Source organism: Lontra canadensis, unplaced genomic scaffold (assembly GCF_010015895.1).
Source record: "Lontra canadensis isolate GAN:19392208 unplaced genomic scaffold, GSC_riverotter_1.0 scaffold1, whole genome shotgun sequence".
NCBI lineage: Eukaryota > Metazoa > Chordata > Mammalia > Carnivora > Mustelidae > Lontra > Lontra canadensis.
Genome location: NW_022630995.1, coordinates 96,795,516 through 96,857,152, shown reverse-complemented (window position 1 = coordinate 96,857,152; position 61,637 = coordinate 96,795,516). Strand labels below are relative to the sequence as shown.

The window sequence follows — 61,637 nt, the reverse complement described above, 5'->3', positions numbered from 1 at the left end:
GATTGCCTATTAAATGTTAATGTTTAATTAATGTTTAATGATATAGATTTGGCCACTGAAGATAAAATAACCTTTAGCTGTCATCTTTGAATTAATGTCATATTTAATAATAGCAAAGATTCTGATTTTTTTAAATGATAGTTTTATTTTATTTGTGAAATATTTCATTCAATACATATTTAGTGAATCTCTAACTCGTACTGAATACTATTAGGATTTGGGGATACAAAGATAAATAAGATTCAAGTTAGCTCACAATTTAGTGATCCTTTTAAAATAAAATGTTCCACAATAATTTCATTATATTTGTTTAAAAAGAAAAATATATATTTAAGAAGCTAAAGTCTTTTACTGAAAGGAATGGCATTCTTCCTCTTTTTTTTTTTCTTTTAAATTTCTGGAAAACCATCACAAAAGCTCAAAGTTTAAAGAAAAGTTTTAGACAGTCTCCCAATATATACGGCATGTTTAGAATATAAATTGTCAATTCTGGCAGCTCCAAGTCAAGTATTTACTACTATTTATTTGTATGTGGATGGGCCAGATGTCCTCCAAACTGCATTCTCTGAACTCTTTTCCTTGAAACACTTCTTCAAAAAATGCAATCTGAATACTTGTGCTATTGAGTTGATGGATTTAATCTTGTTTCTACTTAAGAATAAAGATAAAAGGGGCGCCTGGGTGGCTCAGTGGGTTGGGCCTCTGCCTTCAGCTCAGGTCATGATCTCAGTGTCCTGGGATCAAGCCCTGCATTGGACTCTCTGCTCAGTGGGGAGCCTGCTTCACCCCTCTCTCTGTCTGCCTCTCTGCCTGCTTGTGATCTCTCTCACTGTCAAATAAATAAAATCTTTAAAAAAAAAAGAATAAAGGTAAATGATAGGTGACCAATGAATTCCTGGTGATGGTCAGTGTTTTCCACACCAACTCTCTCTTCTTACCCATTGCACCATCTAAAATAGTGTATGTTTCTATAGTGTTAAAATGTACTCGGTTAGCCATAGGCTTTTATGAAGTATAATAATGTATCAAAGTGTCTATGAAATTATATTCTAAAATACAAAGATGTATATTTTTTGTTATACTAGTAGCATCATTTTGGTTTTTTTGAAAGATTTAATTAATATTTTGACAGAGAGAGGGATCACAAGTAGGCAAAGAGAGAGGGGGAAACAGGCTCCCTGCCGAGCAGAGAGCCTGATGTGGGGCTTGATCCCAGGACCCCGAGATCATGACCGGAGCCAAAGGCAGAGGCTTAACCCACTGAGCCACCCAGGTGCCCCTGATAGCATCATTTCAAATATAATCATGCTATTAAGTAAAGTGTAAATATCAGACCCACTAAGGAAGCCATAATTGAAATAGATTAGGGGTAAGGATTACACAAATTGAGAATGGATTAATTTTCTTTGAAGTCAAACACAGAAAACTCACTTTAAACTATGACTTAAAGAAATGGAATATTGAATTTTCATAAATATTCTATATCTCAATAACAATGAGTTATTTTGTTATAGGTATATAATTTACAGAGATAGTTGAGAAAACAGGAATCCATTCATTTTACATTTTAAAACTCATTTTCTTTTAAAATTATATGAGGTTAGCTCTCATTATACAAAATAAATACGTAGCAATAAAAAATTATATTCCTATATTCCAAGGAATCCTGACCATGTTTTACTCAGTTTATGCTATAATGTCTTCAGAATAAATCTTCAAACACAGTTTAACGGTGGCTTCAAAATTAAAAAGCCAACAGCTTTTTTAAGAAGGGAACTAAATATATTAATTTTTCAGTATTTTAAATATTTAATATTGACACACATAAATAGCCATCCAATATGAAGAGTGGATTCTCCTATCATTATCAGAAATATACTTTCTTATAAGTTTTCCAAATTCTAAACCCAGACCAATTCAGTTTTTCAAGAAACTGAATTTAATTGCAGTATGTGTTGAAAATTAGTGTTCTCCCTTTTCCTCAGTAATACCCAAGACTACCTCATTCTACCAATGCAAGGAAAACAAATTTATACCTATTTGGAAAGCCTTGACCCTTCATTTTTTGTGTATCTTCAGCTTATAAATGTTAATCCCAGAGGATCCCAGAGAATGGTGAAGGCTCAGACTAGGGACATATTTTGTAAGAAGTGAAAAAAGCAGCCATTCCCCTTCAGTTATAAAGCAAAGAATTTAAGAACTTTGAACTGCAATCTAAAAATCTTGGCATGCTGACTAACGTTTTGAAAGGCAAGTATCCATGTTTGAATGTTGATGTATTTATGAATACTTTGCCTTATATATTTTTTTACTTAATCTAACTGGTAATATAAAATAAAAATAATGATGATAGAAAAATAACTTAGAAGGCTTAGGCTGGAGGAGCAGTGATAAGAAAAGACCTTGAACATAAAATTTTTCTCAGACAGCAACTTACAAATGGGTTTTTACATTCTTGGGGAAGTGCTCACTGAGCCTGTGTAACATCAAAAAAAAAAAAATGTTTACTTCAGACTTAAGTTTAACATTTTAATATACATTATTCTAGTGGAAATACGATTACTCTCTTAATGAATTTGAGGATGAAACTCTTCTTTAAAAATATTTCACAATTACCAGTATCTTCATCTTCAAAGCACAATAGATAAGTCAATGTTTGCATAACATTCTTATATGTTGTACATAAATATTTATCCCAACTTATAGATGGTAAAACTGAGAAAGGCTTCTTTAATAACTTCAGAGACAATTGGTAAAATACTATAGTTTTGTTTTCCACATTTCTGCTTTAAAATATTGTTACATTAAACACAATTATCTAATAAGTAAAGTATTACAGACACGTTTTTATAATTGTAAACATTATCATAGCAATAATTCCTAAGATATTTTTAAGAATGAGAACATTAACTCTTCTTCTGTGTATTTTATTTTTATTATTCAAAAAAATAATATAGCTCTTAGGAGACCCCCAAAACTGAATTAAGAATTAAGACTTAAGGGCGCCTGGGTGGCTCAGTTGGTTAAACCACAGCCTTCAGCTGAGGTCATGATCCCGGAGTAACAGGATAGAGTCCCGAATCGGGCTCCCAGCACCATAGGGAGTCTGCTTCTCCCTCTGACTCTCTCCCCTCTCATGCTCTCTCTCGCTCTCAAATAAATAAATAAAATCTTTAAAAAAAAAAGAATTAAGAGTTAAGAATCCTCCACTTTTTTCCAACTCTATCATCAACAATTATATGACTCTGATTAGCTGATTAAAAGCTTAACCCTTACATGCATAGCATGTAATGAACTCTCTAGATGAACCTCAGACAATAGATTATGAAATGGCTCCCAGTAGAGAAAATTATTTATGCTTACCTTCTTTGTATTTTATGATATGCAACTTGACTTTAAATCTTATAAATCATTCTTATCTACAGTGTTCTGCTTTAAAATGAGGCCAAAGCTGAGTCTAAATCTTAGCTTCAGAAAATACATCAATCTCAGAGAAGTACTTTTTTTTTTTTAACCTTCACACAAAATAAGGAGAACAGAGGTATCTTCCCTCTGTAGTTGTCTTTCTGCTTTGTTTCCAGACAGTCATATAATTGAGAAAACGGTAATGACATTCCATGGAACTGCACCGTGCTGTCCACCGTGATACCTATGATGAAACGTCTGTAAGACTTTGAAGGTTTGTGTAAGGGAATACCGAAAAATCTGCTATTTATTGCAGATGACTAAACAAATGTATTTGAGATCAGATGGGAAAGCTGCCATTTTAAAGCATTTTCCATTTAAAGCCATTTTGCAAAGTTTACCTGACATTTTAGACCAGGATTTTACTGTACTGCATTCTTTATAGTTAGTAATCTAGTCTGTGTTTCCAGTGAGGAAATCATTATTTTTTCAGAGAATTGGAAGCACCAAAGGATGCTTTCATATGCTATTTAAAATCTACCATTCTGGGGCGCCTGGGTAACTCAGTGGGTTAAAGCCTCTGCCTTCGGCTCAGGTCATGATCCTAGGGTCCTGGGATCGAGCCCTGAATCAGGCTCTCTGCTCATCGGGAGCCTGCTTACTGCCCCCCCCACCCCCGCCTGCCCCTCTGCCCACTTGTGATCTCTGTCTATCAAATAAATAAGTAAATAAAATCTTAAAAAAATAAAAATAAATAAATGAAATCTACCGTTCTATAACTTTTAGCCTTTTGTTCTTCTTCTTGCCTTTGAAGAACACAGTATATGCGGGAGATAGTCATTACATGTTCCCTGTATTACTACTTTAAACACATCTACAGATTCTATGTCACCCCTAAATCTTCGCAGGGTATCACCACTTGTTCTCATATCCTCTTTATGTTATATTGTGTTGTTTTCACTATCCTGATTGGCCTTTAGTACTCTCAGTGACTTTTCTTTTTTTTTTTTTTTTTAAGATTTTATTTATTTATTTGACAGAGAGAGACACTGTGAGAGCGGGAACACAAGCAGGGGGACTGAGGGAGGGAGAAGCAGGCTTCCCGCTGACCAGGGAGCCCCATGCGGGGCTCGCGTCGGGTCTCAATCCCAGGACCCTGGGATCATGACCCGAGCTGAAGGCAGACGCTTAACAACTGAGCAACCCAGGCACCCCCTCAGTGACTTTCCCAATGGCTTTCAAAGTATGTGACTCAGACTATATACAGTATCTTAAATTGATGTAAGTCTAGAAACGGACGATCACCATAGTTGTTATGGAAACTTCATTTAATGGATGCAGTTGAAAAACATAACATTTTAAAGCAGTCAGTTCATATTACTGCCTCAGGATGAGACTGTAGTTCACTGTATTAGTTACCTGTTGCTGCATAAAAATTACCTCAAAACTTAGCAGCCGAATGGGGCTTCTGGCTGGATCGGTCAATGGAGCATGTGACTCTTGATCGGGGTTGCAAATTTGAGCCCCACATTGTGTATAGAGATTACTTAAAAATAAAATCTTAAAAGAGGTGCCTGGGTGGCTCAGTTGGTTAAGCATCCAACTCCTGGTTTCAGCTCAGGTCATGATTCATGGTTGTGAGATTGAGCCCCATGTTGGGCTCTGTGCTCAGCACAGAGTCTACTTAAGATTCTCCCCATCTCCCTCCATATCCCCTCTTGCCATGTGTGTGTGCTATTGCTCTTAAAAAAATAAAAAAATAAAAATAAATAAAATCTTAAAAAAAAACTTAGTGGCTGAAAATAACAACAAACATTTATTATCTTAAACGATTTCTGTGGCTCAGGAATTTGAGAATAACTTAGCTGGGTAGTCCTTGGTTCAGTGTCTCTCATGAGATTATAGTTAAAATCTCAGCTAGGCCTACATCCCCTGAAAATTTGCCTAGGGCTGGAGGATCTACTTCTACCATGGCTCACTTATATGGCAGTGGAGTTCATTATAGCTCAGTTCCTTACCACATGGACCTGTCTTTAGGGCTCCTTGAAGGTCCTCATGACATGACATGTTATCTGACTGCTCCAAAAGTGAATGATCCAAGAGACAGCAAGGCAGAAGCTACAATATCTTTTATGTCCTTATCTTGAAAGCTACACATTGCCATTTTCATAATATACTATTGGTTACACAGCTTAACCCAATCCAGTATGGGAGGGGACTACACAGAGGCATGAATATCAGGAAGCAAGAATTACTTGAGGGCCATGTCACAAACTGATACTAAAATCCATCCTCTGTCCCCTAACAATTAAACTCCCTACCATAGGTAAATTAAACCCTCACCTTCTCAAGGTCACCAAACATTGCATCCCCTTACAACATCATCTCAAAGTCAAGAATCTTGATATCTTAAACCAGGCCCAAAGGTGGATGAAGCCACTGGATGGCTCTCTTGAGTCATAACCTTAGATCTTTCCAAGGTCTTAGCAAAGGATTTTACTGCTCTACCCTCAGATTCATTTTCATACCATAATTGCCTGGCGGAGCCTGGATTTGATCTTTGTTTGGAAACCATTTCTTCGTTTTAGCATTGTTTCCTTTTCTAGTCTTGGAAGGCATACATCATTTCCACAATATCTTATTAGCTATGTAAGTTAATTTTATTCATTGTGAGAGGGGATTGCAAGAAGATGTCAATTATAAGAGCCTGGAATCATTGGGTTCGTGAAGGTTGGATACTACATCCACTAACATCTTGGATAATTTAATTTTTAGGAAATCCTGTTAAGCCAGCTTCATCCCTTTTGGTATTTATTGATTTTGTTTAATTCTAAAAATCACCCACATTTATCATTAAATTGCCATTGTAGTTTCAATTCTGTATTCCAACCTTTTCAGATCTTTTTGAATTTTTTTGAAGATTTATTTTTTTTATTATTTTAGAGAGAGAGAGAGCAGGAGGAGAGAATCTCAGCAGACTTCCTCCTGAGTGTGGAACCTTGACTTGGGCTCAATCCCACGACTCTGAGATCATGACCTGAGACAAAACCAAGTCAGATGCTTAATTGACTGAACCACCTAGGCACCTGATCTCTTTGAATTTTAATTCTATCATATGAACAACTCTGCACAGCTTTGAATTCTTGATAAGTATTATAGTTATGGAATTTTTTAAAAATACATTTACTGGGGACACCTGGGTGGTTCAGTTGTTAAGCATCTGTCTTGGGCTCAGGTCACGATTCCAGGGTCCTGGGATCAAGCCCCACACTGGGCTCCCTGCTCAGCGAGAAGCTTGCTTCTGCCTCTCTCACTCCCCCTGCTTCTGTTCCCTCTCTCTTTGTGTTTCTCTATCAAAAAGATAAATAAAAGTCCTCTAAAGAATGCATCTATTGGGGGCACCTGGGTGGCTCAGTGGGTTAAAGCCTCTGCCTTCAGCTCAGGTCATGATCCCAGGGTCCTGGGATCAAGCCCCATCATCGGGCTTTCTGCTCAGCGGGGAGCCTGCTTCCTCCTCTCTGCCTGCCTCTTTGCCTACTTGTGATTTCTGTCTGTCAAATAAATAAACAAAATCTTTTAAAAAATGCATTTATTGATAGAAATGTTGCTAAACATTTGTCTCTAGACCAATTTAGACCATTTTGTTCATAAAAAAATACATATATCTTCACCTACACCATTCTAGAAATGATACATTAAATTCATTTTCTGTCATATATAAATAAGGGTCCATTTTTCCCATGCACATAAAAAATAAATAGCAGGCAGCTCCAACTTCATCAGGAACTCTAATATATTTCAAAAGATTGGCTACCTAGGCAAAATCCTCAAGAAATGAGTACTGAAGACTACAATGTTTTAAATTTTTTAGTGTGAAAACTTGAAACATAACTTATTTACTAAGGCTTTACACAAAATATCAGCCTTTGGCAAAGTTATGGGGTGGGATAAATTCATTATCCTTTGCTCACTTCTTAAGAATACAAACAATGTTTTTCTCATTGTTTTCGCCCATTGGACTTAGCAAAATACTTTATGCTCATAGATCCTTAATAAATACTTTTAACTGGCGAATTGGTTGATAAATTATTGACAGATCATGAGTTCCCCCTTCTCAAATTTCTTGGTACCCAATTCCTCTTTGCCAGTGCCAGTTACACTACCGAAGTCTTTCCTTAGTGTTCCAAGATGGGAATCTTTTTCAATCTTCCTCTATTCAATCAAAAGTTGACTATTTTTAATAAGAAGTTGGACAGTCTAATAACATTTAGGGACCATGGGCAATGCCTGACTCTATATTAGAGCATCTAATGATGTGGATTTTTCTGATACAGTTAAACTGACAAATAAGTGAAAAGTTTTGGGCAAGCTTTAGGCTGCCTTACAACCATAATAGGTTACCATCAATTTGCGTTCTCAGTAAGATCAGTCTTGGTTGAACATGTCAGTTGGTGAATTGTCTTCCAGGAAAATCTGGAATCCCTAATATTGGGATTCCAAAACTATATTCCTCACTATGTGTTCCTTGTCATGATTCCTTTTCTCCTTCACCTAATTTAGGAATCAGTTCTTTAGATGAATAGCAGCTCTCTATTTCTGCTAGTGGCTCATCATTCAGTCAATCACATAAACTCAAAAATTTTAGGGGTACCTGGGTGGATCAGTTGGTTAAGCTTTGGCTCATGTCATGATCCCAGGACTAAGCCCTGCATTGGGCTCCCTGCTTGACAAGGGAGTCTGCTTCTCCTTCCTCCATACCCCAATGTAAACCTTTCAGTTTACCTCTCTTTGTAGTTTGGTTTCACATCCTTGCATTAACCTACCAAAGTACGGCATCTATCCGTTCATTATTTTGCTCAAAAACCTCACTCCCATCTACTCAGTGCCTGTACAATTAACTCCAAACTTCTTAGTCTAGTTTCAGTGTCTGCAACATTCTATCCACAATTTAGCTTTCCAGACTTACCTTCCACTACTTTGACACACTGTATTATTCTGTCTGCCAAACTCACCCTACATCTACTGTTAAATCTGTATTGCATTTTTCCCTCTACCTGAATGTTCTCCCTTCGCTTCCATTAAAACCCTGCCCATTTTTCAAAACCAAAATCAAAAAGTATCTTAGACATGCTTTAATCCTCCCAGCCCAGAAGTAGTCTCACTCTTTTCTGAAAGCCCAGGGTACTTTGTACTACTCCTAAGTTACTTACTGAATTCTGACTTAGGATTCAGTTATATGCTTACATGATTTATCTCTTCTTATATATTTTAAACTTCCTGAGAACATGGGTTATATCATTCCATGTATAATAGTTAGCACATCTGCTTTACTTAGAGGTGGTTGCTCCTGAATTGGAACCATTATGAAATCAGTTGGGTAAGCATTCTACATTGGATTGCAGTGGTGAATAAGATCACAACGTAGTGTAGTCAAGAGAAAAACCATTGAAGGTCAAACAATCTCACATTTAAATTTTGTTTTACCAGTTTGTAGTTATGTGATTGGTGGTAAATTAGCTAATCTCATGGCATCTCAATTTCTTCATCTGGAAAATGGGAATGAATGCCTATTTCATAGATTTGATATCATCATTAGTGAGATGTTGGGTATAAAACACTTATTTTAATAAATCATTATTACCTTCCTATATTCTATTGTTCCTAGCATAGTATTTGATAAATTTTTTTATTAAATAAATGAATTATATAGTAAACAAAACATATTATGAATTATAATTTAAACATGCATGTATATTTAATAATTAAGAAAAAACATTAGAAGGACATAGAAGAAAGGATAAAAAAGGGAAGAGCAAAGTCGGGAATCAAGATACTACATTTTTTTTTAAGTGAGCAAGAAGAAATTTAATTTATGACACAGACCTATAGTCTTAACTCTACAGAATATGCTGGGAATTCCTGACAATTTTCTAATGGGAAAAACCTAATTACCTATTTTTAATTATCACAGTTCACATCTTAAATTACATATAAAAATGTTTAATACTGCAGCTTATGGGAGGCCCAGCCAGGCTCCAGATTCTCAGCCACTGGGGAATTTCTGTGCCAGACCACCCACTACGAAAGTGAAAAGTTGGTACCTTTGCCAGTATGGAAATTTCTTCAGAAAAGAGCTTTAAACTGTTGTAACCATTTCTCCCAGGAAGAAGGGGGGTGGGGGAACACATGAGAAATTACTGGATAAACACGAATTGCCCAGGTTTCAAAGTAATAATCAAAAGTGGAATTAATGCTTTTAGCACCACAACTCTCCTGAACTTAAGTATGTTTATATGCATTTGGGCTCACTTTTTCAGTCTGTTTCTTTGGAGGACACAAACTTAAATGAATAAAGCTAGAATTTCAAGGCAAGTCACGTTATTTAGTTATAGCTGATTTGGATTTTTGTTCACTTTTTATCATCTTTCTCAAAATGTCTTTAAAAACAAGTCATTCAAATAGTAATACTGTAATAGCATTTGCCTCTTGAAATCTTGTTTCAAGTTTCTTGGGATAACCTTTCATTATGAAAGCAAAAGAAACATCCAAATGGTGGTTAAACGTGGAGAAGGTATAGAATGGTGCACAGGGTAGGCAAAGGGATAACTGGATGATGGGCGCTAAGGAGAGCATTTGTTGTAATGAGCACTGGGTGTTATATGCAATTGATAAATTGCTAAATTCTACCCCCTGAAACTAACAGTGCACTATATGTTAGCTAAATTGAATTTGAATTAATTTTTTTTAAAAGGAAGTGTACACAAAATTAGTCTCTGCTCATAACTTTTCCATTTTGGAAAAATTAATATTTGACATCTTTTATCTTAAAGGTATTATCTCATCTATAATTATGAACAGTCTGAAAATCTACTTTCTTGGACTAATGCAGAACAGATGTTTGTAAAAGTGCCTGAAATATAATAGACCTTCAATAAATATTATTGTGTTGGCAAAAAAGCTTAACAGGAGTGTGTATGTTTGTGTACACAACTCTCCTTTACCCCCTCCATACTTCCCAGGTAGTATTAGCGGAGGACACCGGAAGATGAGATTTTTCTTCTTACAGCAGTGCCTCTGAGGATCTCAAAAGATGATATCACGGTTTCAAAAGCACTTTCTTCTGCTTTTTTCAGGGGAGAAGAGTATTTATGGGGGTGGGAAAAGAGACACTCTATTGAAGCAAGAACTTTTGGCTGTAAGTAACAGAAACCTGATTTTAACTACCTTGAACAAACCAGGAAATAAATATTGACCCAAGTAGCAAAATCTCAGGAAGACCACGGACCTCAAGGATCACAGAAACAAGGATGCGTGGCTAGGGTCTCTCTCCATCCAACTCTAATCTGTGCTTCTCTCTGAGTCGGCTTCCTGTCTTACTAGAGACTGCAACCTTCTACCCTGGAGAACCTTGCTTTAGAAATCTCTTCATGAAAAGGACTACTTCTCTCTAAAGTCCATTTGAAATTCCCAAAGAGGGACTGAAGGGTCGACCCAGGTCATATCCCTCTTTTTGTGAACAGAAAGACCAATTCTATAAATGGCAGCCTCCACTAGAACAATATAGTTTAAGTAAAGAGAAGAGCATTTCCTCCAAAAAGAAGACACTTCTGTTTCCAGAAGGAGGAGGGTGGTGCTGGGCAGACAAAAGAAATAGTCTTAAAATTATACTTCTAAAAATTCAGAATTTTACTTATTAGATATGAAATAAAATATTTTTCAGTTGCTTGTTATTTTCTATAAATTTATTTTTCTCTCTCTTAGTGTTTGTCTCACATTTCTTCTATCTCAAATGTTTTTCTTAAACTGAACCACTAAGTCCTGTCCTTTCCCTCCTTCAAATCTGTGCTTAAGATTGACTTCCTTTGAGGGCCCTTACTGCATGGAGCACTGGGTGTGGTGCATAAACAATGAATCTTGGAACACTGAAAAATAAAATTAAATTAAAAAAAAAATTCACTTCCTTGACTTCAGGTAAAATGCAGCTAATCGGATAAATTTATCTCTCTTTCCCCCCAAATGCTATTAAAATGGCAGGGGTGGGGGTGCTTGGGTGGCTCAGTGGGTTAAAGCCTCTGCCTTCAGCTCAGGTCATGATCCCAGGGTCCTGGGATAGAGTCCCACTTTGGGCTCTCTGCTCAGCGGGGAGACTGCTTCCCCCCCACCATCTCTCACTGCCTGCCTCTCTGCCTACTTGTGATCTCTGTCTTTCAAATAAATATATAAAATTTTTTTAAAAATAAAAAAAAAACAGAAAAAAACAAACCAAAAAATGGTAGGGGGGAGGGGAGAGAGAGAGAAAAGAAAGAGAGGGAGAAAAAGAGAACCCTAAGTGCAAAGAATAATGGGGGACACTGCAACAGATGAAAAGTGACAAAAACTTATAGAAGTAAGTAGATACATAGTACATTAGTTACCTATTGCAATGTAACAAGTTACTCAAAACTTATTTTCTTAAAACAACAAATATTATGTCACCCAGTTTTGAGGGGAAGGAATCTGGGAGCAGCTTAGGCTGCGGTCAAGTTGCTGGCCACAGCTGCAGTCATTCAGGGAGCTGGAGAATCCACTTCCAAGCTCACACACATGGCTGTTGGCAGGAGGCTTCGGTTTCTCACTATAAAGAAATACTTGATGCTTGTGAAATACTAACTACAATAAGAGAAAGTGTAATAGTAGAGAAGCTAGCTGATGCCACCTAAATCAAGTAAGCAATGTAACATCAGGAGATACTGTTAGAAGGGACGTTGTGTGCCTAAGAACAGAGCATCGTTTCTGTGTTATTCCTGAATATCATAGAAGATATGTAATTGGAAGCTAATCACATGAAAATATCACACGCACACCCCAAACTGAAAACCATTCCACAAAATACCTGACCTACAATCTTCAAATGTGATAAGTTCATGAAAGTGTGTTATGTGTTTTGATGCGGCTATGGGAGCACACAGGAGGGGCCTCTCTATCAAATCAATGCCAAGATGTCAGGGAAGACTTTTCCAGTGTAAGGATATCTAAGCTGTTACTTAGGGTTAGGATAGGAAGGGACAATGGAGGGTGAGAAGAGGCAAGAAAGGAGGAGAGGCAAGAAAGGAGGAAGAAAGAAGTCATAATGTACAGAACAAGGAAAAATCATTTCATTATATACGAACTGATGAGTGTGTGCACTCTTTCTTTAATATTAGCAAGGGTTTGCTCCTTTTCCTATCCAATCTAAAATGTCACATTTCAGGGGCTCAGGTGGTAGAGCATTCAACTCTTATCTCAGGGTGTGAGTTCAAGCCCCACGTTGGGAGTAGAGATTACTTTAAAAAAATAAAATAAAAAATAAAATGTCACACTTCAAATTAGCTACTGAGGTTATGCCTATTACTTTAGTCTAAGAAACGTGCCTTGAGACACACGTGAAAGAGTAGAACAAATTTGCCATTGATTGTCTCAGTTACTATAATCATCATTTTTTTCAAACACTAATCAATCATCTAATAAACTGACTAGGCAACATTATTTTCAGAGCAGTTTTAATATATTTCCTTTATATGTCTTTCATGAATGGCATTTTCTAATTGTGTCAACAAAAGTGATACAGAAGACTAAAGTCTTTCACATTGGCCGTTTATTTAGTTGTTGAGAGAACAAACCTCTTGTCAGATTGTGCCTCATTTGAGTCCCATTCTAGACCTGACTCTGCCACCCATTGGCTGGGTAACCTGAAGCAAGTCACCTCTGAGCATCAGTTTTCTTATCTGTCAAAACCAACCAAACAAACAAACAAACAAAAAACCAAAACAAAGGGGATGCCTGGGTGGCTCAGTTGGTTAAGCCGCTGCCTTCAGCTCAGATCGTGATCCCAGGGTCCTGGGATCGAGTCCCGCATCGGCTCCTTGATCAGTGGGGAGCCTGCTTCTCTCTCTGTCTCTGCCTCTGCCCTCAGTTCTGCCTGCTTGTGTTCTCGGGCTCTCGCGCTCTCTCTTTCTCTCTGACAAATAAATAAATAAATAAAATCTTAAAAAAAAAAAAAGAAAAAAACAGTATCAATTTTATAGGATGGTTATGAGAACAGATTGAAATATGTGAACATGGGGCGCCTGGGTGGCTCAGTGGGTTAAGCCTCTGCCTTCGGCTCAGGTCATGATCTGAGGGTCCTGGGATCGAGTCTCACATTGGGCTCTCTGCTCAGCAGAGAGCCTGCTTCCCCCTCTCTCTCTGCCTGCCTCTCTGCCTACTTGTGATTTCTCTCTCTGTGTGACAAATAAATAAATAAAATCTTAAAAAAAAAAAAAAGAAATACGTGAACAGCATTTAGCAAAGTGCTTGGCTCATAGAAAGATTCAATACATCAGATCTTTGCATCACCCTATAGTTATGTTTAGAAAAGATAATGCATAAAATCAGGTCTAATAATGGCAAAATATATTTAGAGTGCTGTGAAAAGAATAATGGCCTGTTGTTTCTTGAGTTTGTAGATGATTTTCTAATTGATTACAGTGCCTGAACCAGTCAAACATAATTTGTCTACTCTATCTCATCTTGCAATTTCCCAGTCATCTTCCCCTTTGATTTTTTGAATTCCCAGCCTCATCTAGAGGGGCTTCTAAAAAATGGCAAAGCCAGGACGAGTGCTTCTTCCAGTAGAGATGGGATTTTGAAAACCATATAGGCACTGCAAAACTCACCTAATTATAACTCGACCATTTCAGCTCCTGCATATATATACTTGTTTGTATAAGTATTCATTTGTTTATTTAACATAATAAAGTAAAACATCTTTTCTGGTATATAACAAGACTGATTAAATGTTCCATACATGTCTCACCAAAAGTAATGTCAATCTTCCCTTTGTTCTGGTGAAATGTGTTTTTTGTTTATGACAGCAGCTGGAAAGTGGGAGTGGGGAAGGTAAATGATCTAAGGAATATTTTGCAACCAGTAAATTAATCAAAAATATTTGAAGTTTGGGGCGCCTGGGTGGCTCAGTGGGTTAAAGCCTCTGCCTTCGGCTCAGGTCATAATCCCAGGGTCCTGGGATCGAGCCCCACATCAGGCTCTCTGTTCCACGGGGAGCCTGCTTCCTCCTCTCTCTGCCTCTGCCTGCATCTCTGGCTACTTGGGATCTCTGTCTGTCAAGTAAATAAATAAAATCTTTAAAAAAAAATTTGAGGTTTATGGGGCAACAATTAGCACAAGTAGAAATAACCATGGTTTGTTTGGTCTATGACTTTAGTCAAAGTCTGATTGGGTTAGTACTTTTTTGTTGTTCTGAGGTTGACTAACATTTTTAACTTTTCACATGAAATGAAAAAAAAATTGTACATCATTTGTTGTGAAGCACTATATTTTGCTGTTTATTATGAATCGTTAAATTGTTAGGAGTGTAAAATTATGGTGAAGATTAGAGGTCTCTTAACTAGTAGAATGGACGTAGGTTCTGACATTATAAACTTGGAACTTTTGTCATCTACGTGCCCCCATCCTCCAACCACCATGTACATGTCTCTTTTCTGTCTCTCTCACCACACACATTCTCCAAGCTTCTAAGAAACATTAAAATGTGTCCAGTACCATATGAACCCCAATCATCACCGGAAAAATGATATGATTCATTATCTTAGAAGTGCTCTGATATTAAGAAAAAGTGATGGCAGTGACATCTGCCATGGAATTCTTTTACATATCTGATTTGTTGAGAGAAAATAAGAAAAACATTAGAATTAATCCGAGATTCAATTCATGCCAATTTGATAGATTTTAATATCTTAGGCCTTTGATTTTTTGTGAACAAGGTTTTTAATTATACCGTTTGATCAATAGGCATTTATTGAACACCTACTACTTAGCAAGTGTGGTTCCAGGCTCCAACAACAAAAAAAAAACTTAAAAGAAAATGACCCCAAAATCTTAACTCATGGTAAAACATCCTACATGGTAATTGACAAGGGAGTAATACAGATTAAAAAAAAATAGTTTTCAGTTATGGGAACACTGAGTGCCCAGAAATGAAATTTTAAAGGTAAAAAGGAGAGAATCATGAGGGTAGAAGTATCTCTAAAAGACATGTTGGAAGAAGTTAGAAAGAAAAAGGAATCAATGAGGGTTGGAAATAGGGCAACTCTTCTGTGGAGGAAGATATCTTTCTACTAAATTCTAATCTGAAAATGCAGGATGACAATGAAGGCGTTTTCTAACCATGAAAGGAACAGAAATCACCATAAAATACTGCTGAGTGAATAACAATAGGATATAGCACAAGAAAAATAAGTAGCTTTGTTTGGAGAGATGCAGAAAGGAATTCATATTAGCACATAAACTCTACACAGGACTGTATCTGGGTTCTTTTAGAATATATAATGTTGACAATACGTGTAAGTGGTAGTTTCAGACAAAAGGAACTTCCAAACTGAGAACAGTAAACTGAACTGAGATGTCCCACTTTGGTGGTCATACCAAGGGCAACACCGCCTGGGATGAAAAGTTCACTATTCACTGACCACTCCTGGACATCCTGTTTCCAGCATAGCTTTATTAAAAGAATGTTCGCAGTCCCTCTGTTGCTGTGAAAAAGCATATTCCAATGTTGCATGCTTTACTTATCGGTCCTGACACCTTTACTGGCCAGGCAAGCACTCCATATTTATGAACACAAATGGTTTACAAGTAGACTGGATAAAACAACTTTTCATATCTGGAAGAGTAAACACTAGGAAGCCTTAGTTCAAAAGAGGGGACAAAAGGAGGATAATCCAGGAGCAGCCAAAATTCTGGAGAGAGCCTCCTGAGGTGGAGAAGGGCCCATGGCAAAGAAAGAAATGGGATGGCAGGAAATGAAGGGAAGGTAAAGAAGAGGGATGCAAAGAGAGAGACATAACTTTCTCCCATCCATGAAGCTGTGTTGGCAACAGCTCTTCCGAACCCCTCCGTTCTCAACAAGGCATTGCACGTGACTACTGAGTCCAGCAGAGTTTTGGCTTGGCAGCTGCTCCAGCCTCTATGGCCTCATCTTCTCTCCACCTCCACGGTGGCACCTCACCCAGATTCCTTCCTTGTCAAACTTGTTTCCAATCACCCAAGCCCTCTAGTCTATGACCTCTTGGTCAAACTGTCTGTTACCCAGAATGCAAATAGGTTGTGAGTGTCAGATAACATGGTAATTTTGAGGGGGGGGGAGACAGAGTGAGCACTGCAATACCCTTTATCTTATCCCTTTCCCCAGCTACCTGCACCTTTAATAGTAAAGGCCCTTTCCCCGCCTGTGTTTCTCTGAGTCTCTAAGTCACTGCAGGGCAACTGAGTGTGACTCATGTCTCTTTTTATTTATTTGCTTTGATGTGTTCATTCCCTCTGGGGAGCTGACTGGTAGAACATTTGAGTCAATTCTATTTTTCCAAGGGAAGTGGGGTAACACAAAGTTGGGTGATGACAAAAGTGGGTTGTATTGCTATATAGTAATCACATAAAAATACTGTGTGCTCTGAACTTAGGGCACTGACGCTACTTGAAGTGATGAATATTCTGTAACCACATCTTACTCTCAAAGTCCTTTCTCCTAGAACTGATTAATATTCAACTCTTACAAATACACTGTATTCGCCACATGCCTGATACCTGCTGAGGCTCTGGAACCTTGTTCCCTGAATGTCCCTGCTGCCCTCCTCTACCTCCCACCAGAAATTCTCACAATCACTGTACAGGCTGCAAACACACTAGAGAACTGGTTTCTGAAGAAGCTATGACATGACCGTGAGAGTAATGGAACGCTGCACAGCTCACGCCAGGTGCATAAGCCACACCAGATGCAAAAGTCACTTTCTCACACCCTTGAGTACAAAGATTTGGGTGAAGGTTCTCAGTAAAAATTATGCTGCTTCGGGGTGCCTGGGTGGCTCAGTGGGTTAAGCCTCTGCCTTGGGCTCAGGTCATGATGTCAGGGTCCTGGGATCCAGCCCTGCATAGGGCTCTCTGCTCAGCAGGGAGCCTGCTTTCCCCTCACTCTCTGCCTGCCTCTCTGCCTACTTGTGATATCTCTTCCTCCCCCCCCCCACCCCCCGTCAAATAAATAAATAAAATCTTTTTTAAAAAAATTATGCTGCTTCAATGAGCAGGTCATAGATAGAGTCCAAAGTGGGGAGTCAGGGTGTTGCCCGGTCGATAAATCTTTACTAGGAGGTTATTATGGGCCAGGCACTGTGTTTTGAGTAAAGCAACTACTGTGGATAGAAATAATCCAATCTGCCTTAGAAGTAGGAGAATTACTCTGCAGGTTGGTTGGCAGCTCCTGAAAGTTTTATATAACATTACATCGTTCTCTTGCTAGCACCTTCTTTATCTCTTTCCTTGAATAGGGGAGAGGGAAAGGGAGAGGTTCGACAAAGGGTGTGAGAGATTTGGAAACAGAATGACCTTTCTATTCAGGGATTTGCTGAACACCACGACATGCTAATGTTTCCAGGTAAGGGCGTAAGAACTCAGGAGGTGCACTAATCTTGAATTCTTTCCCAGTAGTTACCTTTTCATAAATTCTGTATATTTGACGGGGCAAGTGGGTCTAGCCAGTACTTACGTTTAAAGAAATAAATAAGTCAGAGTGGGAAACAGGCTGGGCCCAGGAGAGGGGAGTCGGGGTGGGACCTGAGCTAGCTTCGGCTTTCCGTAAGACCGTGCGTAAGGGTTCAGCCCGGGGGGAGGAGCAGCCCCCACCCCCGCCCCTTGCACCGCCCACCTTGCGCCTCCACTCAGGCTCCAGCCTGACTTGCAAAGGGCTCCCGCTCCACTCACATCCCACCCAGCCCTGCCTCCCAGGGTCCTTCCAGCGCGCCAGGGCTGGTGGTGGATTCCCCGAGTCGACCCCATCAGCTTGGGTTCTTGACCATGTAGGCAGCCTCTCCTAGAACTTCAGCTACTTTCGCTTATTTTAAGATACGAAAGGCTGTTCCAGGACTTCCTGTGTACCTCAAGTGTGAAAGGAAAGGAAATTCGCTTGCGTTTGAAAGCTCAAACATCAGGTTACTCAAGGAGATCGGCTGGTTCGATAACCCCCATTTCCCCCGCCTCTACTTAACATCACGGGCCGGCAGGCGAAATGATCTCTAGGAAGTGGATGCCAGAAGGGTCTGTGCATTGGGCCGGGGACATTGCCAGGGCAGTTCTTGGTGCAGAGCTCGCTATAGGTCCTCTCTCCCAGGATCGGATAGATGATTCATTTTTATATGTAACGTTTTACTCCACTCTATAGCTCTGGCTGGTTAATGTTCAACCCCAGGGTTTCGAGAGGCAGCTCTAGGGAGGCAGGCAGGGATGACCCATTCAAGGTATATGGCCGCTCGGGAATGAAGGCACAGAAGCCTGAGAGAGGGTGAGGAGGGTTGTGGCGGGGAGTCGGGGGGTGGGGCGGGGCGCTGCTCGGGCCTGGGCCTCCCTGGGCCGACTCCGAGACTGCGGAGAAACCAAGCCGTCCGCGGCCCGGGCGGGCAGGCGCCCCTGAGGCACAGCCAACAGGCAAAGCTCAGCCTGGGCCCCGACCGCCCACGACGCCGCAGCCTGAGCCGAGAGCTGCGCGTGCCGGGGGCAACGAGAGCGCGGGGGCGGGTGCTTCGCCCCGGAGCGACCTGGAGGCGTCTCTGTGCTGCCCCAGAGACCCGGTGGCGATGCTAGCCTGGCGCTTCGGTTCGGAGACGCCGGAGGGAGGTGGGCGTGCGGCGGCAGCTGAGGATTAGGTTCGGGTGTTGTTGTCCCGAGGGACGTGCAAACACTAGAGCGGGGGACACGAAAGGGGTCCTCGGAGGTGCGTGGGTTGCCTTCTGGGCCGCCACTTCTCCGGGCGCCTCTGAAAATAGCGTCAGGGTAATGCGAAGCAGCACGTCTTGCCACCGCCCTTCTCGCTTGTTGCCCGGCCAAAAAAATGAACATTAAGATAAAGCAGCTGTTCTGGTCAGTAGAAGGCGGTAGGACAGGATTGTGCCCCAGCCACAGTTCAGCGAGGCCCAAGGCGAGGCAAGTTCAGGTGGAACGGCGGCACCCTGCGTCCTTCCAAGAGTTGGGCCGCGTGGCTCCCGCAGAACCGCTGGGTCCAGAAGATCCTGGTCAGATGTCCAGACTGCGGTCCCCTAGAGCTGGGAAGTTGAGAAGGCGGGGGTTGGGGGGATGCTGCAAGGGAAAAGGAGGTTCCGGGCTGGGGAGGGGAGCTTCACGCCGCTGAGCAGCAGCCTAGAATTCGCAGGCGGGACTTTTTCTTTTTCTTTCTTTCCCCTTCTTCTTTCTTTCTTTCTCTCTCTCTCTCTTTTTTTCTGTCGAAGAAACAAACAAGACCCTGCCTCATCAGATAAGACTGGCTCCTAAGATTTCAAGGACTTTAAGCGAGGGCTGGAGGCGCTGAGGTTAGCAGAATAATGTGAATGAACATTGCCTGAGGCCCGCAGAAGGGTTTTATTTTACTTTCTTTTGTTTGATACTATATTATTTTCTAACAAAGTGACCTGTCGTCTGTAGCGTTGGGCTCCTGCAGGCAAAGCCCCTTCCTTGGCACTGGGAATGACCTGCAGAGTCTCTGCCTCTGTCCACATCAGCGACCCCACCCCGTGCCAGCACACTGCCTCGTGAAATCACACACCCCCGTCGTCAACCAAACGCAGGCAGCCGCGTTAAGTGAAGCCAGAGAAGGCCTGGCTAGTCCATCCCGGACGACAGAGAAAGATACCATGAAGCTTCCTTCTACTGGGTGCAGCAACCCTCCCCAGATACCCAGAGAAGCAGAGTTGAGGGGACTATTGACGCAAGCAGAATGGGGAAAGAGTCCAAGAATTGGGTTGTCACTAGTTTGGGATCCAAGTCCCATTTAACATGCTGCCCCACTGCCTTCTTGGGGACAGCTGAGACGGTTCTAGGTCTCACCTTCACGGAGTGAAGATAAATGTTCCTGCCCGGGATTGCGTGGGAGGGGTCCAGCGCGGCTGCAAACTGTCGATGAAGACAGGAAGGCTTTGCTACTTCTGGACAGAGGAAGCATTGGTAGAGAGTCTAAGGAAACCACCTCAGACAAGCCTTAGCCCTGGTATATGAGGTCCCAGCATAAGCCGACCATTTTCTAAGTTGATAGAACAGGGGGAAAAAAAACCCACCAAAAAACAAAAAACCAAAACAAACCAAGAACAAGCAAAAAAGCTTTGGTGTCGATAAAGAAAACAGGAGAGGGGGAAGATATGGGGAAAAGATACAGGGCAAAGTGGAGGGAGGGAAGCACCTTAAACATTTCTGCAGGAAGAACGGGAGAACTAGGTCTGGAAAGATCCATCAAAGTCAAAGGGCGCAGACACATACCCTGTTCAGTGAGGGCCCAATGAGTCTCAACTTAGCCCTCCAGAGAGAAGGAAAAAAAAAAATGCAGTCCCTCACACAGCTCTCAGAAATTAACATCTTTACCACACATTTATTAATTTTTTTAAGATTTCTAAAAAGAAATTTATATAGTTCTTTTAGTCATTTTTTTGACTGAGGAATTTAAGCTTCAACTATCTCCTGTTTTCCAGTTGCCACTGAACTGTTAATATATTGTTACAAAAGAAATAGCAATGATTTTTTAACGCAATTAAGTAGAATTAAATACAACTTTGATGGTACCTTTTATGTTTTCCAGGCCTTCTCTATTCTTCAAAATCTAAAATCAAAATTTACATAAAATACATAAAATACTCAGCAAGAAATGAAGTTATACATCCTAAGCACAGTAAATTCTGGATTCTATCTTTTCAGATAGAATGTCAACAAATAGAAGGCCTCTCTTCATGGGGGGCAGAGAAGAGGGGTTTGGGAAGCAGAGTGACAAATGAACTTTCAAGATTAGAGTAAAATTTCTCTGGTTTCTCTGCTAAAACCTGAAAAGGAAAATCAGGTTTCTATGTAACACATTCTTCTTCTTTTTTTAAAATCTCTTCTTCAATTGTCACTTTCCCAAGTTCAGTGAAAATGCAATTGTCAGATTAGGGACGCTGGGGGACGAAGGGTAGTCTTAAAATATTTCTTCTGAAAATCTGCTATAAGAAACTTCTCCCGTTTATTTCTTCTCTGCTCCATCAGCCACATTTCTTGGTTCCCCATGTGCTTAGTTAATTGCTGCTTGCGGGGGGGGGGGCGCTGGGGAGGGTGTTAATAAATCAGTCAATAGAGACTATATTCATAAAGGCCTCTGATCTGATTACACCCCTTCTTTTTTGGGTCCCTCTCTAAAAAATTTACCTCGGCGAGCCAGGGACTCCCAGCGTAGCCCGCGTCGACGGAGAGCTTCGGGCGGGAGGCTGGGGAGCCCCGGCGACGGCGGCGAAGGCGCCCGTGGATTACGATGTGGATTGCAGGGCAGACCTTTGTTTGGTCACATTCGCGACGCCGGGCGGCAGTGGGGGGGGGGGGGGGAGCAGTTTCTCCTCCTTCGACACCGAGCCAGGTTTTTATAGACTTGCCTTAAAAAGAGTTCGCTGCTCTTCTCAGGGTTAATTTATGGGGCTTTCGAGGAATACTGGGACTTTTAAGATGCTCTTCATTTTTTCCCCATTATTTTTGTTGTTGTTACACTCCTAAAGGCACTCCCGGGTTTCAGCACCTCACAGGACAAGGGTGGGGGGTGGAAGAAAGAGCAGGGCCGGGAGACGAAGGGGAGGATTTGTCTCCTAATCAAACCGCCCACATGGCTCAGATTGCCCAACATCGTTTTTAAAATTAAATTTCTAGCCAAGTTAAGGGCAGTAAAACTCAGATTTAGGAACTGCGAGGAAATTGAGACAAACGTGGGCCACATACATCTTTTCCCAGGTCTCCACCAATTTGAATTCTCTATTAGGGGAATGAAGAGTTTGAGGACTTAAGAGTTTTAAAAGTTTAAAAACCGGGGACAGGCGAAAGAAAGGATTAGAGTAACAGGTGAGGGGTGACTGGGGTGGGGGTGGGGTGGGGAGAAAGCCCTTAGACCGCACATTGTGCGGGATTCCTGGTCCAGCACCCCCGCCCCAGCCTCTGGGCACGCAGAAGTGGGGGGCAGAGCACTGAGGCCTAGCCTAGGCTCCTGGGGGCCCGACCTCCGGCTCGCCATCTTTGATCCCAGGCGGGGGAGGTTGGTGTCCATGCTATAGATTACCTTAAAGGTTCCTTTAAGCACTTTAATACACAACTAGCTCAGAAATCATTAAGAGACCTAGAGAAGGAGAAAAAATACCCTCACACTCACCGGTAATAAGTGTTGACATGCAGCAAAAATCGATTGAGTGGAACCGAGGTGGTGGCAGTAGCGATGGCTGAAGGGGGGACCCGCGTGGGAGCGGGAGGGGCGAGAGGACCGACTCCACTGGCTCGGGAGGGAATTAGGCTTTTCTCGCTTGAAAGGAAAAAGAGGGGCGGAAAAGGGTCGGGGGCCAAGCGAGGATGGGTATGGGGAACAAGGGGGTTGAAGAGGGTAATTCTTCCTTCTGGAAGTCCAGGGGAAGGAGCTGAGGTGGGAAAAAGGGCTTCTCATCAGTCCCGAGTCTCCGCCCCCAGCCCGCACCACTCAAGTTGGGGATGAGACAACTCTTCCCAAACCTCGACTTCCATTTTTGTTTTCTGCAGATTGATTGATTGCCTCGAAATAGACTTCTATTCCAGCCAGCAAACTAGGCCGAGGTCCGCCTCCTGGAGCCAGCTCTCCCAAGTCACTCTTGGACCTGCAGGAGACGCAAATCCTCCCAGCAGGTCTCATTAGCGTTTCCAGCCCCCATCCCCAAATCCCCTCTCCCAGTACCCTCCCTCCCCTCCCCTGCCGCCCCTCCCCCCATACCAGGCGGAGCTCGGGGAGGCCCGGACCGCTGGGCTCCGCGGCTCCAGAAGCCAAAGTCCGCCCGTGGGGACCGTTTTCCTCTCCACTGCTCTCAAGTGAACAACAAGGACGGAGGTGACCCTCGGCCAAAGGACTTTTATCTGCCCCCCACTGCCGCGTGATCCCTCCGTAGGTTAGAGGCAGAGCTTAAAAAAGAAAGAAAGAAAGAAAGTTAATGTGCATTGAGCACTGATCTTAAATCGGGGACATTATCTGCGATCTCTTTAAGTGGCAGCGGCAGTCCCATGCAGAACAAAGACTCAGTGTTTGAGCCTCAAAAGCTTATAGGTAAAGTTTCAGCCAGATAAAAGTAACCTAAGCGCAAAAACACAGGTTTTCTCGGCTCCAGAAAACTGGTGGCTACTTTTCGCTCCCTATTCCCCAGGGTGTGTTTGTCCTCGCCCACTGCGGGGAGGAGGGTGACCAGAATAGCAAAGGACCTCAGAATTTACCCTTCACCCCCCCTCCCCCAGCGCCTCGGTAATGAATTCCTTCGGACTAAGTCGTATTTGCTACGATTTGTTACGAAATCAAATTTCACATTAAAAAAAAAAAGCTGAAAACCACCAACAAAGGAAGAGCGGGTGCTTAAAGTTCTTTTAAACACTCACACCGACCTCATTCCCCGTTTAGATGTCAGAGGATGGGAGGGAGGGCCAGGGCTGTAATTCATCTTGATTTGCTTCATTGTCCCGCAGTTTGCAAACCATAATCCTGTATAATTTCAGGAACAAGCAGGTTTAGAATTAATGGGTCAATATTATTTAAAACAAAACACGGGGATCATGACCTTTGCCTCAACTACATATTGCTCTACAAGACTCAGGAAACTCCACTCTAACCTCTCAACCCCTGGGCTCTTTGGGAAACTGAAGGGCTGTAGTTATTAGAAATGGTCTTTGTTTCTTTTAATGTCTCGAAAGGATTTGGAAATAGAATGCAATATAACATGAAGAATCTCTCTACTTAAGCCTGAAAGATAAACGTGGAGGCCTAAATATTTTGAACTGGAGGTGTTTCCTTGTAAATTTATTATAGATGTATGCCTCTCGAGAGGAATGTATATAAACTGTACATGTATACATACACACATAATTCTCCAGAACAATTTACTGGATATGGAGACCCCCCCCCAAAGAAGTCATTCCAAGCTGACATACTTTCTAAATTTCTCTCTCCTTTCTTCTCTCTCTCTATATTATTTGCTAGCAATAATGGAATCCTCTGGGTTTAAGCCAAAGAAATATCTGGGAGACAAGACCAGACTTTGCAGCCTTTTTTTTCCCCCCCTGGGAGTGGCTTTTCTTATTTTCTTTTTAGTTTCTGATGAATGACTATAATTTATTTCTACCAAATTTAAATAAGTCCTGCTGCTGCCTTGTGTGTTTAACTAGGCAGGCAGAGGGAACTGGTTTGTTTAGGAAGCAGTGACTGAGAAACCCTGGCCAGGCGACAGAGGAGGGCAGAAAGAATCCAGACCAATTTGTATGTAGTATATTTTACTCCCATGAAATAAAACACATTTTTCATATTTGCTGAAAAGTAAAACAATAATATTGTATGAAATGTTATACACAGGGTAGGTTGTACATAGCAGTTTCAGAAACATCATTGCATCCACCAGAGAAACTATTCTAAAACTGATATTCACACATTTTTTATAATAATAATATGTTAGAAACATACAGTGTGGCATTTAGTATATACATTCCTTTGCTCACAAGCGAAAAACCCTAATCGCTTCTGTATAACATGCTTTATTTTAAAGCCTAACCTTTAAAAACACTGTTGTGATAGTACTAACAACTGCTTTTTATAAAATTAATTTGACATTTCGATATATATACATCCTTTCAGTCATTTTAATGTTAACAATGCTAAACTTAAAAAATAACAAGCTTATAGTAATGTTAAAATGTCATATCCAGTCAAACATTTGTGTGTGTCCTTGCAACTGTTGGAAATACTTTTAGTGAAAGATGTCAGACATTGAGGAAATTCCTTTGAAATCAAAGGAGCTCTCTTTAATTCAGTGGTTTCCTTTTCTCTTTATATCTTCTCTTTCTCTCCCTTTCTTGAGTGCCCACGACCTTCTCGCGTAACTCCCAGTCTTTCAAGGGCAGAGCTGCCCCAGCCGGCACGGTCCTCGGATCCGGGTGCCGTGGGCGAGGCTCACACCGGCCGGTCCACCGCATACTGGCAAGCACTCAGGTTGGACGCCGGGTTCTGCACGCTGGCGTAGCCGAAGCTGGAGTGCTGCTTTGCTTTCAGTCTCAGGCTGGCCAGGCTCGAGTTACACGTGTCCCTGTAAACGTACGGAGGAGTCGGCGGCGCGTAAGGACAGGCGGGCGTCGGCACCGCGGAATTCAGCGAGGGGCTGCTCAGGTTGTTCAAGTTATTCAGGCTATTGAGGCTGGAGCCCGGGACGCCGGTCACGGCTGAGGGCACCATGCTGGACGACATGCTCATGGAGGAGATGGAGTTGGGTGGGGAGAACATGCTCTGCGATGACAGGGGGTTGACGTTCATAGAGTTGAAGAAAGGGAAGCTCTTGGTGGACAGAGAGGCTGACGTGAGACCCTTGGCCGCCCAGTTGTTGTAGGAATAGCCCGGGTACATGTCGTCGTAGGGCTGCATAAGGCCGTTGAACTGCGGCCCAAAGCCATTCTTGCACAGCTCGGCCTGCTGGTTCCGCTCCCGCTTTCTCCATTTGGCCCGGCGATTCTTGAACCAAACCTGAGGGTGGAGGGTAAGGGGGCAAACAGATGCCACAGAGTGGATTAGTAAAACCTCGATCCCAGAAAGAACCAGAGGCCACCACCTCTGAAAGACAGAGACACACACGTATGTGCGCGTGCATGCACGCACACATCCCGGCCCCCCAAATTCTCCCCATCTACCTAGTGCCTCTGGGGCCCCAGCTGCCTGAGCCCTGTCCAAGCAAGAGAAGCCTGGCGGGGTGAGGCCAGAGAGTCCAGGCTCTGAGCTGCACCACAAACCCCAGTCCAACACCTGGCGGCCTGTGGGCGGCTTGTTCACTAACCCAGGCCCTCTTCAGGATCCAAAAACACTTACTGTAAAATAAACGCGGGGTGGCGGGGTTTTCCGTCCAACACTTACCCAGCGGCCTTGTAAACTTGCTTCCCTTGCAAAGCCACAGACACAGTGAAGAGGACAAGGAGATCCTGGGCACCAGAGGCCCAGGCTCTCTTTCACACAGCTCCTCCCTCCTGTCTCAGAACTCCCCTGCCGCCCCCCACTGCACAGAATGTGCTTTCACAACTGGCGCCAGGCCTTGACCCCCATCCTTGCCTAGCAAAAAAAAAAAAAAAAAAAAAAAAAAAAGGTATCAAAAAGCAAAAGATCACCTTCCCTACGGCCTCATATACTCCTCGAGCTTGGCTGGCAAATCTCTGGGAACCCAAAGTGGGCCACTCTGTAAGCCTCTCCCTCCCTTTGCCCACTCCAGGCCAGGCCCCTGCGCCCGGTGGTGCTCCTGCTGGGCCCAGACCTTTTGCTCCACTTTGCAAGCAGCCTCCTAACCCCGTCAGCCCCCACCCGCGTCCGGTGGCCCCGACGCAACCCTTCTCTCAATCCACATCGGGCCCGCCGGTCGCCACAGACTTCGGCTTTTGTGTATTGGAGCGAGGCCTGGCCCCAGATTTCAGAGCTGACACCGGTGATGTTTCACATTACACATCTCAGCCGGGCCCAGCCGCCTAATCCTCTTTTTTCCCCCCTTTTTCCTTTCATTCTCAATTTCCTTTTTATCCCCCTTCCTCTTTGCACCCGCCTGCTATAAAAAAGCACGCTTCACTCCTACTTGAAGGGACACACAGCGGGCCTGGATGGAGGCAGCCAGAGGGAGCGACAGCCCAGCATGGTAGTGACAGGGAACTTGGGAGGGATTGCAGAAAAATCAGAGGGGGTGGAGGAAAGAGGTCTTTTCCGAAGGATTCCAGAGAACCTACTGATTGTGTTTTTATCTTCATTACTTGCAATTTCCACCCTAGGCCGTCTAAACTTTGCCCAGGCAAGAAGAGTACGTGCAAGTCCCGTTCCCCTGATGCACAGGAGAGCTAATGAAAGACTGACCTTGTGCAAAACCACGCGGCTGGAGAGCCAGAGTTCTAGCTCTGAGCAGTTAAACTAAAACCGTTTTCAACTTCATCCCAGCTGTTATCCACCAGCATAGCCTCATATCCTATACAAATGCCACCCAGCGAGTGCCTTCGTTCCCTCTGCTTTGGGAAAACATTTTGGTCTTTATTTTTTTTTCATCATTATTGTTGTATAGTGTTTTCTTCTTTCTTCTCTGCTCTAACTGGAGGCTCTATTTTTCTATCCAGAGCTTTTTTTTTTTCTCCCTTAACAGCAAAGCCTCTGGATCCTGCTATATGTGTTTCTGCTTCCAGAATCCTAACACGTTTGGAGTTACCCACTGACCAGCATAAACCAGGATGTTGTTGCTGGGTAATTTATTTAAGTTCACTTTTGCCAATCCATAAAGTACAGATTTGCTACAAAGGTAAGCCACCCCCACCTTTAAGGAAAAAAAAAATACAAACTATTATCATTGGGAAGAAGGATATGAGTAACAATCTCCTAAGAAAAGATAAATAAACCAAACAGAAAAGTCTTTCTTCTTTTCTTTCTAAGAGGACTAAGAGGATAGTAGGTGGTGTATCAAAACTGCTTCCGTAGATCACAAAGACTAAGGGATAGGGTGTGGGAAAGAACTGAATGGCCAAAAACCCTCAAAGACTATGTAAGGAGGATGAGCCGAGTAGAAAGAGAGAAGTCCGGGGTTGGGCTGCCCGCGTTTAAGTTTCCCAAGGAGGACCAAACCTTGCATGTCTCTGGCGGGTATTTCTTGTTACAAGCGCACAGGTCGGAGCCTGTTCTCGCCTCCCGGCCTGGGAGGGATTTTATTAGCGCTCATCTGGCGACTGCAAGCCGGAAACACAATGCCCTGCACAGGGGAATGCCACGCGGCCCAGTTCGGGAGGGCTCGGGGTGGCGGCGCAGTGAGCGGGTGCCGCTCCGGGCGCCAGCGCCAGGCCTACCGCGGGTCTCGTAAGGGGGAGCAGTAAGCTCCCCACTGGAGCCTCCGAGAGGCCTTCTGCTTCTGCAAAGGCACACCACCCGCGCCCGCCGGGGGACGCCGCCTTCCACACTCCCTCAGGGTCTACGCGGCCGGCATCTCTACAATGGCTTCCTTCCCAGCCTTCCCAGGCTCCGCGAAGGGTCCTACCCGAACTCGGGCTTCCGTAAGGTTGGTCCACACGGCGATTTCCTCGCGCGTGGACATGTCCGGGTAGCGGTTCCGCTGGAAAGTGGCCTCCAGTTCCTGCAGTTGCTGGCTGGTGAAGTGAGTGCGCTGCCGCCGTTGCCGCTTCTTCTTGGACGGGTCTTCGGTGCCCACGTCCTCATTCTTTCCCGGCTGGCTCTTATCTTTCTCTGAAAACGAAACACACAAAGGTTCCCGTCAACATGTCCACCTGCTACCCGCGAACTCCGGCTGGACCCGGCGGCAGAGGCCGGGGGAGAAATGAGCTGCCATGCAGGGGAGGAGTGTGTGCGTGGCCTCTCCGGGCCGCGGGGAGCGCTGCGACTGTAGCGTGTGCAGACGGGAGTGTGGGTGTGAGCGCCCCATCTCCTCCCCTCCCCCAGCGCCGCACGTTTTATTTACATGTTTATCTCAGAGCAAAGGCACCTTCATTTTTATAGCCTCTGCTTTCAAGTATATTTACACGCCTCTGCGCAGACACAGCAAATCTCCCCGGACACCCGCACGCGCGCCTTTTACAGAGCCCCCCTAGATCTCGATGCGGTTTCGGAAGGCCAGTAAAGGTATATTTGGGGATTCGGCCACCCACCCAAGTTCTTCTACGCTTTAGAAATACCGCTTCTTCTGCGGCGTAATTTCGGAAATACTTTTCTAACAGGCGCAGCTTCTCGGGAGCTGAAAGCCGAGAGAACAGGGACCGGATTGGGGGGTTGGGGGACGGCCTCTGACCGTCTTCGAGTGGAGATGCTGGGATTTTTGTGACCCAGGAAACCTCGGGAGGCCAGGATGAGAATAGGGAAGAGTAGGAGAATGGCTCGCGTCGTTCGCGCCACCTCGGGCGGTCGAAGTGGAGAGAAAGGAACACGGGGCCAAAAGAATCCTGGCTCCGGAAGTTCTGCGGGAAGCAAACTAAACGACCACTCCCACCACGCCTCCCCCAGGAGGGGCCGACTTCCTTGGGGGCGAGAAGGGCCGAGTGGCAAGGGGCGGCTGGACCCGAGTATCTGCGGGGCCGCGCGGCGCCTTACCTGCGGCCTCGGGGCTGGAGGTGTCAGAGATGGTGTGCACCTCCAGCCTGTGCTTGGAAGAGTCCAGGGAGCGGGTCTGACCGGGAGCCAGGACTGAAGCCATGGCCAGTGGCTGGGGATGGTGACAGGAGGAAGACGAGGAGGTGGCCAACAGCTTGGTCCCTACTGCTCGGTGCTCCAAGTGCAGCGGGCCTTTCATGCAGTTCATGGACGAAGGAGCGCGCCGCCCTACGAGTCCCGGGTTGCCGCCCGGCCGAAACCCCGTGGCCGCCGCCGCCTGCTCCGCTCTGCGCTCTAGGCGCGGAGTTTCCCCGCTGTGGCCGCCGCGGGCCAAGCCAGGGAGCACAACCCCCGCTGAGTCTTTGAACCAAACCACCCCCGTCTCCTTCAGAAGGCTCTAGCGAAAGGGTCCGGCAGCAGAAAGTCAGCGGGCAAACGGAGACATGGGGGTGTGGGTAGGAGGGCACAGCTCGGAGCGTCTTTGGGCAGCAGGCTTCCAAGCTCCAAAGCAAAACCAGAGTGGGCAAAGACCCCTTTCTTCCCTCCCTCCCTCCCCCAAGTACCCCTCCAATAAGGAAAGCTAACGGCGTTCGCGATCTGCCCGCCCCCCGCGCGGCAGCCCTGACAGCGAAGTGTCAAGAGTGACAGGGACAGGTAGCTGATATTAGATCCCCCGCAGCGGCGGCAGCGGCTGCGGCAGTGGCGCGGGCCACTGGGCGCACCCTCCGCTGCGCGCACACGCACACCCCCTCGGGCCGTCGAGCCCGAGCACGGACTCGCAGCAGCTCAACTCCCGGCACCTAGGCGAGCGACGGACCAGCTCTGCGGCTCCGAGCTTCCCTGTTGGCCTAACATCTTAAAACCAGAGGCGGGCTTCCTGGTGTCCAGACGTCACTTTGCCGAGGCCCTCCCAACCCTCCCCGCCTCCGCCTCCGCCTCCGCCTCCGCCTCCTCCTCCTCCTCCCAGACCCTTCGCCCAGCGGGAGTGACGTGGCTCCGCACCAATCAAGAGACCCCGAGCCGCGGCGGAGGGGCAGCCCTGTCTGCACCTATCAGCTGTGTGGGGCCGGGCTAATACCTTACTGCGCCCACCAAGTCTACACCGGCCGGCTCCCGGGAATTCGGCTCTGACCCCGGCCGAAGCGCTTTTAGTTCAGTCGAGGAGGTAGAGAGGCGAGGCTGGGAGTAAAAGGCTCTGGAGAAAGAAGCGGAAAGGTCGAGGGCTGAAAGGTACAAGGATCAACAAGCCTCCCCACCCCTTTCTTTTGTATCTCGCTACATCCAAGTCCAATTGAGAGATGTTTTTCTCTTCCTGGATGGAAAGGAAACATCCTACTTAAACCCAGAATATTTAAAAAACAGCAACAAAACCTCTCCGAGCTTAAATTTTCCAAACAGCCTGTCAAGTGAATGCTGCGCTAATCTGAAGAAGCTTTGCTTTAATTGCAAAGAAGACAAAGCCCTGAGAAGGCAGGCTAATAAATTAGAAATCGAGAAGCAAATGGATCCGTCAAAAGAAAATTACCTTGACTTTAAACGAACAACTGTTTGGTGGTTCACTCTGGATTTATACAAGAATAAAAAGTCGCCTCAGATCACGTTTTCTGTAATGGTTATTAGTCCCCAGACAGAAAATACACAACAGAATAGAAACCCTAACCCAGCATTTTCAAAATGCTGAAAGCTTATCCATTCTACTTAGCGTTGATTAAGACACATATCCTAGATCTTTCAAATTCCTTGTACACTGTATTAAGCTTGTCCTAACCCTAGAGAGAGCCCGCTTTAAATTCGACTCTCTTGTTTACTTTATTACCAATCAGATTCAAATCCATAAAGCCTGCAGAATCAACAACCTTGAGCTAATTATATGTAAAATATGCTTTAATGAATTTCTATACAATTAAGAATGTTGCCAAATAACCAATTTCAAGGATAACTTCTAAGTCATTTTCTTTTTCTAGGGAACTCAAGGCTGTTGAATCTTTAAAGTCCAAGCAGGCAGAGGCAGTGGGGTAAGGGCGAAGGGCAAAAGCCTAGGAGAGCACTCAGCTAGGAAAAGCAAATTCTTATTCATTCATTTTTAAAAAAGGAAAAAAAAAACCCACACCTTTGGGGACATCCAACTCTTTACAATACTGTTTCCAAAAAACTTAAATTTCCAAATAAATTAAAGAAATACAAATGTGTTGTTCAAAATAATTTTTGGAAGTTCTTTTGTCCTCTGCTTAGGTCATCAAGAGAGCACAAACTAATCTCCTTTGGATTTTTGCACTGGTGATTGCTTTATTGTGGAGTTAGTGTTATCATCCCTGAATGTGTATTTGTTTGACATTACAGTCAATGATTTGTAACACCAGTATGAGGTATCTTCAGAAAACTCCCTCCTTGTCCTTGTTCACAGGATTGGGAAACGTATGCAGTCTGGGGCAGAGTGGATGAAACAGACTACGAACACGTTTGGAACCTATGTGTCTCTCCTTTGCCTGGCTCTCCCTGCCATACCCTATCTGCAACTCCTTCCCCCGTTTTAAACATGCTTGAGAGCCATCCAGAGAACCGAATGAGAATTGTTCTTCAGTCTCTCCCCAGAAGAATCATCCCACTTTAAGACAAATATAGCTGCAAGGAGGAATTTTCTTTATAGTAAGGTTTAAATCGGCATTTCTGGTTTTAACCTTTTATTCCAGTTCACCCCATTTCAAGCATACACACACCTGCTCAGTTCAGAACACATCCCCATGTGACATGTCTGCATTAGCTAAGGCTCATACATCCAGCTATATTAGGTCCTGCAATCTTATCACTAAATTATACATATTACACCAGCAGCCTGTTGGTAAAGAAGGTTAAATTAATTTACATTCTGCTCATTATCTGGTGCTTAAATGACGCATTTTATCCCTGAGATTTGGCGGAGAATCTCCTCAGACCCCACAGCGTTTCACCGAAGACAATGCTCTTACATTTGTAGTGGTTTTTAATCTGATAAGACTCTAATTTGCTTAAGTCTTTTAAATAAAGGTTTTAAATGTTTCTAGCCATTTTCTTATTGAATTTCCTCTGATTCCCCCAAGATCATAAAGTATATGTGTAAAGTAAATATTTCCTCCCATTGCACTGCCAGCCGATGACCTATAACTAAGTCAATATGAATCCAGCTTTTTTCTGCCCAATGTGTTTACTAATCATATTCCAGTTTCTTCTTTTTAAACCTCAGCATAGCTGCGATCCCCAAAATACCAAACCCATAAGGCTTCATTTCATGAGGAAACTCCATTGCATGAAAGAACAAAAAACTCCCCACCATAATGAGCATACTTTCTTTCTTAGTATTGGTTTCTTTGAGAGTCAAACCCCGGAGTTGCAATTTTTGGCGGAGGCTCTTGGTGTTTCTCAAAACTCCTTACTCAGAAGAGCTGAGAAGCTCCACAGAGCGATATTGATATTGAAGCTCATCTCTCATTAAATCTACAGAATTTTAAATTCTGTGGCTCTGTTGACTAACAGAACTCACATCACGGGCAAATACACATATGAAAGACCTAGTCTTCAAATCAGCTTCCAAAGTGGTTGAAAAACTCAAGGGCAAGAGACAGCTCCTCATAGTACCAAATTGTGGGAGATATTGGAAGTACTGGTGATCTCCAGGCAGCCTAAAAGCCTAAAGAGTTGAAGAATCTTAAATTGTATCTATCCATTGCAACGTCAAGTAGAAAATAAAGACAATTATCTGGAGATCTCTGGTTAAAGTAAGAACAGAACCATATCTAACAATCAATCAATCATCTATCTAGATATGCACATACATAATATATAATGCCTCCCCCCAACCATCGACTTAGCTGGAAAGACATTTCTTTGTAGTTTTCCAGAGTTTCAACTCTCTCCGGATGTCCTAATCACTTCACACTTGGCGAGTCTGGCTGACTCCCTTCTCAGGCCCAACAGAATCCATTCCATGGATGGTGGGAATATGCCAACATGAAACGTCTAGATGGCAAAAACCGACTAGGAGGAAACCAAGAAACACTTTTCGATGGGAACAGTGGTGGTGGTAGTGGGCAACTTTGGAGACTTAATCTACAAAAAACTTGTGAGTGCACAGATATTGGTAGTACAGACAAGGAAGGGGTTGAAAGTAATCCTTTGTATTTTGCAGGTTGAGCACTACCCTTGCTCCCCCATGCACCCATTCTTCTTTGACTGGTTCTAGAAATTTCTAAGATTTCCTAGACTCCATCACAGAAATTTCCAATCCAGAAAAAAAATCAGGATGCTGAGTTCAGGGAAACTGGAGGTGCTGCTGTAAGGCCTCCATGGAGGGAAGCCTAGTGCAGGTTTGAGTTTTCAAATCAAAAGACATTCAAGAATTCTCAGTTGGGTTTTCTTGCTTATTCTTTCAAGGCAAGACCCTTGAGGAGGGAAATGTGTGACACAGGGTCAGGCGTGTTTTGAGCTGTTGGTATTTGCCACCGATTACCAGTCTTAAGGTCTTATTTAATTTCACACTATTTAGTGGTAGTTGCGCAAAGCCTGGTTGGCCCTTGCGGCAAAATTGGTTGGACTGCGGGGCCAAACTCTGGTGCAGTGGCCCAAGTATGGACTGATATCCAACCAACTGAGCCACAACTTTTGGGAAAAAAATCTGTCCTCAAAGCTCACATGCGAGATGGTTCAATTAGGTGTCTCCTTTGGCTGTTAGATCATATAGGGGTGGGGGTCTTGCTCTGGTTCAGGCCAGCTCAAGGCCTTGGCCCGCCCAGAGTCAGGTCAGAGTCCTGTGAAGGGCATGACTGTGTGTGAGTGCGCATGTGGTGTAAGGCACAGAGGTCAGATGGAGACCTTGCCCCCTGCCCAAGAAGTGGCCTTTCCTCCCCTCCTGCTTCTGCCTGCCCTTTCTTCACACACAAATAGAGCTGGAAAGACCCTTTAGTTGCACCTCCGCCCCACCCGCTCCAGCCACAAAGTGGAAACACCCAGAAATTAAAAACTTTACTGTGACTGATCCCCCTCCCCAGACCATTCTCTAAATGGATTTAAAAAGTGCTCGTTTGTGAAAAGGGGCAGATTCTTTTCTGAATCATAAATCTGTGCATGTACTGAGCAACACCCACATTCTCTGGGTCCCTGCAAACGGTATCCATATTTTTTTAGTCTCACACACTCAGTCACTTAAGGTTTGGAGTAACTGGCTGGGGGTGCTTGGGGTGGCAGGGGGAGGTACCCCCACAATGGCGCCTGAAGAGAAAACCAGGGATTAGACGAGGCAGGATGGGTGGGGGGCATGCCTCTGAAACCATGAAACCCATGTGCTATATGCCTTTTCACATTAGTTTGTTAACTCTGCAGCTTTATTAGGCCATCATTTAATCTTAGAAAACACCTAGCTGTGTAAAAGTCAAATAAAGGGAAGGGTATAAATTTGTGTAAGCCGAAGGGGAAAGATAGGGTTAGATGGGGGGCAGAGAGAGAGTGAGAGAGAGAGAGCGCATGGTAAAAGAAAATGAGATAGACATTAATATCCAGGTCCAGAGAGGAGAACTGGCGAGGGACTGGCTAAAGTCACTTTTAAAAACTGGATTAAAACGCGCCTCTTTTTCTCTTTTCTGTGTTTCTCCCCTCTAGCTCTTGTCCGTCTCCTTTTTCCATTTCTCTTGCTCTCCCTTCTTTCTGTCTTCCCTCTCCCAGACATGCTGGTAGCTAACATTCAGCATTAGTTGTCATGGTGACCATAAATCACATAAATCCAAAAATACCCACCTATAATCTGAGATGAAGCTTTTATTTCCCTAGCGAAATAATATTTTAAAAGCTGTCAGCTGACAAAAAAAAAAAGGAACCCACCTCATCGTAGTAACCCAAATAATATATTACTTCTAAAGGTTTAAATTAAAATGTCAGCCTGTTAAAAACATGCTGCAAGAATTTTGGGCACTCTTCCTGTCAGATTCTTACAATGAAGTTGACTCCACCACTCCTGATCACTCTTTAACACACATACACCATTTTGCTGCTCATTTTCCTTCTATTAATTTCTTTCCTCCCCTCCCACCTATCTTAGTCTGTCCAGACTCTGCCTTAGCTTGTAAAAGAAAGGAGTCTCCACCTGGATCAGAAAGAGGTTGAATCCTCTGCCCGAGCCTTTTGAGGACCTCCTGTGTTCGTCCTTTCATCAATTACTGCCCCAAACGAAAGATGGGGTTTGGGGGAAGAAAAGGTTATCGTCAGGATCCAAATGGGGGTGACTCCATAGAGGAACTGAGAAGAGAGAAATGCAGAGAGGGGTACTAGGGGTGTGGGGGCAGGGGCAGACAGAGTGGTGAACTGACCTGGACGACCAGTTTCTGCGGTTAAGTCTAGCCTAGGAAAGGTACCTATATTCTCTCACTCCTGCCTTTTTCCTCCTAAGAGCAAACTTTCCTATTTGGAGACCCCGGTGGGGGAGGGGGGTGACGGCCACAGTTGGGCCTTTTGTCTTCTACCTTGGGCTTGTTGTCTTTTGCCTATCTTTGGATTACTGGGTATTCGCCTAGATGAAGAGCCATTAATTACCCATTCAGTCAATATTAGGAAGACGACAAAGCTTTTTACATAGGATTAAGAAGACGTCAGATTGTTCCATTAGTATATTCCTGCTCACGAATAAGCTTTCGTTATACATTTCCTTTTCCCTCCCGAGTCGCTCTAACAACTGCTGCATATATTAACAGCGGGCGGTGAGAAATAACAGCCCAACCAGCCTCGAGAAAAACTTTGAGCGCGCCTGGTGTCGGTAGCAAGGAACACGACGACCTGTAAAGCCTACCTCCGCAGGCGGGGATCCGCAGGGACTGACTACCTATTGCACAACTGGTACAATTTCCCCCGACGGGGAAAAAACCCACAAAACGCAGAGGCAGCGTCTACCAATAAGCTAGAGTTGGCGCGGGGTGGGGTGGGGTGGGTGGGGCGGTAGTAAAGAAAATGGAAATCTCTTCTCCTTAACCCTGTTCCCCTCTCTGGTCGCTTCTGCCTCAGACTTCATGCCCCTTCTGCTTGCCCCTGTCGCTTGCTCGGGCCTCACCTCTAAGAGCCATGGACCATCTGAACATCCCCCTTCTTTCAGACCACGCTCCGGCCCGGGGCACTGCAGCCTGTGCCACCATTTCGCGTTTCTCTAGGGATGATCCGGACTGCGCTCTCGCTTGGATCCTTGTTAGCATGAAAGCGGCTTCACGATGGCGAAGGGAAACCGGCTTATTTGCTTTCAGGGGGTACATTAGGAATCCAAGTAGTATGTGCTCGGCAAACATTTGCTGATTGAATGAATGTAGGCTTTGCGGCCGCCGAGGCGGCCGGGGTTAGCCCGGGTCCTCTGAAGAAGGCTGGGATCTAGCTGCTAGCTGAGGGTGTGTGTGTCGCAGCTGGGGGCGCCCCAAGAGGCCTTGGAATCCCCCTCCCAAGGGAAGGAGGTCTGAACACACCAGAGACTTGGGTGAGACTCTTGGCAGCATCCACTGAGCCAAAGCTATTTAAAAATTAATGGCGTCTCTTGGGGAAGGCCCGGCCAAGGTACCCGCCCACGTATGGTCGCGGAAGCTGGGCGCCGGGACCGTGGGGCGGCAGCTCTGTCCGATTTCAGCCCGCAAGCCAGAGCCACCGCCCCGAAACTTTAAGGGTTACTGACAGGGGAGGATCACTCCCTCCCCTTCCTGAAAGTCAAGAGCACTTTTCGACTTCAGCAAGGAGGCTTCTTTCCACCCAAAGCAAGAAGTCAAGGATCTCCGTTCCTTGACTCCTAGGGGACGTTCTCAGCAGATTCCCGCCCCTTCTTTCTGGGGGTACAGTTTAACTTGCCAACTCTCCCTCCCTCCGCCTGGGTGCCTAGCCATTCCTCTTTTAACCCTCTCTCCACCCCCCCCCCCCCCCCCCCCCCCCCCCCCGGGGCCTTAAGGGTCTCCAGCAGACCTCATGCTTCCTCTAGTTTCAGGGTTCCAGCCAGGCTGTGGGTCAGCCCAATGGCTATCAAGGGGATGAGGGTTCCCTTGGGAAGGAAGGCAGAGTTGGAGCCTTCCAGAGGTTAACCTTGTCTACTTAGAGACCGTTTTCAGTCTTCAACAAGGACACAATGGTTTTGGGGGGTTGAGGAGAGGGTTGTGCCAATATAAAGTGTCATGATTCCTTTTGAAAACTGCCTGTCATTGCAAACATTTTTTTCTTTTTGAAAGCAAAAAACAAAACAAAACAAAACAAAACAAAACTTATAAAAATATAAAGGAGAAAACCTTTTCTTTAAAAGCAGGTTGTGTCCAGGAGTTTGCATATCACAACTTGTATTCAGTAGAGGGGACTCTGGCAACCTTCCTTGTGAGGCACTGTAGTTTTGGCTATTCGTGTCTGACTTTTTTTTTTTTTTTTTTTGGTCTACCACATCCCTAAAAGCCAATAAAATCAAGATTTTCGGCATTTCTCCCTATCACATGCCTCTTCTTAATTAATGGTATTAAACATGTTTAGGCAGCAATTTCCCTCTTTGGTCCAAAAGGCAGAAAACAGATTATTGCCAGTGTAGAGCCTTTCATTTGCACTAAAATAATCCTGGCCTGAAAGTAATGGTTAAGAAAACAATCGTTCACTATTTCTAGTTCTTTATTTACCTGCTAATTATCAGAAGTGGATGCCCAGTGGCCCAAGTGGGAACTGTGACAGAAGCAGAAAAGAGCAGCTTTCCGCAGCTTCTTGCCCACCTAGGTGCCCCCCCCCCCATCCCATTTCAAGCCTCTCCTCCAACAGGCCCTACCTCCCTAGTTTAGATGGAGACCACCTGTCCTCAGAAACCATGCCTGGGCTCTAGAAGCCCTGGGTTGGGGTGGGGATAGAAGACATTCTGTATCATTCCCGCTCCCATTGCATTGGAAAACATCAGTCTCAGCTTGGGGGCTGCCAGCCCACCCTATGCAAAGTGAAATTGGGGAGCTCCCCCAGTCTGGCCAGAGCCAGGACTGAACCCATACAAAATATTTCCCTGAGGGGAGACATTGCTGTTCTTGATTTTTAACCATATCCCAAACATACTTCGGTCTAATAATTTATTTTTACGACCGATTATCAAACAGAGGAAGAATTTAACACAATCTTAATGACAGAAATCACCCGACGTTATCTCTGCATGGCCCCATTTAACCCCATGGGGTTAATCCCGGACAAGTGAGCGTTTAACTGGCCCAGCAGGAGGACTCCCGATATTGTGGTGTCGGGAGTGCTCTGCTCCAGACCACTTTAGAAGTTTTATTTAGACAAATGATAATTTTCTCAGATTTACTGGGAAGCCCGAATGCAGGGCCTTTGTTTTCTTCTTAGTAGTATGGTTTGTTTACTTGGCGGGGGGTCCCAATTCTCCCCCCTCCGGCACACATTACATTTGTATCTTTACACTTTAATCCGGAAAGAGGGGGTTAGGGGCTGAGGGTGATGGGGAGCTTTATCTCCTCACACTATCAAAGGTCAACAACTCCCTAAGGCTAGGCACTTATTATTATAGTAACCTGGAAAATCCGGAGAATATCAGAACAGTTAAGTTTAAGTTTCTCATGAATTCTAAGGGAAAGCTTGTCCCCTCATCCACACACACACACACACGCACACAACTAAAGGGTAAGTTTCAGTCCAGCAAAGGTCTGTGCAGTGGGTTGGAGACGTTTTAACTTTTACACAAGCCTGCAGACTTTGAGCAGCAGTGTCCCTTGACTCGTCCACAATGAAACCAGCTAATTCAGCAACGACACCACCAAGACCCGAGGCCTCGCAACCTGCACAACAGGTGAGTTCGCGTCGACAGGGGCACACACTTCAGCACACCCTTGACTGCTGCGCACAGTCTCTGCCCTCAGGCTCAGCGGGGCTCCAGTGAGCTCTTCCACCCCTCGGCCAGGCGAATCTTTGCCAACACAAGCCTCCGGTGCTTGCCTTCCGCGGTAAACCCCGCACCCACAAGCCTGGGCGGGGCTCGGCTAAGAGCCGCAGGGGCGGGGTGGACCCTTGGTGGTGCTGCACGCAGTGGGACATGGCCGGCGACAGAGGTCGCTGTTGGACTACTTTTCCGCGCCAGCTCGAGGCACAGAAGTAGGTTGGGGTGTGGGCACATCAGGCCGCAAGGAGAGAGCGAGAAAGAGCAAGAGGGAGAGGTGTTGGGTCTCAGGAGTGCAGTATAATTTTAGGAAAGGAATTAACGTCCCTGGGACGGCTATTTCCCGTCCCACCCAGAGTCCAAGTGTCTAAGTCAAGGAGCAGGCACGCCGAATCTGGCGGCCTCGCCTGCGTGCGCCTTACCCGAAGCCTAGAGGCCCGGAGGCGGGTGCCCTGCGCGCGGCCTGCGCTTCGCTCCCGGCCTTACCAGTGGCGCCGGGATGCTGCCGCGGGAAGAGCTTGCTGCTGGCTGCCTCTTTCCGGCTCTCGGGAGAGTCTGTGAACTCGACCTTTTTGATTTCGGAGTCTTTGGAGAAGAGGCATTCAACGGCCGCCGGCTGCACGCCTGGGCCACGCGCGCCCGCCCCACAAGCGGGTAGAGAGACGCCCGGGACCGCCGCGGAAAGAAGCGGGGTTGTGGGGAGGTGGGGCAGGAGCAGGACGAAGAAGAGAAAGAGGGACAAAGAGCAAAGACCCAGTTAGAGGAAAGGGCAGAGGGCACTCCCGTCTCCCGGACCCTCTGGCAACCCGGCGCAGGGTAGAGTACTGTTTTCCGCGCCTCCCTGGGGCTGCCAGCGGCTCCCTCCAGGAGAAGTAGGCCCCGCACATCGGGACGCGGCGAGCGCCTCCCTCCCTATCCGCAGCGGCCCCTCACCCCCATACTCCGGGAGAGGCCACCGGCGTCCCGGTTCCGATTCCCTTTCTGTCCCGGCCGGACCCTCCTGGAAGAGCCCCTAGCCGCTGCCTCGCTAAGCGGCCAGTGCCCTCTCGCCGCCCTCGCGCAGTGCAGTCTCCCGTCGGGTGCCCGGGGCAGGAGGAGCGACTCTTACCTAATTGCACACACGCCGACACTAGTTTGCGGCAGTTGGTCTCCATTCCCCGTTATCTGCAAAATAAAGGAGGAGGGCGGTGAGAAGCGGCGGTCGCCAAGCGTGCCGGGCTCCGTGGAGCGAGGCTACCTGTGGGGCGGACAACCTCAAATTCGCTGTTAAGTGCCCACTCGGTGCTGGGTTTCAGGCGTGTTTCTCTGACCTGACAGCCTCTGGCTGCCCAGCCTCAGCCCTACCCTAGCCCCTGGCCCAGGACATCTGGATGGACCTGAGGGGGACCTCGCCCTCCAGAGTTGCGGTGAATGGGCCCAGGCCCTGTTAAGGGATAAATCCATCGTGTTCTGGGGGACTTTGGCTGTGGAGCTACTTACAAGATGTTTGTATCAGGCCTTAAGAGCCCTTCTGAACACGGGGCGAAACTTAGATAAAAATCTGGGGGTGAGTGAAGAGGACTTGCCCCTTGAGGAAGTTGTGTGGAAGGCCACCTTTAAGCACGGCGCTTTCCGTGAGCAGGAGCTCAGTGAACCTTTGTAGAATCTCAGCGTCAACTTGTAACTGTCCTATACAACAGGCTGTCCTCAATTTTCTGTAATTCTGAAATGAACGGGACTCTAAGGTTCTTGGCCTAGGGTGCTCCAGGAGACAGCTGGCTTCGGGCCTCTCATCCGTCAGGAGCCACTTTTCCATATTTAGCCACACTTTTCCCTGGAGATACTTACCCGGCCATTTATTTACCCTAAAGTAAGATTTAAGATCGCAGAGGAGGGAAACGGTGGTGGACTGAGTGAGACAGAGGGGAACAGGGCAAAAGTCCGGAGGGTTTTCTTTCCACCAAGGACGTAGAAATAACTCGTAGAGAACGGCTCCCCCGATTCTCCCCGGAGAACCAAATCTTTTTCAAATTTCCAACCACAGCGCAGCGAGCCAAGCCTTTAACGCGCGCCCCCTTTCCCGCCACAGGCAAACCGGGAGAGGTGGGTGGCGAGAGACCCTGTCGGGGTGGGTAGAAGAGCCGCGGCTGCTTTAAAGACCGAAGAAAAGAAAGAAGGTCTCGGGCTCCCCAAGCCCTTCGGATCTCGGCGTCTGCCTCTCTTCAAACTAACCAGGGTACGCCGGCGGCGGGAGGGCCCACTTCGCTCGGGTCCGGGGCTAAGGGTAGGAGCGGGCGTTGCCCCTTTGGCCCAAGTACTGAGGCGGGGCAGGGAGCTGCCGGTCTGGCTCTAGTCTGGGTCGTATTTCCCGGCTCCTCGGCCTCTCCTGGAACGAGCCGGGCCTCGGGGGCCTCTGGCCAAGGTCGTGGCTTAGAGGAGGGGCTGCCCAGCGCGGCGGCGTGGGGATCCAGGGGTTCCCCCCACCCGCTATCTGGGACGTGGGCGGGGGCTCTGCGGATCCTTGCAGGCCCGGGGGCCCAGAAGTAGCAGTTTGGCGGCTCCAGATTTAGTGATTCTGCAGTAAAATCACAGGATTAGTCCCTGATTGAGATGTCTGTTCGTGAGATATTACAAAATTCATTATCACAGCTTTCTACTAACTCGATATGAAGTAACACAGATGGGATTTTATTAGTCCAGACTTCAAATGTTTACTTATGATAATTTCAGGGGAAATTTGCATGTCATCATCAATTCGATAATCTTTTTTTTTTTTTTTAAACATCTGAACTGGCTGCATTATTAACGGGTAGCCGAAGCATTGCAGATGGTAACTGCAAATCGTTTTTATTTATTTATTTTTTTAAGGAATGAAATATACAAAAGAAAAAGATGGGGTTGCTCAGTGTAAAGTCAGTCAATTATTACACATTCTCCCCCCACTCCCAAGCTTCAGTGCTGAAGACCAAACAAAGCAATACAAAACAAATCTTCAAGAACTCTATTCTAAGGACTGAAAAGAAGGTCAAGGCGTGTTCCTTAGCTCACTCCTAAGTGTCCTTGTGACTCGGGGATTTATTTTGCAGTCAAAATGAGCCATGAGACCTGCATTATTTATTTATTTATTTTGCTTCATGTAATTACCAGGCCTACTAGATGAATTGAATCTGACTAACTAGGGAAGATAGTTTTTAAAAATAACCTCCAATTCCCGCTTGCTGATCCTTAAACCTGCCCTGTCAAGGAAGACAAGTCTTACTAGACAAATTTGGCTGTAGGATTTAGGGACTGGCTTCCACCGCTAATCTCACAAATTAAGATGCACAACTTTTTTTGATGGGAAGTTGTTCTCACCCCAAAAGTTCATGTCCTGGTTTTAATGTTTATGTCAGGCAATCTTGTTTTGGCCAAGTTGAGTTTTCTATTGTGAGTGTGCTAAAAAGCACCATATAGTTAACGAAGCACACTGAAGACACTGGCCAAGGCAGGCAGTAAAGCCGTAAGAAATAAAACAATTTTCTTAAAAATAATTTCTGATTGTCGTAAGTGGAAGTTGCAGGATAAAATACAGTTCTAATAATTCCAAATCCTTTCACAATTCTCCCCTTTCCATTTATTTTGTTACCCCATAACAAAATCTTTAATGGAAAGTTTAAAAATAAACAGCACAAGAACATATGTTTTAAATGAACTAAATTGGTGAGATTAGCCAGTAAATTAATTTGCAGTGGGTAATCATTTAAGGAAATTAAAATACTGCTTAACACAGTTCTGTATTTTACCAGTTTAAGCCTTCTTTTAAACCAATTAATATTGATGCTTTAGGAACACTTGAAGACAAACATGCTCAACTTGAGGAACAAAGCACCTGAATAATTTAAGTGGAGTTTTGCTGAGGTAAAGTAAAACATTCCATAAATGAAGTAGCTATTTAATTTTTAGGGAATGTTTGATTATTAAAATCTTGTATGCTTATTTTATGTTACACCAATAAAAATCTTCAATCTATTTTACTTATGTGCTTTGTTTCCTTGACATAATTGGTATTTGAATTTTAGATAAATTTCTCCCCAAATTATATTAAAACCATGTTTAATTCTTATTACTGGCCAAAAAGTGCATGGGAATCTCTTTAAATCAGATAATTTTTTTCACACAAATATTTTAGAATGTATGAGTGACTGTTTAATTTTAATTCATAATAGTAAAAGTTTTTTTTTTCATTTAGTTTACTTTAGTAAGACATAATACTCACCCACAAAAAAATAGTAAATAACATATTACCCTATGATTTCTAAATTACTTAGGAAAGTAAAGTCACTGAATTGGAATTAAAAGAACCGTATGTCCCAGCTTTAGAAACATAATTTTTTTCTTACTCGACACTTGGAAAAATAGTACTCTCCTCTTTACCATTTAAAACCTATCTCCTCAAGTGCAAGATTGGAGTTGACTGGTGATCAATTTCAAGGATTTATAATCCGAAGTAATTGTGTGAGCTTGGCATCCAGGCCTGGCTTCCAGGTAATTCGCTTGGGCCTGAGAGGTCACTAACTGCCAGTTAAGATGGAATCTTTTTTCCAGTTGGTAACAATGGGAAGGGGGCTAATCTTCCAGTAGCTGAAACTTTGTACCCGGCCCTTTATCTTGAGAATGCTAATCCTCAACCTGAGGATTTGTCCCCGCAGTGTTGGCACCGAGATTTAAGGGAAGATACTTCGTTTTAAATGCCAGCCGTGGTCTTGCTCCCCACTCGACTTCGGCAACCCCATAGATTGTAGTGTCAGCGACTGGGGACAAGAGGAACGGGGCTTTGCAAGGTCTGTTTGCCAACTGAGTTACCTCGGGCGACGGGGGGAAGGCAGCCCTAAGAACCACAAATCACCTACGGTGAAGATTCTCCAAAGTGGAACAAATTTCCAAACTCGCATTATCTCACACCCCTGCGGAAGAGACGGCCTCCACTTACCGGCTACCGGGAGAGAGCTGCTGTCTCTGCGTCCCACCGCTTCCCGGGGAGATTTCCAGCGAGCCGAGGCGCAGGCTGCACCGCAAGAGCCTGAAAACCGAGCTCGAGAGGACTGCGGGGGCTCCCGAGGGTGCCAAGTTCCGAGGGAGTCCACGGGTGCGCGGTGGCCGCAGGAATCTAGCCGTCACTGGCAGTTTCTTTCTGCTCCTCTCCAGCTTTCTCGCTGTCTCGCACTCTCTCTCCCCTCCCTCGCTCTCATCCCTCTCTCTTCCCTCAGCTCGGTCTCCGTGTGGGGAGTGACGTGACGTCAGCAGAGATTCCACCAAACTCCACTGCACAGTGGCGGGCGGGCGGGCAGCCGAGCCCGGCAGCGCGGCGGGCGTTCAAGGAGCGAGCAAAGCGTTCGGGCGAGCGCGGGGGGGAGCGGGCAGGGGCGACGAGAAGCGAGCCAGGGCAGGGAGGTGAGGCCGCCAGGCCGGAGAGTCGGGCGCCGGAGGAAAAGCCCCGAGAGCGAAAGAGGGGCAGGGAGCCGGGCAGGGCTCTGAGACAGGAGCAGAGGAGCAGCAGGCACAAGCAATCCCACTGTGGAAAGGAGGACAGGAGGGGAGGATGGGTTGGAGGAAAAAGGAATCTGCGCCGGACCGGGAGCTCAAAGAATCCCAGGGGGAGGACTGGGGCGTCCGGGAGACGGGAAGGTACTCCTGGGGAGCAAACCAGGACGGAGAAGAAGGAAGGGACAGGGAAAGTGGCCCAAGAAATGGAACAAAGGACAGAGTGCATGTGCATGGGTTTGTTTGTGGCGAGGCATGTGGGGTGTGAGTATGAGAGTGCCTGTATGTGACCTTCTTCCAGGCCCGTAGGATTGAGAGAAGAGGTCACGGAAACGAGGGATGGCGGAGTGGGGGTGGTGGGGACGTAAGGGGCGCACAGGAGGCTGGAGCGAAAGTAGGCGGAGTGGGGGCGAGAGAGGATGACTGAAGAGAAATCTGGAAAAGTGGGGCGAGCGGGGGAAGGGTGGGGAAGAGGGTCGGGAGGGCGACAGCCGGGGCGAGCGAGACTAGTTAACCAAAGAAGGCCGAGATGCCTGGCCCAGCACTGCCTGCCCGGACACCGCGCCCGAGGTCAAGGCGGGTGGACCAAGCACGCTGTCCCTGCGCAGGTGGGAACGGTCGCGCACTGACCAGCGTACACGAAAGGATTGCGCTGGGCAAGGCTTGGGCGCTCATAGAGTCTAGAATTTCCTCTGCTGTACCTACACTCAACAAGTTCACCCCGGGTCACGGATATCTCATTTTTTAAAATGACGAGGTTAAGGTTCCTGGCGAGCATGGTATTAAATTGCAAAGGATGGTGGTGGGGGTGGGAAGGGAAGCTACCTTCAAACCCACAATTGCTCCTGAAAATCGAAGAGCACGTGAAGTTAGAGGAGTCGTTTTCATTGGAAAAGTGTGCCTTACTTCTAAACCCTGATTTTCCGATTTCTTCACCGGAGCAAGGGCGTGTAGTTTGGTAGCCAGCAAGGATATTTTGCTCTGTCCTGCCTTCGGGTATAAGGACTATAAATATGATTCGTCTGGAAGGCTAGGTGTGAAGGCTTCTGCCAGGCATACTAGACAACGTTCTTTCAATTTCAAGGGCATCCTGTTAATGTATGTTTTTGGAAAGCCGCGGAAAGCCATGGTAGCCTCCGGTTTGGTTTTCCCATCAATATTAATTTCTGCATAGGAACAACACTCTCCCAGGCCCGCCATTAAAGAGCCCTCTCCTTTGGTCTTCAATGGAGAATAAAGTTCCCTCTAAAAGTTGTATTGCTCTTCCTAAACCAGTATACCAGTTCTCTCAATTTTAGGAAAATATAATGACTTGTTGGGAGAACCTGTGAGAAATACGTGCATTACAAAAAAACATGGTGTTTAAAATAACCCAGGTCACCACATAGGTGCTGGGCTTTCCCTACATTTGGGGGCTGTCTGGAACATGTTATGTGTTTTCTCGAATTACTCCGTGTTTTGAATTCATTTGAGTTAGCAGTAAAAACAGGCAAACAAACGTGCTCAATTTGTTTTGAGTGCTAAATCCCTTCACTTTGAAATAGCTAACAGTCGACAGACGGACTCATTTTATGGAAACGGTTAGTTTCTTCAGCCACGAAGAAATTTAACTGAGAGATCCACGTTTTAAAGCCATTTCTAACCTCCACCTAACATCTATGAAAACTCGAACTTTCTTTACCCATTGGAAATTCAAGACAGTTATATTTAAGGGAGAGAAAAGAGGGGGGAAAATTCCCAAGTTTTTATTTTTATTTCCCCTCTGTTCCTGAGAATTGTTATTTCTGGTTTTTGAAATCGTGCTGAATCAAGACAATCAAGACAAACAAGTCCCACAACTGAAATCTAAAGTCACAGCAAACCAGAGAATGTAGTCAGAGAAAGACATTTTCATCTCTATCCATCATCGAATTTTGCTGTCTCCCCATCCCCTGAGTATTGGGTTAATGCCTCCCCCCCCTTTTTTCTTTTCATTTTATAGAGATTAAGAGACGCTCATAGCAGAACGACCTCCTTTCATCTGGTGGCGAGAGGAATCTCATGGAAAAGTGGGAAAAGAGTGAGAAAATCAGAGACAGGAAGATTCAGAGACTCGCGGAGAGACACGGGAAAGAGAAAGGAGCAGCGCTGGAGAGACGCGCAGATAAGCGCGTGCAACCCCCTCCCCCTTTCAAGATTCAGAGGTTTGCAAACCCGGGCAGGGATGAAGGGGCTCCTGGAAGCTCACGTTCCCCTCACCCCACCTTCTGTCTGGAGTCTCGTCCGCCAGGGGCTGGTTAACCCCAGTCCCCGCCGCCTCAGACATCGCGCTGAGCTTTTGGGTCTTCGCCTCGCCCAGCGCCAGTGCAGCTGAAGTGAGCAGCTGGTGGGAAATGCTAATGGCTCCTGGAGAAATAGAAGATACAGAATGATTCTCATTCCCTCCTCGAGTGTGTGGAAGGAGCTGGACATACGTTTCACGCTCCTAATCCTTCTTTTACATTTTTAGTCATACTCCTATTAAACAACTAATTAATGCCCAGAACCACTAGGGAATACATTAGGCATGCAGCGGAGAGGCAGGGTGCTGAGGGGCTACAAACCACCGAGCTGATTTAAGACATGGATTTCAGGTTTTTCCCTCGTCAGAGCAGAAATGGAAGAGTGGGCCGTGGCGATTGTATTTAGATTCCGATTACTTCAAATTAGAAGGGGGTGGAGGGAGGGTCCAAGCAAAGCAAGCAATTCCCTGCCCTGCAGATGTAAACAAGATTGTAGCATCAAAGGTACCAGCTCCTTAAGGGCCAGAACGCCTGGGCTGGGAGCCTGGGGGTGGGGAGACACTGACCTTATGTATCTGTGAATTTCAAGGATGTTACACTTTTACATAAACAACTCCGTGGATCTTCTGGTAATCCCCAGTGAGACTCACTGTTCTAGAATATCTCAAATTTTTGTTTTCCCCGGAAGAATACATTCTCTTTATGTTTCCAAAATTTTAAGCTATGTCTAAAGATAATAACCTTCCAATAAGCCAGTGCACTGGATCATTTCCCACAGTCGTTTTTTTTTTCTGCCTTTTTGGTTATCTAATTTAATGTGTGGGAGGACACAGGGAATTAAACATAACACCCTCCCCCCATCAGCATAAGAAGAGCGGTGCTGGCTAAATGGGTTCGGAGAATTTTTAGTGAGATTCTAAGTTATACCCCTCCCTCTAATATTTTGAAGCAGGTGACAACTGTTAGAACAAGGATCAAGTTGTAGAGCTCAGGGAGGACATACAATTTTGTGATTAAAGCGGAGCAAACCTGAGAACGAATGTGGAGTGATCTCCACCAACTCACTCTCACCCAAAAGTCAGCATTTGGGAAAGGTACAGTATTATTTTAGAGCCCGCCATGACGAGGTGCGTGCTATCATTTACTTTCTTCACTCTGGATTATGATCTCAACCCTGGCAAGCAATTTCCCCAGCTCCTTATCTGACAACAAGCTGAGTATGTAAATACCAATGGCTAGAGGTGTTTAACTGCCTCAAACATTATTGATTTGTTGGCTGTTCTAAAATTTCCCCCTAGTCCAGGTCCGGTTTCCGAATTGTCCATTCGGGTGCTTTGATCCGTATCCTCGATGCTACCATACAGGCATTGTTTTTTTTTTTTTTTATTTTGTTTTGTTTTTTTTTTTTTAAAGGCATTAAGATGAACCAATTGATTTGCATATAAATTAAAATTATCGTGCGTTGCCTATTCCGGTGTTTTATAATCATTTCGAAATTAGTACTTAACCACTTGAGCTAAAAGAATATATAAATGTCTGTATTGACTCACTAATGAATTACCTAATTAAAACATCCCGGGGATGTTGGGCTCTGGAAAGATTGTTAAATCGAGACATACTCGGGGAGGGATGAATATTGGAAGGGTAACGGAGCGGAGTCTGGAACTCAGAACGGAGTTTCCTGTGATTCCGAGCGTTAATTTTGGAGCATTGGTTCTTTCCTGTTGTTAATGATTTTGTGCTTGCTTGTAAATAAATGGAGCAGGAGCGCTCTGGTGGCTGCGGTCGCTCAGGCCCTTTGCTCTAGCAGAGACCGTTGGGCTATAAGCCCGCAGCGTTAAATCGCGGGAGAAGCTGGGCCAGGCCCGGAGGTGTGCCGTCCCCCTGACAGCCTGGCCAGTCTTCCCCTCTCCTCCTGCCTCGCCGGCCGGCCGACAGACTGCGGCCGCGCTCTCTCGGCGCGGGCGGGGAGCGGGAACTAGAGCCGACATTTAATAGATATGCTAACTGAGCACTTACCTTCGTCCTGAGAATAGGAATAAAAGGTAGCTCTTCTTAAGAGAGGCGGTGCAAAGGCACGCTAGGAGTTCAGAAACGGCTGGCGGCGGGAAATCTGTAGCCTGGGGGCTCGCCAACAACCCCTTTCATTTCAAGCACTTATTGATTTGCTGTTGTCATCTTTGGCGACGCAGAAGGACACTTGAAAGAATTTCTGATGGGGCTCTGATCTGAGAAAGGAGGTGACCTGCCCGGGCTCTCACCAAATTCTTAATTACCACATCAACTGCTTTTTTTATCCCCCACCCCACCTCCTTCCCCCATGGCAACTGAGTTTGCTTATTCTTAACTTTTTAATTATTCAGAAACTTCCTTCCCTCTCATTGGCTTCCCTTTTGTAGCTATTTTCTATTCCTATCTTCCCCCACCCCCTTCCACGGTTAAGGTCTGTATATTGATCCCTCTGACCTTTGGCACATCTGGGCCTTCCGAAATCTCTCAGTCTTTTTAGATTTGAGGATGGAAGACTCCCCCCTCTCCACAGTGTGCACACACTCAGAAATACGAAGACTTACACAGACTGCCCTCCAACCCAGGGGATCTAACAGATGTTCCCTTTTCAGTTGTCTCTTGAAATCTGAAATGCCTGCCTGATTTTTAACTTGGATACCCACTCTCTTGCCCATTCCATTTGCAAAGCAGTTTGAACATGTGTGCAGCTGGGCCCACAGCATCTCTACCTGCATTCTTTACCAAACTGTGAATCAAGAGAAACTAATGTAGTGGATATAGATTGCATCAGGATTCAGAATCCCCAATTTCAGGATTTCTCAATCAGCCCTGGCCGTAGTCTGCACTGAGTCATTGCAAGTGGGAGGCCCACAGGTAATGCCACAGTAAAAAGCAGAATAATTTCAGGATCACTTCACTCAAATGCAAATTATGTCTCAGGGTTTGGTTTGTAACTGCCTAGTTTTAGTACAAGCAGAATGAGGCAGGAAAGGATATGTCAACATGGTTATTGGCATTAGGGAGGATAAATACCTTGGGATCATCAGTGAAAAGAAGACCCCCAATGTCTACAGTGGTTTAGCTTCATTTATAATAGTGGGAATTAAGACACGAACTACTCTATCTATTTCATGTAGTTTGACCAATCTGAGTTTCCATTAAAAGTAGCTATACAGAGGGGCACCTGGATGGCTCAGTCGTTGGATGCCTGCCTTCGGCTCCGGTCATGGTCTCAGGGTCCTGGGATCAAGCCCCATACTGGGCTCCCTTCCAGTGGGAAGCCTGCTTCTCCCTCTTCCACTCCCACTGCTTGTGTTTTCTCTCTCACTGTGTCTCTTTCTGTCAAATAAATAAAATCTTTTTTAAAAAAGTAGCTCTACAGAATTTAATTTCTGATGGCAACTTCAGAAAATAAAGCCACAGAGACACCCTGAACTGGGTAAACCCCTTAAGCTGACAGTTCCCGTAAGTTCAGGAGTATAGTATTGGTTCTGTTTTGGTTTTGGATAAACTGTGAGGGTTTGCAAGTCTTTACCAGACTCGACATCATTGTCTACATTGTTATAGGAAAAGCTCAACTTTCTTTCTTTAAAAATATTTTATTTATTTATTTGACAGACAGAGATCACAAGTCAACAGGCAGACAGAGAGGAGGAAGCAAGCTCCCTGCTGAGCAGAGAACCCGACGACGTGGGTCTTTATCCCAGGACCCTGAGACCATGACCTGAGCCAAAGGCAGAGGCTTTAACCCACTGAGCACCCCAAAAGTTCAACTCTCTGAGCTGATTTCAAAGTGGTCTTTCTGCAAGCATAATCGTGATTTTCAAATAACAAAAGCAATTTAGTTTAATATACACAGCTCCCAATTTTCATTTCAGAGCTTCCATTTTGATTGTTACAAGTAATAGTTTGTAGTACTGTATCTGTTCCCTTTACTTTTGGGGGAAATGGGTTGGGTTTCATCATCACCACCCCCTCAAACAACAAAATCGAAAAGGTAAGTGTTTCCTTGTCTCGTAACTGGTGCTTGAAATGCTTGACTCCACATCATCCCATAAATGTACCTGGTAAACTTTCTTGGAATTCCTAGCAAGAGTTTGCAGCAACTGGCACAGCTTCTCTCACAGAAAGTATTCTCTTTGATGGGCTCTCATTTGTGGAGGAATGGACTTTAGAGCAAGGAAGGAGGGAGGAGATGTTGGAAGTTGCTGCTGAAACAAGCCAGAGTGTGTGAACTGACCGATGCTGTGGTCAGATCTCCCATCCTGGGTGTCTCCTTAATTAAAGCCTGCCTCCCCCACTGTGGGGTCCCAAAGCACTTGAAGGATGTGTCGATTCTCCCCCTGTGGTCTTCACTGTGTGGTTTTATATAAAAAGTCTCTGGTTCAATGATGTTTTGTAGTTGCAGGTCTCTTACTTATTATCATAATCTCAGTGTTTAGGTTTTGGTGTATTTAGGTGAAGGCCGCTCTGTTCATAAGCTGTGGCACACAGAAGAGATGGGCCAAGAGAGGACCCGTCAACACTCCGATTCAGATGTGTTTAAATGGCTCTGACTGTGTTAAAAGTCTGGCCATGCTTGGAGCTCTCCCAGCTTTCTACTCTAAACTTCATGTGGACCATGAGGGAAAGCCTCTGGCTAATGAGGTATGATGAAGTCGGGGTTTAAGATATAATAGCATTTGTATCGGGGACAAAGTAAAGACAGGAAACTTGGTATACATTATGGATCTACATTAGTAATAATGGTAATAACGAATATCTGTAGGGTGCTTTGTTTAGCGATCATGCTAAACAGTTTTGTATTGATCATCATGTTTATTCCTTACATCAACGTTATAAGGTAGGCACTGTCATTTTACAAATAGGGGCAGTAACATTTGGGGTGATTATGTCACTGGCCCATGGTCACCTAGCTTTTAACCACTGGAGTGCAGAGTGAGTGGGAAATTACTTCAGATCACATAGACGTTAAGTGGCACAGTGGGAATTTGAATCTAGATCTGTCTATCTCCGAAGTGCCAAATGTTAATTAGCACACTGAATGGATGGCGACCATAACTGGAGGGTTAGAATCCTCTGGGGGAAAGAAATAGAGAACTTCCCTGTGGAACATTTGAAAACATAAAAGGAAAATGCAAAGATAAGAAAAGCAAATATATTACATGGGAGACGGAGAAAGTCAGAAACGTTTTCTGTGCTAGAGAGGAGGGAAAGAGAAATGATTGAATTAAAGAGAACAGAAAAACCAATCTCTACTATTTGTCCTGTGCAGGTCATTCTAGGAAAGAGAAAGATAAGTTCAGGGATATTTCTGAACAGTAGGAATATTAGTGCTCAGATTGTCAGGTTGACCTAAGCCTAGTATACGATCTCAGATATCTGGTTTACAAGAACTCTTTCCTATATATTCCAAGGGAGAAAAAAATGTCAAAATTGAAGTTTGAGTAGTTTTATCCTAAAACCAAAGAGAGATGCAAGTAAGGACTGAGTAATAGGGACACCCACATTGCAAGAACATGCACATGGAGTGGGGCAGGGAAATGTAGAAAAACCTGTTAGGAATCTGGTTATTGGTGCCAAACCACGCCAAACTCAAGGGAGAAATGAGATTTTACCTATCATTACCTACCTACCTATCATTACATTACTTGTCTACCTGTCCAGTTTGCACCCTAATACCTTTATTACTGCAGTAAAATCATTTGAAATTTTAAGGAAGTTGACTCCCTGTGCTGAAGAAGAAACCTTGGGCAGATGGGAGTCAGGAGATAAATGAGGGGGAAAGGTAATGATCTCAAGGACACAGTCATCTGTGGGCACCAGTGCAAGTCCATATACTAGTTGTGTGGCAGAATGTGAGCCACGAGAGAAGGCCAGTGAGCCATCTACAAGGTCCATTTCATCACAGCAGACTGCATACTGGCCTACAAGGTTGTTCCCAATTCAAGTTTGTTCCATTATCAAAAATGACTTAAAATAGGCTCATAGTAACCTTTTCCAGAAGGGATAGGTGTAAGTAAATGTAAGTGTATGTGTGGCTTCCCAATTTTAAGAAGCACAGGAGAAGAAGAAATGGTAGACGAGTACAGTTTCCTGTTTCCCGGTGAAAATTCTCTCATTCCTTTGAGCCGTGTGTAAAGGAAGGTGATGTGAGGAGTGGTTCATCTAATGAAAACCGGTAGCTGAGTTTATTTTAAAGGGGATCCCCACCTGTGCTGTCACAGAAATCCAGACTATCCCTTGCAAATTCTATGATAGAGTTTGAGGGCAAGCATAGTCTTATTTTCCATTTCTAACTTGTGGGTCTCTTAGTCAGCATTTTTCTAAATGGGCAAGAGAAATTAGGATCCGTAGACAGCAAGAACTGGGAAGGATCTAGAGGGTGACCTCCTCAGCTTACATTTGAAATTACTCCCAGAAATATAGCCAGTCACCCTTTTCAGCAAAGACTCCTAAGTTCCCTTCACAATGCATTCTGAGGCTTGATCGTCGTATATACACTGCATCTCTATTTTTTTTAAAGTTTTTAATTTTTTATTAACATATAATGTATTATTGGCCCCAGGGGTACAAGTCTGTGAATCGCCAGGTTTACACACTTCATAGCACTCACCATAGCACATACATTCCCCACTCCATAACCCCACCCCCCTCTCCCTACCACACTGCATCTCTATTGACTGAACTCCAGTTACTGAAGAAAATCATGTCCTATCAAAAAGCTCCAATTAATAGAGGGCATTTCTCCCAGAGTCTTTCAAATATTTCCTATGTGTTTTACAGTCAAAAAAAAAAAAACTACGTGAAATATTATTAGCCTCACTTAACCGATGGAAAATAGTGTCCTAGAGACTTTTAGAGACTGATCCTCAGTTATGCAGCATGACCTGTGAGAACTAAATTGAAAACAAGGTCCGAGAACTCTACGTTCAAGGCTTTCCTAGCAGACCGGTCACTTCTTGGGGCTAGTTATTATCTTTCCGTCTGAGTAAAGTGCACGTTTGATTGTAACTCTATCTATCCTTCTGTTTGTCTGCCTGTGAGTAGTTTATCTTTTAATCCATCAGTTTATCTCCTTGCTAGTTTTCTAATGCACCATAAATTAACCAATGTTGATAAAATTTCACCCTTCCCATGAAAGCTACTTGAGCAGGTTGAAAGCTATTTGAGCTGGTTGAGACGGTTGTCATATTTTTCAAATATTACATGTAACTAACACGGCTGCTACTGTTCAAATGCCATGATTTCATACTTATCTGGAAATTGTACGCATACCACCCCTTCTGTCTCAAGGGTGCTGCCTCCGTTCATTAGCGCTTCTGATGTTTACACTGTCTCTTGGGAGGATGGTGATCATTTTGTCTCTGTCACTCGTGAGGTTATAAAAACTGCCTTTCTGCTCAGCAGTGTGTTTTCTCACAGGTGTGTTCAGTATGTTTCCCGAAGTCTGATTTCAAGAAACTGAAATCACTGATTCACTGAAAGATGTTTATATGTCCTGAAAGAACATACTCCGGGAGTAATCCCGGAGCAAGTATGATTTTCCATCATTGTCCTTATCTGCGTGTAAATGTCTATCTCCTTTCAAATCCACATAGTCCAACATTTTTTGCTGGACTATGTGAAAAAGTTCTCTTTCCTGAATCTAATGGATGAATCAGAAACAATAGGATTCTTACTCTTTTTTTTTTTTTTTTGAAATTTGCTTTCCTCCGTTTGCTCTCCTCATTCTCCCCTGAAATATCAACTTTATTTTCTAAGAGATGTATTTATGGAGAACATTTTGTACACTTTTTTTAAGTTAAATTTTAAAAAATTTATTTATTTGACAGAGAGAGAGAGAACAAGCAGTGGGAGCAGCAGGCAGAGGGAGAAGCAGGCCCCCCACTGAGCAGGAAGCCTGATGTGGGGCTACATCCCAGGACCATGGGGTCATAACTGGAGCTAAAGGCAGATGCCCAACTGGCTGAGCCACCCAGGCATCCCAACATTTTGTATTCTTTTCCTCTCCCATTGGAGAGCAGCTGCTAATTGTAGGCATTAAAGCTGTATCCTGTAGTTCTTTATCCTTTTCGCTACAGTTGACAACTCATCCCTTTTTTCCAAAAGCATTAATGTCATTCTACTGGTTTCTGATTTACAAAAATCAAATAGGATCTGCAAAAGTCAGTAAGAAAGAAAATAATGCTTTTTATCTTGAAATATTGTCTTCTTATGTGTTAAAAGGGCATACACAAATCATAAATGCTTTCCTTATTCTCTACCTTTGCCAAGTGCACATGAATGTGTTGAATAGAGGGGAAAAAATCAAGAAAGGAAAAGGAATGACAGAACTAAAATGAGAAGAAAAAGGCAGACTCAAGGTCTAGAATTGTGGTTCAACCAGATGATTCAGTTAATTTAGTAGATTTACCTTGCGGTAGTTTGTGAAGCAGAGTTCTGGGTGATAAAAACAATATGTCTAGATCTTCAATGAGCATAAACTGAGTTAAAAAAAAAAGACTAACCAAATCTTTTAATTATATGCAAATGATCACAGAAAAAGGAAAGAAAAGAGGGATGGTTACGCTGATGTGGTAGGATGCAGGGCTGGGGAAGATGAGAGAGTAGGGAGCAGAATGGTTTGCAGATTGACTTTAGAAGACTGTTCTTTGAAGCTTTTGTTCCCCAGATTGAATTTAAAGAATATTACATTTTTAAATTGAAAATTTACTTTTAACCACAGGTGAAGTTAACTTCTCACCTCCCAATCATTTTGTTATAATGATTTATATTGTAAGAAATGCTGTGATTTAGCTTTAATGTTGCTATCTTAGTTTTTTCCTTTAAACATATCTTTAGGAAGTCTGGAAAAACTGGGCAATAACATTATCTCCAGGACCCTCCAAGGATTATTTCATTGAAAAACTCTAAACCAGTCAGTGAGCTTGTCCTGACCAGAGTCAAATCCTGACTCCTAGGATTTGAAGGAATGCAAGGATGAGGTTTTAAATCAGGTTCAAGGCTGCTCTCACTTTGCTTTACCACCAAACCAGCAACCGGGAGTCTCACACAGGTAAGGACATTTGTGAGAGTTCCTCAAAAGAGGCTACATCCTAGAAGTTCCAAGTTTGGTGGTCATACAACTCACGTAGACTGAGGAGCCTGCTAGGATGGAGGAACTGGAGCCACAGTGCTGGAGTAGAAACAACGGAGCCCTCCAATTATCCCTCTCTTACCGTGTAATAAAGTCCTTGCTGCCCCCCAGGAACCTACTTCTATATTCTATTTATTACTGAGTCATTGGCCTCTGCCAACCTGCCTATGACCTATAGATAGTGAAATACAAAGACATGATATGTGGAGTTGAGGAATAGGGAGAAACAACAAAAAACAACATTTCTTTGTGAATTGCAAACATTTAATCTCTAAGATGATGAATTACTGATTTGGATAAATTTCATTGATTTTAATTGATTTCATATGTCTGACTGCCTACCAGATATCTGAAAACTATGACATTGATGTGAATCTAGACCTTCAAAACAACTGATAACCAAGGGGACTATGATATAATAGTTACCAATTTTTTTTTTTTAACTCTTCGGTGTTAGTTGATAAACATTACGGTTGAGCTGAAAAATATCCCATTGTTTTGGAAGTCACTGATTGTGGTTTTTATTTTTATTTTAAACAATGGATTTTTTTGAGGGTTTTATTCTTGTCAGATTTTTATTCTTTATATTTGAGTTCATACTTATTTTAAAAAAGCTTATAACAAGTCATCATAAGCTAAATCAGAGCTACTTACTTAGAAGTAAAATGATTAAGCTTTATGATAGTGTTTTGTTTCATTTAATTTTCCACCTTTTTAATTAAGAAAGACAGTTTAAAAGAGTCATGTAATTATGAATATATTCTCTCCATCTATATTGTTTTCCAGATATAGAGAAATTAATATTGTATTTCAATATTCCCAATAGGAGGTCCATGTAAAGCATTATGATTTTAGATAGGTCACCCTGTATAAATGTGTGGATAAATATTTATGCACATATATACATATTCTATATACCAACATTTCCTGTAAGTTCTATCTGCTTATAATTTTGACAACCAAAACAAATAAAGAATAGAATAAATAATAACCTCTCCAACTTATATAGAGAACTGAAATGTAAATCCTTTAAATACTTCTAATTTATTTACCAAAGATGTTTTCTCATTCCCTAGTGAGCTCGGGAAGACCTTAAGCTCTGCCACCAAGTTTAACAGCACACTAAATTCGCTATAGGATAATACTTAAAACGTAAAAACACCGCTTTATATTTTTACGAAGCATACTCTGAACTGTTGATGAATTGTTAAGAATAAGCAATTCAGTTCAGACTCTCCCTGCCTCTCCTACCCCTAATCTCCTCATTCATAGAGATGATTTTCCTATCATAGTAATAGCTAGTTAGAATATATTTAATAAAGGATTGACTCTTAATTTAAATAAGAGCAAAGTCCCCATGGTAAGATTCTTAGTAAGGGTTATGAGGGAACTTCTTATTTTTTCTCCCCAAGAATACCTTGGCATGGTTACACATAATTAAAAAAGTATATGGCTTTATCTGAAGCTGACTCTTCTTTGGAATAATGTTGGTAAGAGTTAATGAAAACCTCCTTGCCTCAGACCAATTAAAAAAAATAAGTGACATAGTCTTAGTAGCATAAAATGACGCACTGAAATATTTTTAGATGACATATCCTGTGCCAGTTCTAATCACTAGATTGTTTTGGCCCTGGGAAGGTAAAAATAATCCCTTTTCATTCATCATAGTACTTGATGTCAGAAGGACTAGCTAATTATGTTACTGTATTGAAACTGTATTGAAAATACAACAAATTTAGAATTTATGAAATTTTTTTTTCCTTATGAATACAGTGTTCCATATAAACATTAACTGGTCTGAGTTATATTCAGTATCTTTTGCCACTTGCTTTTTAAATGTATTTATATGGGGCATCCAGGTGGCTCAGTTGTTAGGATTCTGTCTTCGGCTCAGGTCATGATCTCAGGGTCCTAGGATCGAGCCCTGCACTGGGCTTCCTGTTTGGCAGGAAGCCTGCTTCTCCCTCTTCCGCTCTTCCTTCTTGTGTTCCCCCTCTCACTGTGTCTCTCTCTGTTAAATAAATAAATAAAATCTTTAAAAAAATAAATGTATTTATATGAAAAGAAACAAGAAATCTGATTTATTATCCTCTTGGATAAGAGCTGTGGGGAAGGTTTGGGTATTAAAAAACTTATCAGATATTAACATGACCTAAGTTTCTTTCAGAAAACATTCATTATACATCTTGATATCTTGGGGGAAGAGGAAATGGTTGCGATAAGCAAATGTGGGGAAGGTGAATGTGACAAGGTATAGGCTTCTTATTCTCATGAATGTACACTGTCATTATTTTATTTAAATCATAACAGATTAGAATGAGTTTCTAGCTCTCAGCCTGACTTTGTAAGCAAAAGGGGAATCTATGTGCTACTGCATTTAGTCCTTGTGTGCGGTTCTAAAATATCAAACGGGGAGTCCTCTTTTGGGTCAGCGAGGGGCCAAGTTTCATTTCAGAGGACTTCAGAATCTGCTTCTCTCCTCCCACACCCTGAGCTGTCACCTTCTTTCTCACATCCAAACATTCCGCAGTTAGAGACAAAATAACTGGAAGTCTGCTACAGGTAGCATTTTGGTATAATTTCAGATCATCCAATAAACATGGATAAATGACAAATTCCTTGCCTGGAAGGGTTACCATGAAGAAGGAAAAGACAAGTACAGGCAAGCAGGTGAAAGTGAACTTCAAACACTTTACAGCTTTGTTTAAGGTCAGATTTATTTACTCTCTCCTGGGCAGGGCAAACAGAAGGAAACAGCACATGCCGGGCAGCTGCCTCTGAATGACTTCCATACCTTCTCCACTTGGCGTTCTCACTATTTCCCCCATGGCATTCTTGTGGTTTCCCCCATTTTCCACAAAAGCATACAGATCGGAGAAGGTTAAATGACTTTTTCAAGATCTCACAGAATTGGGATCCCTTTCAGATTGAACTAAATCTCCAGAAGGCACGCATTTTCTTTTCCAGCATAGTGTCTCCCCAGCTCAGAACAAAATCAGGTATGCCTAGGGAAAGCCAGGCAGCTTTGCCTCTGATTAGTTATCCTACGTCTTTTCTTCTTGACCTTCTTCCTCCCACTCCCTCTTCTTCTCTTCTTCTTTCTTTTCTTTTGGGTAAGAGAGATTTTGTATAAAACAGTTTAATTTTGTGGGGGCTTGTTGATTTTAACGTCACCGAGATTCCAGTGATTGTTTTAGTTAGTGCAATAGCTTAGGTATTGATGTACCGAGGCCTCTTCCTTTTCCTGGCACAGAAAAGGCAGTCAGAGCGTTTGCTGAAAGAGGACATTACTTTTGTCTGTTTTTTTTTAGCAGTGTGCATGTGTGGAATTTCTTGTAGGATCATAAGATGTTGAGATTGGAAGATAGTCAAGGAGCATCCAAACAACCTCTCTTTTACAGATTAGAAAACTGAGGCCCTGAAAGCATGAATGAATCATCTAAGATCACACTCCTGTTTGTTAAAATTGTTGGGACAGGTCCCCAGTGCTCTTTTCTGGGATGTTATTTGGAGCATTGCTATATGATCTCTCATTTTAGTATTTTTCTCATTGAGGTGGCCAGGGGAGGGGAGGGCAGGGGTGAGGTTCTAAAATAGTGTACTCCTCCATTTATTTTCCCATTTTTATCCCCACTTGTTCCTCTGATGGAATATAGTAGGCTGAATGGTAGTCCCCTGAAATATATGGCCCATCTTAATCCCTGGAAGCTGTGAATGTCAATTTAGTTGGAAAAAATGGTCTTTGCAGATGTAATTAAGTTAAAAAAATCTTGAGATGATGAAATCATCCTTGATTATCTGGGTAGATCCTTAGGCTAATAAAGTGGTTTTGTCAGAAAGGCAGAAAAAAACCCCAAAAACCTGAGACTGAATGAAGAGGAGAAGACATAGCAGAGAATTTGGTATGAACATGGAGACAGAGATTGGAGTGGTGTGGCCAGAAGCCAAGGAAGTAAAGGAATGCATACAGCCTCCAGAAGCTAGGAGAGGTGAGGAAGGATCCTCTGCTAGAGCCTCTGGAGGGAATATGTATGGCCTTGCCAACACCTTGGTTTCTGACTTCCGGTTCTGAAACTGTGAGAAAATAAATTTCTGTTCAAGCCATGTGATAATTTGTTATAGCAGCCACAGGAAACTAATACATTGAAGGGAAGAACTGATATTATAAAACTGATGTTATACACACACACATATTTTACATATATGAATATATTTTACATATATTTAAAAATATATATCATATCAGAGAACTGATGTCTTTTCTGTCATTTTTTAAAAAAAGATTTTTATTTATTCATTTGATGGACAGATATCACAAGCAGGCAGAGAGGCAGGCCCAGAGAGAGAGAGAGAGAGAGAGAGAGAGGAGGAAGCAGGCTCCCCGCTGAGCAGAGAGCCTGATGTGGGGCTGGATCCCAGGACCCTGGGATCATGACCTGAGCTGAAGGCAGAGGCTTTAACCCACTAAGCCACCCAGGCACCCCCTTTTCTATCATTTCTGACTTCACAGACTCTCAGGGTGAGTGGATGTCCATTGGTGGCAGTGGACAGTTGAAGAGTTTCAAGGACAGGTGAACGTTCTCGTTCTATAGCAATAGATATATCAACCTTTTGGCAAATGATAGGGATTTTATAAGAAAATTTCCCTCTCAAAAAGCTTGGGAACGTCAAGTCAAATAAAGTGAAGGTGTGAGAGAGGTGACCATTCCCTGTTTTGTGTTTACGGTCTCAATCTTGGTGACCTCACCACTGCCTCCTGGACACCTGTGAGCCCTTCTCACTGAGCTCCCCAGCCTGGGAACTGTCTTTCCTTCTTCTCACCTTTCTTCAACCCATTTCCTTTCCTCAGGGATCTTTTCCTAGAGCTAATCCCCACCTTCACGTTAATATGTTGCAAGAAGATAAAAGCTGATTGTAACTTACTGTCACTTCGTTGTAATCACGCTTATTTTTTTACAACAGGTTTTGGATGCATTAACCCCCAACAGAGAAGTCAGTGGGGACTTCCTGCAGGTTCCACACCAGCCTAAGGGGGAAACATTTTGAAGAGAGAACAATTCCTCCTGTCCTTCCTGTCATACACATTGAGGCCAGTCCAGTTCAGGAGTAGCACTGTGTGTCTGGATTTTCTTACAGCCGTGGCTGTATTGGAAATAGAATCCCTAAACATAGAAGAAAAGAAACTCTTCCATCTGGGCTGGACGATCTATGAATTTCTATAGGCGATATAATGTTGCTTTTCCTCCCAGTGAGGCTTCTGTTTGGACATAATTTTCTTTTCTCTCATTC

General features: G+C 44.2%; 1 protein-coding gene and 1 long non-coding RNA gene across 4 annotated transcripts; one reads left to right on the top strand and one right to left on the bottom strand.

Annotated features, from left to right (window-relative positions):
• The first annotated feature begins 21,799 nt into the window (after positions 1 to 21,799).
• On the top strand, positions 21,800 to 23,788 carry LOC116868999. Its single transcript, XR_004382940.1, has 2 exons — positions 21,800 to 22,305; positions 22,987 to 23,788. It is a non-coding gene; the product is annotated as an uncharacterized LOC116868999 (long non-coding RNA).
• Positions 23,789 to 24,715: 927 nt separating this feature from the next.
• Positions 24,716 to 44,617, bottom strand: PITX2 (paired like homeodomain 2). 3 transcript variants are annotated; one of them, XM_032859830.1, is made up of 5 exons: positions 44,389 to 44,617; positions 40,549 to 40,604; positions 39,927 to 40,064; positions 28,488 to 28,693; positions 24,716 to 25,969 (listed from the first exon to the last, which is right to left on the bottom strand). In XM_032859830.1, exons 2-5 carry the CDS (start codon positions 40,592 to 40,594, stop codon positions 25,406 to 25,408), a joined length of 954 nt encoding a protein of 317 aa, XP_032715721.1. In that variant the 5' UTR covers positions 40,595 to 40,604; positions 44,389 to 44,617; the 3' UTR covers positions 24,716 to 25,405. The 3 variants fall into 3 exon arrangements, with proteins under 3 accessions (XP_032715721.1, XP_032715722.1, XP_032715715.1); XM_032859831.1 differs by lacking the exon at positions 39,927 to 40,064 and having other exon boundaries at positions 44,389 to 44,614; XM_032859824.1 differs by lacking the exons at positions 39,927 to 40,064; positions 40,549 to 40,604; positions 44,389 to 44,617 and adding an exon at positions 29,552 to 30,416.
• Positions 44,618 to 61,637: the final 17,020 nt, after the last annotated feature.

Coding starts and splice junctions, on each gene's coding strand:
- PITX2 (XM_032859824.1), bottom strand. CDS start 29,759: ATGAACTGCATGAAAGGCCCGCTGCACTTGGAGCACCGAGCAGTAGGG. Junction 28,694..29,551: donor CTCCAGCCCCGAGGCCGCAG/GTAAGGCGCCGC, acceptor TTTCGTTTTCAG/AGAAAGATAAGAGCCAGCCG. Junction 25,970..28,487: donor TTACGGAAGCCCGAGTTCGG/GTAGGACCCTTC, acceptor CTCCACCCTCAG/GTTTGGTTCAAGAATCGCCG.